Below are 72089 nucleotides of genomic sequence, written 5' to 3'. Positions count from 1 at the left end.
CACCTCTTGACTAAGGCGGTTGCACCTCTCTGCCAGAGCTCGAAGACCGAGCTCAGGCGGTGCCACCTCTCTGTCAGGGAGGTTGCACAGCCCAGTCTTGCTCGAAGACTGAGCTCAGGCGGTGCCACCTCTCTGTCAGGGAGGTTGCACCGCCCAATCTAGCTCGAAGAGTGAGCTCAGGCGGTGCCACCTCCTGGCTGGGGAGGTTGCACCGCCCAGTCTCGCTGGGAGGCTTAGCCCAGGTGGTGCCACCTCCTGGCCTAGGCGGTTGCACCTTCTGGTGCAATCAGGGTCCGAATGGTTAGCTCCATTCGGCCCAATTTCAGTCTTTCAGGGGCCCAATTGCCCCAAGATTAAGCTAATGGGATCACCTCCCATTTTCCAACTTAATCAACATGCTAACTACGATTAGATCTAAGACAATTTCTGCAGCTTTGCTTCGGTGCGTCAATCGCTTCTTCCGGCGAGTTTCCGGCGAACTTCCGTCGATCATCCAATGAACCCTCGGTGATGCTCCTGTGGACTTCCGACAAACTCCTGGACTTTACGATGATCCACTTGGTGAGTTCCGACGAGCTTCGCTTGGCAAGCTTCTGGACTTCTCGGATCTGTTCTCGCAGAACCTCCGACGACCGTCCGAACTTCCGTCGAACTCTCGAACTCCCATCGTGATCATGAACTTGACTCCGGCGCAACTCCTGCTGCTTGTCTAACTTTCATCGTAGTTAATCCTGCACACTTAAAACAAAAACTTCGATCGAGACAATTAATCCTAGGCAATTAACCAAGTTGTCCGGCATGTCATTGGTCCCTCGACGCTTCGTCCGATTCTTCGGCGCATCGTCCTTTCCTGCAGCCTATTGCCCAATCGGCCAGTTGACTCCGCAACTCCGATATCCTTGGCACAATACCCGCTCTTCTTGGCCCGATGCCCGAGTCCACGACCCGAAGCCTTCTATCGATACGTCAACCGATCCACTGGCCCGACGTCCAATCTTCTGACATGTTCCTCCGGCACAACATGATGTTCCTGCTTTAATTGTCTCATCTTAATCGAAGCACCCTGTGTCACTCAAAACACAGATTAAATCATAAACATATATCAAGGAGTTTCATCATCAAAATACGAGATTCAACAAGTGATTGCTTTAAATGTTTTTTAAAATTTTATAAACTAGTTCAAAATAAAAAAGGTTTTATGATTTCCTCTATTCGAAGTGATCATGGTGGTAAATTTCAAAATCATGATTTTAAAATTTTTTATGATTTAAATGGATATAACCATAAAACCCTCAATAAAATGGAGTTATTGAGAGAAAAAAATAGGAGTTTACAAGAAATGACTAAAACTATGCTTAATGAACATAACCTACCCAAATATTTTTGGGCCGAAGCCAGACATGCTATGTTATGAACAAGGTTCTCATAATATCATTACTCTCTAAAACTCTTTATGAATTATGGAATAATAAAAGAACCAACATTTCATATTTTAAAGTTTTTGGTTGTAAATATTTTATTTTAAATAAAAAATATGCCTTAGAAAATTTTGATACAAAATCCGATGAAGGTATATTTCTTAGATATTCCTTTATTTCTAAGGTTTATCATATTTTTAATAAAAGAACTTTAATTATTAAGGAATCTATTCATGTTGTTTTTAATGAGCTTCTTGAATTAAAAAATAATAATTTTGATAATGATTTTGATGCTTTAAATTTGAATGAAAACTCTCCTCCCCAAACAACTTGGATGCATCTTCTTCCAAAGAATCATTACTTAAGGAATGGAAGTATATAGAAGGAGCTAATCGTTGGAGATACATCAAAAGGTGTTCAAACTCGTTCTTTTAAAAAATTTTATACGAATATGATATTTTTATCTTAAATTGAACCGAAATGCATTTACGAGGCTCTAAAAGATGAATCATGAATTTTTGTAATGCATGAGGAATTAAATCAATTTGAGAGAAATAATGTGTGGAAGCTTATTCCTAGACCTAATAACCATCTTATAATTGGCACTAAATAGGTCTTTAGAAATAAGCAAGATGAACTTGGTATCGTGGTTCAAAATAAGGCTAGATTAGTGACCAAAGATTTCAACCAAGAAGAAGGTATCAATTATGAAAAAATATTCACTCTTATGGCAAGATTAGAAGTCAAAAGGATACACTTTGCCTATACTAGTTATGATAATTTTAAGTTATTTCAAATGGATGTTAAAAGCGATTTTCTTAATAACTTTATTTCCGAAGAAGTTTATGTCGAACAACCAACCGGATTTGATAATGCTATTTTTTCGAATCATGTCTTTATGTTATTTAAGGCTCTCTATGAATTAAAACAAGCCCCAAGGGCTTGGTATGAGAGATTTAGTTCTTTTCTAATTAAGAATGATTTCTTGAAAGACAAGGTCGATACCACATTATTTATTAAATATTTTAAAAATAATTCTTTTATCGTTCAAATTTACGTTGATGATATTATTTTTGGTTCTACAAAAGAGTCTTTATGTGAATCTTTTACCAATAGTATGAGTCAAGAATTTGAAATTAGTTTAATAGGTAAATTAATTTTTTTTTTAGGATTACAAATTAAGCAATGACTTTAATGGGTGAATGTAACCTTTGGAGTCAATTTAAGTATACTTTAGATCTATTAAAATGATTTAATATAGATAGTGCTAAAGCTATTAATACATCAATGAACACTTCTACAAAATTAAAAATGGACATTTATAGAGAATGTTTTGATAAAAAACTTATAGGGGTATGATAAATAATTTACTATAACTCGCAAGCAACTAGACCTGATATTATGTTTAATATTGGACTACATGTTAGACTTCAATATAATCTCAAACAATCTCATTTAAAAACTATTAAAAATATTTTTAGATACCTAAAAATAGCTTCGAATATACATGATCTTTCGAGCGAAAATGGCCTTTCACCCTAATAGACATGATTTTTTACCTAAACAAACATAAGTCTTTACTCCACGGGCACTCTCCAACATATAAATAAACATGATCTTTCGTATTCATTTCATGAGAAAAATAAATTTTATTCTAATGATAAAGTATAAAAATATCTAAAGTTCATTGTTCTTCAATTTTGAGCGTTGAAAGATGACTGTCACTGAACTGAGCACCAATGCAAGACAAATTTATCTTAAGCGAAAAGAATCCAACTCTTGCCTTGGCCAAATCCTTTTTAATCTAACCGAAGTTCTTCTTTCATATTAATTTTTTTCTTTAAATCAAATTATTTTGAATAAAAAAAATATAACTTGTTTCAACCGTCTCTTAACTTACCTTAAAATTAGGAAGACCTCATCCAGTAAGTATGCCGAATTATCATAGAAATTAAATTAATGTTGGATTGATGGAGTTGATGAGGAGGATAATGTTGTGCACATATCAATAATTTATTAGCATAAGTTATTTTTTCTCATCATGATCTAACTAAACACATCCATACACTTTTGAGATGAAATTTTGGCGGAAAAGTAAACATAGATGCTTCTTATGCAACATACATCGAAGTCCAACTTCTTTTCCAAGGGAAAGAAAAGGATCCATGTGACATGTAAACCACAAGAATTTGATTCCATAAAAAGCTCTTCTTTATCAGGCACTTCCATTGATTTGGACCTTTGCAGCAGCACAATACAATGCGTTCATGTCTTCTACTACCTCAAAATACTTAGGCCTAATTCATCTAATGTTATAAATCAATATGATTCTCCTTCAATATCCAAAATGAGATTAAACTAGGATATCATATGTAATGAATGACATTAAAATTCAATTTTATTTTATTAAAATAAACGTGAGGTTATATCTAATGATCCACTCAAAAGAAAACACAAGTCTTGATCTAACCTCATAGCAGGAAACGTCTCAGCTTACGTGAGGAAATAAAGTGTTCTCGAGGGTCTCTGAAAGTTTATCTTCTCACCAAAGGTCTTTTCCAAATGAAAGCAATGGGAAAGCAGAAAAAGAAGGGAGAAAAAAACAGTATTCTAACTTGCGTCAAACGTTTTGTGGACTTTCCAGGCCGTGGAAGCTTGGATTGAAGTCATGGCCTCGGACGATTCAGCTGCAGAATGACCCAACATTACTACTCGGAAAAAGACCAGCCAGCCCGGTTAGTCCTGCTTGCTTTTGAAGGCACATACGACTTGTTTCTATCACAGTGCATGTGGTTCCATTTCGAGGAGAAGAAAAAGACTTGGTAATGATAGTGAACGGCAGTGTCCTCCTCCTCGTGTTCAGTGGGTTCTTTACCATCACAACAATGAAGATTCTGATGTTATAGAGTCCACACAAGACTCGTAGATTGTACTTAAATTCACAGGATACGAAGACTGCGTTTTACAATAAGGCTACATCTTTAGATAACATCAAAACTTACTAATTACATCTTTATAATAAGAATGAACACAAGATTTATGGCATCAGGCTAAGATCCTTTAGATAACATCAACCAAACCATTACAAGCTTGTACTAATGTCTTCTTTTTTCTTTTTCTGTTTTATTCATATATATATACATATGTATATATATACATATATATATACATATATATATATATGAAAATATTTTTGCTATTTTAATCACATGATACTATAAAAATCTAATCATGGCTAAGTCTTTTTAAAGAAATTATTGAATTAATTTTGATCAATTAGTACATGTTTCTTCTCCGTATAGAGATTTAACAAAAAGATCAATTGAATATACATCGAAGAACTCCTTTGGAGTAACATCGAACTAAGAAATCATAATTAGAAAATCGTTTAGGATTAACTAGAGAGTTAAATAATATGTGATTAACATGATTAAAAATCATACGTATAGAATTAGATATCGACATGTCGTAGGTGGCAACGCCAGTAAATAACGAAAGAACGCACGAGGCTTTGACCAGAGAGGACCAAAACTTTGACCGACCCGCCGAGTGTTTGACCGGCACGTGACAGAAAGGGAAGACCCCGCGTCGCCTGAATCGCGGCCGCCAGCACGTCCTTTTCCCGTGGGTGCGAAAGCCGGTACGTGTCGCGCGGAAGACTCCCGGCAGCTGTTTTCTCACGTGAAGGTACGGCCTTCGCACGTGACATCCTGTGCCTTGGCGCACACGTCTTCCCCCGCCCCTCCGTGGCTTTCGGTTCATGGGAGTGCGCACGGCGAGCGAGATGGATCGAATCACCCATGAAAACATGTCAATGCCAAACTGGCCAATCGTGACCGTCGATTCAGAGATCACATCATCCTGATACTTTCCAGGGTCGATCGTGTCCCATCCGAGGATCGAAGGAAACGATGAGTCGATTACAGAGGTTTTCTATGAATAAATTCGTGTAAAATTTTAAAAATAGTATATTTTTCATTATTTAATTTCCTCTTAACATCCATATTCCCCCAATATTAAAATACTCCACACATGTCACCACCACTAATAATCCATTCAGAAAACTTCGGTTAGTCTAGTGATTAATATCAGTGTATTATGATTAAAGAAAGAAATAAAATATAAGCTATCTTTGATATTCTTAGTATTAATGAGTTTTTAAAAAGTATTAATGTAAATTAGAATTAACAGATATATATATATACATATGTCACATCTTGGCTAACTTGCATTAATTTTTCCCAATAAAAAGAATCATGAATCTAATCTTAATAAATTTAAAACAAAAGACCACTTTAATGCTAAAAAAACTCTTTCTCACATTGCATTTACTGATCAAGATAATTAACTTGCTGAATAAATTAGCAACCAAATAAAAATTGAAATTAACTAAAGCTAGAATATTTAAACTCAATAATTTTTATACCGACTGAGAGCACTGAATAGTTTCCTTGCCAAAAGAGTTTAGCTCCCTAAACATGAAAGCAGGCCTTTTTAACTTTTAACTAGTTGAGAATGCATCTTTATTTAGAGAAAAAGAAATTGAACTTGAAAATTATTCCACTGTTTTCTAGTCCTTCTGGTTGTCTGATTGTTCAACATATTGCTAATATGAATCAGAAGCATATGAATGGAAAGGTACCATTTTTCCATTGCAAGTTGCAAGAAAGAATAAGCACATATGGTGGCCAACTATGATGAGAGAGTGCGATAGATGGAGACCTCCACTCATGAATGGTCTTCCAGAGGTAAAGCCAACGTTTGCTATTATAATCCACCACCTTGTAGAATATATTATCATAAACAATATAACGTTGCCCCCTTAGATAAGTGACAAAATTGAATCCATTTTTTGGCTTCTTAAACCATGGATAGTTTCGATTATATATGTCCAGTTGTCAATCATAAGCACGCGCAGAATTAAATGATTTTAATGTAGATAATTATCAACTTGGCCCCAGTGATAATAAGTAGTAAGAACATCCATGTTATTACTATTCTATTAAAGAGAAAATAATATATATTTATATATGTTATTACTCTTAAAACTTTTCATAAATGGCTTGTATTTATATTTTGCAGCCTTTACAAGAAAAAATGTTTTTGATTCTAAAACACGACCTCAATAATATTCTTTATGATTCATGAGCTTTAGTTTTCACAAGTATTGTCAGTAAGATCTTAACAGGTAGATTTCAGAATTCAATTATATGTTAATCCAAAGAATGAAAATTACAGCTCTAATGTACTTATAAAGGAGCAAAAAAAGAGATGGAAATTAAAATCAAGAGGGAAAAGTGTGCTCTGTTTCCTCACAACTCCAAATCTGTGCTTTAAAGACTTTTCTTCTTTACAATCCTCCCTTCCTGCTCTTGTTACAACTGTTGCTGCAGCCAAATGTCTTCCACACTCCACAAGCTCTCTCCCCACGTGATCTGGTCCAACTCCGGGAACCCCAGGACGGTGTCACCGCCCGGGCTCGGCAGCGACTCCCACCAGCTTCCGGTGGATTCACCTGTCTGGATCACGTCACCGATGTTATCGTCACCTCCAGTCGTGCTGCCGAAGTAGCCGTCGGAGACCGGAGGCGGAGAGAACTGCACACCGCGCGAATCCGAGGAGGAGGACGAGGACGCCGGCCCGGCCGTGCTCGATTTCTGCGGGCTCCGTTTCACCCGGGCGAGCTCCGGGACCTGGTTTGGCTGCGGAGCGCAGGTCATCGGAAACGTGTCGTCCTCGTGCGGGGTGGACAGCACCTGGTTGCCGGAAGAAGCCCGGATTCTCTCGACGAGGCGAGGCATCCACAGGTAGCGCATGACGTCCTTGAACTGCTTGCTGTTGACGTCGCATTTGAGTTGCTTGGCGTGCTTCTGCACTCGAGTTCTCCAGTAGTTCTTGATCTCGTTGTCGGTCCTCCCGGGCAAGTACTGCGCGATCTTGGACCACCTGCAACAGCACCCACGGGCTAAATCGCGAGAGCACCTCAGGAGAAGAGAAGAAGGTTTTGGGGGGAGATTAGCTACCGGTTTCCCCATCGCGAGTGGAGTTCCAGGATGAGGAGTTGCTCTTCCGGGGTGATGTTGCCTCGCCGGACGTCAGGTCGAAGATAGTTGAGCCACCGGAGTCGACAGCTCTTTCCCGTTCGTCTGAGTCCTGTTTGATGACACGCAATGAAATCGAGAAGACATTAGCACAGTTGAGCTCAAAATACAGCAGTAGAAAGCCGACTCGGAGTGATCGATACCTGCGGAACGAGCCAGAGAATTCCATTGCCCCTCGCCATGAGCGGCAATATAGTTGATCAGAATAAGGTCCTCGTCCACAGTCCAAGGCCCTCTCCTCAGGTCCAGCTCCTCCTCGCTTTGTGGTGTGGATTCATGGAACTCCATTGACTCCTGCAATCTCCTGTAGCTGTCCTCTAAAGGATCCAACCGTAGGGAAAGCGAGATGAGCGATTGTAGCCGGAGGAATCGAGAGTGAGAAAACTTGAGAGGTGGATTGGGATGGATTCGACTCATTTGGTGGCAGGGGTGGGCTTATATAGAGAAAGAGAGAGAGAGAGAGAGAGCGCGGGGAAAGAAACACACGTGATGTGAGTGAGCCGCAATTAGATTAGCTTAATCTCTTTAAAGCCCGAAGTGATGGCTTTTGATACAAATCAAACAGCGTTGTGCACTTTGAACTTTGACCCCTCTCTCTCTCTCTCTCTCTCTCTTCCATGTGGCTTTTGTCTTGTACTCGTTCAGCTCCCGAGAGGGTGATCCGTGAACGTGTGTTAGAACAGTAGATCTGGGTTTGGTCTTACATTGTTACTGTGACAGTTCAGAGATATCAATAGTAAAATATGGATTTGCACACTTTGATATGAAAAAGATGTTGGATTTTAAGATCCCACGATGATAATATACAGTGGTGCCAAAAAGAAGCAAGCAAACTCTGTGTACATCATATTGGGGGCTGACACTGTTGAATGGATTAATGGATGCAGCGGTGCCAAAACGAGTGAGTTGGAAGTTTGACAATATGGTACTACATGTCACAAAGTGGTCAAGCAAGCTACTGAGGTTGGTGGGTGGACTCGGAGACCAGACATTAATGTCAACGTGCAATTGGATGCTTCATTACCAAACGTTGAAATCAACACATGAGTCATCGAGATCATTCGATCGAGAGACCCCTCACCCCCCCCCCCCCCCAAAAAAAAAGAACATGAAAAACAACATCCAATTTGACGAGGATATACTGAGATCATTCATTCATACATTCAATTCTTTTCTTTTTTTTTAATACATCCTAAACTTAGGAAATGCTGAGTTGCGAACATCAAGTTGAAGAATTTATAGAAGAAAAAGAGGGGTGCTCGGAACATATGGATCTGTATCCTAAATGTGATAAGACCTTGAGAGAGGTTAAGAAACCATGATCTTTCGCAGACAATTAACAGTACAGGTTTCATCAAAGCTTGTGAGATAGTGAGGACAAGGGGATGTGTTAATGCACGTACGTTAAGAATATATATCATGATTAGTGTGAGAAGGAATAAGGGGATGAACCAAGTGTGTTTTGGCATTTTTGTAGGGCCATTGTTGTTTTGTCTAATGAAGGTGGAAGGTGATGAGGCTCGTCACACTTGTCTTATCTCTAAGCAGGGTTGGCAGGAAGACATTTCCTTCCACAAACAGGCAGAGGAGGGCGCCTGTGCCTTGGGGTCAAACATACACATAGCCATCACCTAAACCTACAAGGAAATCACACATTCTTCTGCTTCAGTTTACATGGCATCTTATTCTTTGATTTAGTTTAATTAGTAAGTGGGACATATGAGAATGGGGAAGATTGAAAAGAGTGTGATTAACTAAGCAAAATGGTTTGGGGCTGTACTGAACAGCATTTGTTAATGGTTATATCATATTAAATAATGTGAATGAGCTTAAACACCTCCAATTCCTTCCACATCTTCATGATGGACTACTATGGGAGTTTCCAAAACTCAAAATTTATTCTTCCAATAATTATCTTATTTTTTTTAATTACCCATTATATATATATATATATATATATATATATATATATAGTGTTAAAAAGACAATGATTTTATTTTTTTAATAATTATTAATTTAATCTTTATTTATTTATTTTTTATTCAGACACAGAACAACCAAAGATATTGCAAACAAAAATGACCAATAGATGAGATCAAATTTGATCGTGGGCATAATACACTGATTTAATCGAGTAGTATCAAGGACAAGACGAATGCGCTTGAGTTAGATTGAATTCAAAATAGTAAAAATATGAGAAAAAATTCCTCTCATTTAAAATAGAAAGGATATCTATTTTGCTCCTATAACTATATTGGGTTAGGAAAGATTTATCGTATTTGATTTATGAATATTGTATTTAAATATTATGATATCCCCTTAAAGACACTGTTACATTTACTTGGAAAGAATAAACGACACTCTTGTAATCATTTTTTTAATGCCAATACAATAGACACAATATTCCATGGGCAAGTTGATGAACAAAATATCATGATGCTTGGGAGTCCTTATGATTAGGATTAGCATAAACAAAAGCTATTGTAGGCGTGTCTACATGTCCTATTATGAAAGCCAAGTGTTATGTGCGACTAACAAAAGCTAAGATCGATCTCTCTCTCTCTCTCTCTCTCTCTCTCTCACTCTCTCTCTCTCTTTCTCTAGAAACAGCAACTGAAGCATGTGATCCACACAAGGCAATGGGGGACACCATCAAGGAGACAAAGTGTACGTAAAGTATGTGAGTTAATTATTTAGTTATATAGATTAATGGAACAAATGGTATGAAAGGTTTGATGCCAACACTGCGACGCAGAAAAGACAAGTACTTCCTCTTGTGATGTCAAGAAATGGAACAAACAAACAGTACCAACACTAAAATAATGTGATGAAGATAAGCTTGATAATACAACAACTACTACTACTACTAACTATGATGTTTGGTAATAAAATAGAATGAAAGAATCATTACCATTGTGGCCTAAGATGCTTGGAACCAAGAAAAACTATGTATCACCAGTGTTTCCATTCTCTAAGATACATGACATAAAATTCTCTAATTATTCCTGCTAAGAGAATGCGCATCTGATTGGTTGACAGTCTGAATCATGTCAAGAGTAGATGATCATAATGTTTGGCCACATCATCAAAGCAAACATTAGCTTTGCTTTCTACTTTAAGCATACTTTGGCAGCACTAAAAGCTTGAGAAACCAATAGGATGGGACACCTTCCTTGAGTTCTTCCTTACTGGACAAAAGAATGAGCTAAAGAGAACTCAGTGTGACACTGCAAAACCTCCTCCACCGGGATCAATTCCATCACAAGTGTAGCCATTCTAGAAGAGCAACTTGCACCTTTGTTGCACTCTCCAAAGGGAACCAGTGGCCAAAAAGCCAAACAAGGCAACAAAAAGAGAAGAACATAGCATTTACCAATATCAAGCACTATGGAACAAATTATACTTTTACGTTGGTACAAGTGGCATGAAGCATGAGAAGAAGTAAACAACGAGCTTTGTGACGGTGAGTAGGCCGAGAAAAGAGATGCCATTCTTGATTGCTGCTGCAACTATTCGTCTGTTTTTGAGTGTGTGAAGCGTCTTTGACCAAAACATCTTTATCCTTTGTGTGAATGGTAGTTCTTTAGATTTGGTTTTCTTGTGTTTAATCTTTTGACCCCGTCAGATGCATGCATATGGTAATGCACTGATCGATTGGCAATTAGGTCCCACTTCGGACCAAAACTCCCTCATCAATGATGATGAGGATTGTTAGATCCAAACCCAACAATGATGGGGTTCAAGTGACTTGTTTGACTACAACACATTTGGATTCAAAGCCATATATATATATATATATATATATATATATATATATAGAGAGAGAGAGAGAGAGAGAGAGAGAGAGAGAGAGAGAGAGAGAGAGAGAGAGATGAAATTTAACTAAAATAACACATTCATGCGAACTAAATTGCATTGTAGTGATATGGGTATTGTTAGGGTTGGTAAGTTTCATGTCCTGATTAGTTTCTAATTAATTGATGTATTATGATTATGATTAGAAATTCAAATTTGAAAAATATCTTTAGTAAATCAGAATTTATTCTTATAAATATCTTATGTATTTATATGTTTTGATACGTATAAAATATTTGGATGAATCTAAAGAAAAATGATGAGAAAAATACTTGAAAGTTTATATGAGAGGATATAAAAGAGGTTATGTACTTATGTTGTGTTAAACCAATACTAAAGCACTTATAATTGATCTCATATGAATAACTTAATTTTTTTTCTGAGGACATAAGCAAAAAGTGTCAAATTACATTAATCATACATCAACTTTCTGAATTGGTCATTGATTATTGATATATGTGATAGTCTTAAAGTCTTCTCCCCAACAAATATGATATATTAAGGAAGACTCAAACATTATGAAAGATGTAAAAATTTGTGTTATTACATTTCAGAGTGGAAGCATATTTGAAAGCATTATTGGATGAAGTAGCTACATTTGCCTCCTGACTTCATCAAAGTCCCCCACCTATTTGATCTCATGTCCAATAATCATGAGCTCCCCTTAGTTCATAAGAAAGAATTCGCAGTGAAGATATCATTATAACAAAAAATAATTAATTAAAGACCAACAAAAAAATCTTCACTAATAAATATTTTGCAATGAAATAATAATCCATCAGAGGTGTTATCCATAAAAAAAAACTATAATTGGTGACAAATTATATATTGTTGGTCAGCTTGTTCAAATTTCATGATTTGAATTCTCGTCCCATAATAGAAAAATATTTGTGACAGCTTTGTTGATGATGACATGATGCATTTGTGAATTCGAAAGATTCAATGATGATATTTTCATGACAAATTTTTTTAGTGATTTGACGAATGATAATTTTGTTTAAGCATGTCTTCCAAGGTTGGGATTCAAACACCAGTAATGTTGGCAAGCCATGAACGTAGCACATCCTCAACCCTCCAAATTATTGCGATAAACAATTGAAAAGGGGGAAACAAAAGATCGAAGAAGAGACACGTTGTGCTTCATTGTGTTACCTCCTCCTGTCTTTTGCTTAGTAGAACAGAAAAGCTAAACTCTCGATGCCTTTTCGTATGTCTACAGCCCCATTCATATTGCTTTTGCTAAAGGAGAGCACTTGTTTCATCAACCATTAGGAGAGGCTTATGATGAGCTTACTAGTTTAATGATGCAACCCATTCTCCTTCTTCCCAAACGTGAAAGGAAGAGCAGCTATCCTTCTCATACCCCACCAAGCACTCGTTATCCACAAACATTACTCGATCGATTCGTCTTCATCTTTGCCTTATGAGGACCTCAACATCCCATGTGACAGTAAAAGCTGCATGAGAATGACATCCAACTACCTTCTTCTTCTTCTTCACATCTGAATGGAGAAGGCCAACACGTACTCGCCACCGTCATACTGTGTATCTTTTGAATCTCTACACGTATTCGCCTTGAAGACGAGGACTAAGAAGCGCAAACATGAGCTTTAGTGGAGGCCAAAAGGCGAAGATGGCGATGTGTTGTATGGAATTCAAAAAGTTAGCTTATTTAGTAGAAACTTAGGATGGAAACTTGGTGGAATTGAGTTCTCAGGTTGTCAAGAGAACAAGTGTTTCGAATCTTCAAACCCTAGAAATGATCGACTGCTGCAGATTAGGGTCGACACCCCCCTCCCCCCAGTTTCAGAGAATAATATTTGGCATAGGGCACTCGCCGTGATGGATGGCTGTGGCAGATATAAGTGCAAGAATACCTACCATGCATCAACAATTCGCTAATGTCAAGGCCATCCTCGTTAGATCTTCGTATACGAACTAGATGTCAAAGTTGCGATGCTATGAAGAATATAGATGTTTCAGGTTGGTGAGGCACATCGGCTTGTTTTTCGGAGAGAAACATAGAGACATAAAGCAGATGTAGCTTGGTTGGAACCTATGTTGTTGTCAGTCCCATTTGCTTTTTGTGTGTAACATGTGTGGTGAGTTCTGATTGAAGAAGCCTTGAAATCTACAAGTGGTAGGTAGAAAGCTCTCCAAAGGAGAAAGACTGTCCAAGGGTGAAGAGTGTGAGGATGAGAAGTAAAAGAATCTAGATGTGCATCATCGTTGATTGTTGAGTAATTCTTTCCCTCTTTGGGAATAATTCTTTCCCTCTTTGTGTATTAAAATAGGTTCCTTATCAAAATACCAACTTGATATCCAAATGAAAATATAAACCAGCACAACATAAATAATAGAGCAAAAATCAATCACACAGTGAGACCAAATCTTTTTAATGTGGAAAACCCAATGTGAAAAAAACCACGGGACCGTAGTCCACCTCAAACTTCCACTATCAATAATAATGATAACAGGTTTATAGTAGGTCTTATCTAGAATAACTAGAGGATCAGAATAACATCAAGATCATAGATCTTGGCTCAAGAATAGCATATCTTCATCATATAGGATGGATCTCCTCAAAAGAAAATTCTAGGTCTCACAAAGTGGATATCACAGGAAAGTACCTTAGAGAGGGTAAACTGCATATCAACACCGTTAGGATTGTAGAGTTTGCTGCAAGGATTCTTCACATAAAATTTAGGTCGAAACTGACAACGTTTGGCCACCGATCGTCAAGCAAAAAACTCAGAAACCTAATCTTTCTCTCTCTATTTTTCTCTACATGCCGCACTGTCACGAACGGTCGTCGCGCACCCGCAACAACTCCGCTCAACGAACCGTTCGTCGCTCACACCCGCATGTACAGTTGCTTGGCAGCATGTTTTCTCATGGTTTTGGGTCATTTTGCTTGTAAATATGTAAGTTCGAACAAGCTGCAGCGTTGCAAAGCGACCGCTCACCGAACCGAGCAAAACAGCCCCAAAACAGCTCCGTTTTCGCATGCCGTGGGAGGTGAGCGGAGAGCTGCCTCCGCTCACCAAAATGTCAGCCATCTCAGTGTTGGAAAATCATGGGGGCGACATCACATGCGCAGCGGAAGAACAAGAAAATAAAATCCCCGATTCTCAAAAAGATTTTCGTCGTCGTGCGAAGATTGGTGCGCAAAAATCCGCGAAACATGAAACTGCGTATAGAGTAGATTGTGTTACCTAGGGAGATCGTATATCCCTATTTCCTTGCAAATCCTTAGGAGAGGGTAAAGGAGGTCAAACGTCCTCCTCTCTAGCGGTGATCCACACAGTAGGGTTGCGACGACGCTCCTCAAAACTCCAGGCCTGATCTGAGGTGGAGAGGAAGAGGAGAATAGGAAAGGCAAGCAAAGGCTCTAGCCTATGAGGCTCTGAATCCCTCCTATTTATAGAGGTCCCCTGTCAAACCCTAATGGGTCCTCCCCTAGTGGGTATTGGATCTGCATCCAATAAGACAAGGGCTCCGTCGGATATCTCATATCCGAACCTCTACTCATCGCAATCCCTACCATATGTGTGTGACCCTCTAGGCCCAATATCGAGCTGGCCGTGAGTCATACCTGTCAGAACTCCTTCTAACTCAGTGAATTATTATCTCTGTAATAATTCACTTGACTCATCAACTACGGAAGTACTAGGCCACTACGCCGTAGTCCCCAGACGATACAGGGGAATCCAATCCATTGGACCTGTCTGTCCTCAGTTACCGTGTACCTATAATCCCTCATCCATCTAATATCCCAGAGACCGTATATCGAGCATGGTGTTGTCAGACCCATACGGTTTCTACTCGAGTCTCGCTCTAATCGGATTCTCCCGGAGAACTCTTTCTCTCTCAACCCGAATGACCCTGGCCAGGGATTTGTCTGAGCAAGAACACATGGGATATTCCTCTCATGACGCCGAGAGTGGATGATCCTCTATCGACACTCAATAGCCCTCGTAAGGTCGACTACCACTCCCAATGACCAGCTGTACTAGATCTGGGACAGCCAAACCTATAAGTCTGGTATCAAAGAGTGGAGCACTCATACAGGACATCCTTGGTGTCTCAAGTCTAAGGACCAGATACACCACTAGGACTACAGAATCGCTGTCTGACAATAAGGCATCATCAACCATCCAGCATTCCGTAAGCGGATCAATCAGTGAACTCATTCTCCAATGAGCACCTGTACTGTATCCCTAGTGTCCCTACACGAGCAGCTATGAGACCAGCTGCATCCATCATATGGACGGGTATACAGCACACTAGTCTATCCGGTTATCACGATGTCCCTCTCGAGTAACCTATGACCGGGATTATTTAGGATATGTGTTTAAAGGTGAATCGATCTCATTATCGTGATCTCATCACGATCCAATTCCCATTGCACAAATCCAAGGACATCACAATATATGTATGCATTTATGCAATAGTTATAAAGTGATATACACCAAAATATAATAAGCAAAAAGATTCTGTATCAAGTCACACGTGCCATCACTCACGTGATTGGCTTGCTGGGCACCTATGACTAGCAATCTCCCACTTGACCTAAAGCCAATCACCTATGTGTCTGATCCCCATCAGACCCCTGTGACGCTCAAAGACAAAATGAGACAACGGCTTTGTCAGTGGATCTGCAATGTTATCTTCGGATGGAACTTTTTCCACTGCTACATCTCCTCGGGTTACGATCTCTCTGATAAGTTGGAACCTCCTCAGAACACTTCTGATGAGACCCGGGTTCCCTTATTTGAGTAATCGCCCTATAGTTGTCGCAATATAAGGAAGTCGACTTCTCGCTATCCGGAACGACTCCCAAATCTGTGATGAACATCTTCACCCAGACTCCCTCCTTTGCTACATCTAATGCAGCAATGTACTCTGCCTCTGTGGTCGAGTCAGTAGTGGTATCTTGCTTAGAACTCTTCCAGCACACTGCTCCTCCATTCAAGGTGTACATATACCCTGAATTCGACTTGCTATCATCGACATCAGACTGAAAACTTGAGTCAGTGTAGCCTTCAACCTTAAGGCTATTACCTCCATATACTAGTAAAAGATCCTTAGTCCTTCTCAAGTACATAAGGATACACTTTACTGCTTTCTAGTACTCCAAGCCTGGATCCGCTTGATACCTGCTCGTGACACTCAGAGCATGCGCTATATCAGGCCTAATACATAGCATGGCATACATGATAGACCATATTGCTGAGGCATAAGGTATCATATCCATGTTCGCCCTTTCTTAGAATTTTCAATGCCAAACATTTTGACAATGGTTTCTATTTACCTGGACTGGGACAAGCCAAGCATCCTCTTAGATCTATCTCTATAGATTCTAATCCCCAAGATATAGGATGCTTCTCCTAAGTCCTTCATGGAGAACTGTCTAGATAACCAAGCCTTTACCGTGGATAGCATTCCTACGTCATTCCCAATGATCAGGATGTCATCCACATATAACACTAAAAAGGTGATAGCGCTCCCACTTACCTTTCTGTATACACAAGGCTCATCTTCGTTCTTAACAAAGTCATAAGATCTGATTGCCTCATCAAATCTTATGTTCCAACTTTGGGAAGCTTGCTTTAGTCCATAAATGGATTTAAGCAACCTACACACCTTATCTGGGCAGTTCTTGGACATGAATCCCTCAGGTTGCATCATATACACCTTCTCCTCGAGGTTCCCATTGAGGAATGTGGTTTTCACATCCATCTGCCAGATCTCATAATCATAGTGTGCTACAATAGCCAATAGAATTCTGATGGATTTTAGCATTGCTACGGGTGAGAAGGTTTCGTCATAGTCAACATCTTGCCGTTGACGATACCCCTTAGCCACTAGCCTTGCTTTATAGGTCTCTACCTTTCCATCTACTCCAATCTTTTTCTTAAAGATCCACTTGCAACCGATGGGTACAATACCTTCGGGCGCATCAACTAGGTTCCAAACCTTATTGGAGTACATAGAATCCAATCTCAGAATTCATGGCTTCTTGCCACTTCCCGAAGTCTATACTCATAATAGCCTCCTCGTAGGTCTGAGGATCAATATCCTCAACATCCTCTCCTCTAATATGTCCCACATATCTCTCAGGAGGATGAGATACTCTATCAGACCTGCGCAAAGTTGAAAATTGTGTATTAGGTACCTGAACAGACTCGGGCTATAGAGTGGTGCTTGAGCTTGGTTCTCCAACCTCGCTCAACTCTATCATTCTCCCACTGTCTCTGCCAAGAATGTGTTCCTTCTCAAGGAACACTGCTCTCTTAGCTACAAAGACCTTTTGGTCCTCGAGATGATAGAAATAATACCCACAAGTTTCCTTGGGGTATCCCACAAATTTGCATCGCTCTGTCCTTGATTCTAACTTATCGGGGTTGTGTCTTTTAACATGGGCAGGGCAGCCCCAAATCTTAACAACCTTAAGATCAGACTTCTTCCCTTTCCATATCTCATATGGTGTAGACACTACCGACTTAGTTGAAATTCGTACGATTTCTCTTTTCAGAGACACCATTGAGCTGAGGTGTGTAAGGAGGTGTCCATTGGGATAATATCCCATGGTCTTGAGGAAATGAGTAAACTTTGTACTTAAGTACTCAACTCCTCGATCTGATCGAAGAGTTTTGATACTCTTTCCAGTCTCGTTCTCCACCTCATTTTTATACTCTCTGAATTTCTCAAAGGCCTCGGACTTGTACTTCATTAAGTACAAATATCCATACCTTGAGAAATCATCAGTAAATGTAATGAAGTAGGAGTAACCTCCAATGGCATGAGTTGACATGGGTCCACATACATCACTATGTATGAGTTCCAACAACTCAGTGGCTCTCTCTCCAGTTCCACTAAATGGAGAGTTGGTCAATTTTCCACGAATGCAAGGTTCACAAGTTGCATATGACACGTAGTCGAATGGATCTAGATATCCATCATTTAGTAACTTTTGAATCCTTCTTTCATGGATGTGACCTAGCCTACAATGCCACAGGTATGCACTGTTCACCTCATCTTGTTTCCTCTTAGACACATTTACATTCATGATATGTGGAGTAGTGTCTAACATAAATAAACCATTATGCAATGTTCCTTTCGTGATGATCTTATCATCTAATAATATCGAACAACCATTGTTCTCAAAAACAAATTTATATCCACTAACTGTTAAACATGAAATGGAGATAATGTTTTTGATAATAGAAGGAACAAAATAACATGCATCTAATGCAATAAAAGCTCCACTAGGTAGATGTAAGGAGACCTCGCTAACTGCTAATACAGCAACTTTTGCTCCGTTACCCATCTTGAGGTCCATCTCGCCTCTCTCTAGTCTCCTAGGCCTTGCTAGAACCTGCAACGAATTGCATATATGATAAGCACTACCGGTATCCAATACCCATGTGTTATTATAAGAGTTTGACAAATGGAGACTAATCATGAATGTACCTGAAGCTTCATCAAGCTTTTGTTTCGCCCTTTCTGCAAGGTACTCTTTGCAGTTCCTCTTCCAGCACCCATCTTTACCACAGTGGAAGCATTGGCCTTTGTCCTTTACTGGGTCTTTCTTAGCAACCTTTGCTTTACCTGGTCTGCCCTTGCCCTTTCCCTTCTTAAGGGACCTTTCTGCTTTCCTTTTCTTTCTGGTCTCACCAGTGTAGAGAACTGGCTTCTCTTTCTTAATAGTACTCTTTGCCTCCCTCAACATATTGAGGAGCTCTGGGAGAGTCATCTCAAGCTTGTTCATATTAAAATCCATTATGAACTATGAAAAGGAATCTGATAGGGACTGAAGCACAATGTCCACACACAAGTTATCCTCTAGGACCATTCCTAGACCTGTGAGTTTCTCTATCCACTCAACCATCTTTAGGACATGGTTCTGAACCGGTGTCCCATCAGTCATCCTAGCGCGGAAGAGGCTCTTAGATATCTCATATCGTTGAGTCCTTCCCTGTTCCTCAAACAATTTGCGGACATGTAGAAGAATGGATCTGGCATCCATCTTTTGATGTTGTCTCTGTAACTCAGGAGTCATAGAGCCCAACATATAGCACTGAGCAAGAGTGGAGTCATCAATGTACTTCACGTAGCGAGCGATCTCATCCTCGTTTGCCCCTTCTTCGGGCTTAGGCATCATTGAATCAAGGACGTACACGATTTTCTCCGCTGTGAGAACAATTCTCAAGTTACGGAGCCAATCCGTATAATTTGGACCAGTGAGGCGGTTGACATCAAGTATGCCATGTAGGGGATTTAAAAGCGACATTTTCTGAAAATAAAGATGCAGCAGAAATGAATAACATGCAGATTTTGCAAGAAATAAACTATCAAGATATGGACTTCTATCTTAATATGCTCCCACTATTTTACTAACGAGTCACGCGACACCCTCAGCACGTGAAACGGAAGTCTCCGACAGACTTCTAGTGGGGATCAGGATCCAATCAGCGTCTTAGTGTAACCTCGAGGGACTCGACCAATCACACTAAGCCTAAAAGGTAGGCAACTCTTGCCGATCACAACTCCTTGTGATTCTCGTCCTATTCGACCTCCAAATCACCATGGCCTCGAGGGACTCGACCAACCATGATGCTCGGTTAAGTCAACACCTTCGTTACAAGATGAGTCTGATTTGATGATATACCCTCGAGGGACTCGACCAAGTATACCATGCCCTCAGGTCACCGGTATACATCTCTTTGTCGTAAGCAAGATAGCGAATCGCGATATAGGTGAGTCTCGAGGGACTCGACCAACTCAACCTACACTGGGAATCGGTTCCTACTTATAACGATGGAAGGCCACGTGGGTCAATCTAATTGCCTCACGTTTACCGACTTAACATTATCGAGAGATGTTTCTATGATTTGGTCTCCTAATATGACATGTCACACATATACATATTTAATATATATCTACATCGCATGCAAATATATATACATATCTAGTATGTGTATAAGCAATCACACCAGATGATCATGGACCACAACCTAATGTGATTAGGCCCGAGCCAGTAGGCCTAATCACTCACATCAAGATCTATGTGTGCAATGGTGCATCTCCATGCCGTGTGATCATCTATCTCGTCCTCGTCGGTTCCGTCGACATCTTGATGCATCTTCATGCATCGCGATCATCCGTCTCGTGGGTCCCGCTATCGCATCCACGCTCCCGCTGCGCCTCCTCATGTGATTACAACTTAATCATAGGCACGCAGGCCCGACAATAAACGAGAAATATAATAGAGGCTCGCAGACCTCAATAATAATAATCACAAGTACACACATCACACGGTCCATGATCATCCGTCCACACATCATACATAATATGTATAAATAATCATCATCATGTAGGACTACTAGATAATAATAAAAAATAATAATCAAATAAACCTTTTAATTAATTAATATTTTCTGAAATCAGGGACATATAGGGAATTTCTGAATTTATAGGGGTATTTTCGTAATTTGGACAAAAGACAGAAACTAGAATTTCTCAAATTCCGAGGGGCAAAACTGTCTTTTGCCCAGAAAACCCTAATGCCCTTTCCCCCCTTCGCTGGTGCCGCCGCCGCCACCCTGCCGGCGGCGGCCTGTGCGGCGAATGAGGGCACTGCCCTCGCCTGCAGGCGGCACGCCCGCTGGCGGCGCTGCCGCTGCGGGTGGGCGCCCCCTTCGGGCGCCGCTGCCTCCGCAGGCGGTGCTGTCCCGCCGGGCGGCCGCCCCTGTGGGGGGGGGGGTTTCGCCCGCGGGAGCAGCGGCGGCAGGCGCTGCTTCCTTGCGGCGGCTCGTGCCGCTGCCCTGCGGCGCCTCTGCCCGTGGGCTGCCAGCCCCGCCGGCAGCAAGCCTGCTGCAAGCAGGCCGCCGGCCGGCTGCTGCAGACGCAGCCCCTGTGCTGCCCGCCTTCGGCTGCGCTTCACGCACGCAGATCGAGGGCAGCAACTGTTGCTGCCCTTTCTCGCTTTTGCGTCAACGATTTTGACGTCAAAATTCTTCCTAAACACAACACACGCAGTTCAAAATCAATCATTCGCACGAACAACCTGGCTCTGATACCAATGTTGGAAAATCATGGGGGCGACATCACATGCGCAGCGGAAGAACAAGAAAACAAAATCCCCGATTTCCAAAAAGATGTTCGTCGTCGTGCGAAGATTGGTGCGCAAAAATCCGCGAAACATGAAACTGCGTATAGAGTACATTGTGTTACCTAGGGAGATCGTATATCCCTGTTTCCTTGCAGATCCTTAGGAGAGGGTAAATGAGGTCAAACGTCCTCCTCTCTAGTGGTGATCCACACAGCAAGGTTGCGACGACGCTCCTCAAAACTCCAGGCCTGATCTGAGGTGGAGAGGAAGAGGAGAATAGAAAAGGCAAGCAAAGGCTCTAGCCTATGAGGCTCTGAATCCCTCCTATTTATAGAGGTCCCCTGTCAAACCCTAATGGGTCCTCCCATAGTGGGTATTGGATCTGCATCCAATAAGACAAGGGCTCCGTCGGATATCTCATATCCGAACCACTACTCATCGCAATCCCTACCATATGTGTGTGACCCTCTAGGCCCAATATCGAGCTGGCCGTGAGTCATACCTGTTAGAACTCCTTCTAACTTAGTGAATTATTATCTCTGTAATAATTCACTTGACTCATCAACTACGGAAGTACTAGGCCACTACGCCGTAATCCCCAGACGATACAGGGGAATCCAATCCATTGGACCTGTCTGTCCTCAGTTACCGTGTACCTATAATCCCTCATCCATCTAATATCCTAAAGACTGTATATCGAGCATGGTGTTGTCAGACACATACGGTTTCTACTCGAGTCTCGCTCTAATCGGATTCTCCCGGAGAACTCTTTCTCTCTCAACCCGAATGACCCTGGCCAGGGATTTGTCTGAGCAAGAACACATGGGATATTCCTCTCATGACGCCGAGAGTGGATGATCCTCTATTGACACTCAATAGCCCTCGTAAGGTCGACTACCACTCCCAATGACCAGCTGTACTAGATCTGGGACAGTCAAACCTATAAGTCTGGTATCAAAGAGTGAAGCACTCATACAAGACATCCTTGGTGTCTCAAGTCTAAGGACCAGATACACCACTAGGACTACGGAATCGCTGTCTGACAATAAGGCATCATCAACCATCCAGCATTCCATAAGCGGATCAATCAGTGAACTCATTCTCCAATGAGCATCTGTACTGTATCCCTAGTGTCCCTACACGAGCAGCTATGAGATCAGCTGCATCCATCATATGGACGGGTATACAGCACACCAGTCTATCCGGTTATCACGATGTCCCTCTCGAGTAACCTATGACCGGGATTATTTAGGATATGTGTTTAAAGGTGAATCGATCTCATTATCGTGATCTCATCACGATCCGATTCTCATTGCACAAATCCAAGGACATCACAATATATGTATGCATTTATGCAATAGTTATAAAGTGATATACGCCAAAATATAATAAGCAAAAAGATTCTGTATTAAATCACACGTGCCATCACTCACGTGATTGGCTTGCTGGGCACCTATGACTAGCACTCAGACCCCAGGAACCCCCCGGGTGGCACATGGCTGGATGGGGCTTCGGTTATATACCGGGCGTTGAACACTCTTTCGCAAGTTCGCACGTGACCTTTACGGGAACTTGGTTTTGCGCCCGAGACCAGGTGAGCGGCTGTTTGTGGGCTTGCAGCTGTTCGTTCATCCTTGAAAGCCTTGTTTTTCTCCCTCTCCCTCTTTTCTCTTGTGCACACAAGCTGTTCAACGAATTGCTTGTAAAGCTTCCCTTTTCGCGAGACTTCGGGACTTGTCCGTTGCTCGTTCTTTCGAACTAACTTCTTTCTCTTTTACATGTTACAAAGTGGGCTGATCCTTGCGGAGCAAGATCGCAAGGGCGAAGCGCGACTTAGGCAACGCAAGCTAAGTTCGCGTCTTTGCCACAAGGGTGACTCGCGACTTAGGCAACGCAAGCTAAGTTCGCGTCTTTGGCCGCAAGGGTGCCGCACGCCTTAGGCAATTCCAGCTAAGGTCGTGACATTGTGGTATCAAAGCGGGCAAGCTCTTCGATCGAACAGCGAACGCACTTTGCAACTTCGCCATGGCAAAGCATCGTGGCGAATCAAGCAAGACGGGGCAAGCCGGACCCTTGCCCCAAGCAGCCGCAGGTGGGCTGCATGTGCACACTCGCTCTCATGCTGTTGGAGCCGCTCACGAGGATCGCGGCAGCGAACAGGATGAGCGAGAAGTTGGCAACTCTCCGCGAGCGGAGGAAGCGCAATCTGGTGCGCTAACTGGGAAAAAGTCATAAGGAGAGACTCACGACGGCGGAAACCCGCCTGGATGTTCTAGAAGCGAGCATGGAGAAACTCTACCATGGCCAGGAAAGACTTGTTGGGGTAGAGAGCTCGCAAGAGGAAGCGGAGTCCAGGATCGACAAGGTCGAGGCCCTAGTCGACCGACTGTTTGATGACACCAAGGACTCCGTGCAACACTTATAGGATGTTGTGGCGGAACTCACTGCAAAGGTGGTCATGCTCACAAGAACGCTAAATGCGGGAGGAGGCAACACCCGCGTTGCACCGCCACAAAATTTGAGGGCACCTGAGCCTCATGGATATGGAGGGGCCAGAGATGCCAAAGAGCTCGAGAACTTTCTGTTTGACATGGAGCAATACTTCCAAGCTACGAGGCCCGATTCTGAAGATACCAAAGTTTCTATAGCAACAATGTATCTGAACGGAGATGCGAAACTTTGGTGGCGAACTCGTTGGGAGGAGATCCAACAAGGTCTGTGTCAAGTCGACACATGGGAGGACTTGAAGCGGGAGTTGAGAACTCAGTTCCTACCGGAGAACACAGAGTTCGTCGCAAGAAGGAAGTTGAGACAACTCCGCCAAAGTACCACCATCCGAGACTATGTGAAGCAGTTTTCTGCACTAATGCTGGACATACAGGACATGTCCGAGAAGGACAAGTTGTTCAGCTTCCTTGATGGTTTGAAACCATGGGCTCAACAGGAGCTGAATCGAAGGAATGTTACCGATGTAGTCGGGACAATTGCAGCTGCAGAAAGGCTCACCGACTTTGTTTCCTCTGAAGACCCAGCGAGAAGGAAACAATCTTCAAGCAATCGCCCTCCAAAAAATTCTCGAGGGAAGGAGGTCGGGGGCGAATAGAAGAAGAAGAGCTCCCACAAAGGGCCGAACCTGAAAGGCAAGGCCTCAAAACCTGGAGGATGCTTCTTGTGCGGAGGACCGCACATGGTAAGGGAGTGCCCACAAAAACAGGCACTCAATGCTTTAACGGCTTCCATACACCCCCCCCCCCCCCCCCCCCCCCCGATCGGACAAGGGCAAAGCTGTTGCTCTTAGTTCGAGCAGTTCAGAATCCAGCAGCGACGACGAGGAGTCGCAAGGACCCCGAATGGGAGCAATGCGTTTGTTGAACGCTATGCGGGGTCAAGTGGGGGAGAACATGAAGACAAAGGCACAAAAAGCAGGAAGTAGTGATCTGATGTATGTGGACATCAAGCTGAATGGCCAAACGACCCATGCAATGGTGGACACGGGCGCTACCCACAACTTTATAGCCGATCGTGAAGCACAGCGACTTGGGTTGACATTGGAGAAGAGCCCAAGCCGAATGAAAGCGGTGAACTCGGAGGCCAGGCGAATCTCCGGGTTGGCGAAGGGAGTTCCCATCAAAATCGGAACATGGAGTGGGAACACCAACATGATGGTCGTGCCACTGGACGACTTCCAAGTGATTCTTGGAATAGAGTTTATGCACACAGCGAAGTTGGTGCCGATGCCGTTCTTAAATTCCCTATGTATGATGGGAGGCGATGACCCCTGCGTGGTTCCCGTCTCTCGGAGAGGAACCAAGGAGCCCCAACACATTTCGGCATTACAATTGAAGAAAAGGGTGCGAAAGGGTGAACTGACATTCGTGGCTGCTATGAAGCTAGAGCCACTCAACGAAGAGGCCATTCAAGAACCTGCTATGGTGGCGAACGTCCTGAAGGAGTTCAAAGACGTTATGCCACCCGAGTTGCCGAAGACTCTTCCACCACGCAGAGGCATGGATCACAGTATCGAGCTGGAGCCAGGAGTGAAGCCTCCAGCGAGACCACCCTATCGCATGCCCCCGCCAGAGTTGGCAGAACTCAGAAAGCAGTTAGGTGAACTGCTAAGCGGTGGTCTCATCCACAGCTCAAAAGCACCTTTCGGAGCTCCAGTTCTCTTCCAGAAGAAACAAGATGGGAGCCTCCGATTATGCGTCAACTACCGAGCCCTCAACAAAGTAACAGTGAAGAACAAGTATCCCATCCCGCTCATCGCGGACTTGTTCGACCAACTGGGCAAGGCCAAGTATTTCTCAAAACTCGACCTTCGGTCGGGATATTGGCAGGTGCGCATTGCTGAAGGCGACGAAGCAAAGACTACTTGTGTGACCAGATATGGAGCGTTTGAGTTCTTGGTGATGCCTTTCGGCTTAACCAACGCTCCGGCCACATTCTGTACTCTCATGAACCAGCTATTCAAGGAGTATTTGGATAAGTTCGTGGTCGTCTACTTGGACGATATCGTCGTCTACAACCAAACGCTCGAGGAGCACGTCAAGCACCTTCGGACGATTTTCAAGGTTCTCAGGGAGAACACTTTGTTCGTAAAAAGGGAGAAATGCTACTTTGCTCAAACTGAGATCCTATTCTTGGGGCATCGAATCGGTGATGGCTCCATTCGGATGGATAAGTCGAAGGTGCAAGCAGTTGCGGAATGGCAAACTCCAAAGAAGGTGCCAGAGTTGAGATCCTTCCTTGGATTCGTCAACTACTATCGACGCTTCATTGCGGGATATTCGAAGCGGGCAACCCCACTGACGGAGTTGCTGAAGAAGGAGCAGCCTTGGAAGTGGTTTGACAAATGTGAGATAGCATTCCAGGACCTGAAGGCTGCTGTTCTAGAAGAACCAGTGCTCAAATTGCCAAACTATGGAGAGCCCTTTGAAGTCCACACAGATGCTTCGGACTTTGCTATCGGGGGGGTACTCATGCAGGAAGGTCATCCGGTGGCCTACGAGAGCCGCAAACTCAACGAGACCGAGCGGCGGTATCCAGTGCATGAGAAGGAGATGACAGCAGTGATCCACTGTCTACGAGTTTGGCGACACTACCTTCTCGGGTCGCGATTTGTGCTGAGGATAGACAACATCGCCCTGAGCTATTTCCAAACTCAGAAGAAGCTCTCCCCAAAGCAGGCACGGTGGCAGGACTTCCTGGCTGAATTTGATATGGCAATGGAATACAAGCCCGGGAAGGCGAATGTCGTGGCCGATGCGCTGAGTCGGAAAGTGGAATGCGTGAATGCTGCACAACTGGAGGGCAGAGGCCAAGCAAGTCAGTTACACTCCAACTTCCTTTCCCGAATCAGAGATGGACTGTATAGTGATCCCCAGCAGTTATCCTGATGCAGCTCATCAAAGAAGGCAAGGCACGACAATTTTGGGTCCAGGAGGGACTTGTTTACACAAAAGGGAATAGGGTTTATGTTCCCCGAGTGGACAATTTAAGGCGTGAACTCTTAAAAGAGTGTCACGATTCCCTTTGGGCTGGACACCCCGGCATTCACAGAACGTTGGCTCTCGTGGAGAGGGCCTTCTACTGGCCAAAGATGGGGATTGATGTGGAGGAGTATGTTCGAACATGCCTTACTTGCCAACAAGACAAGGTGAAGCAGCGGAAGCCGGTGGGACTTTTGGAGCTGTTGCCCGTACCAGAAAGGTCATGGGAGAGCATTTCCTTAGACTTCATATCAAGCTTGCCACCTGTAGAGGGACTCGAATCGATACTCGTGGTGGTCGATCGGTTTTCAAAGTATGCAACTTTCATTGCTGCTCCCCTACACTGTTCAGCAGAAGAGGCGGCTAGACTGATGATGAAGGATGTAGTGAAGTATTGGGGAGTCCCGCACAATATCATTAGTGATCGAGACACTCGGTTCCTGGGACGATTCTGGACCGAGCTATTCAAATTGTTGGGGTCAAAGTTATACTTCTCTACAAGCCTCCACCCCCAGACGGATGGTCAAACTGAACGAATAAACTCGCTCTTGGAGCAATATCTCCGGCACTACGTGAGTGCCAATCAACGAGATTGGGTGAAGCTGTTGGACATTGCCCAATTCTCCTACAACTTGCAGCGGAGCTCTGCGTCAAACAAGAGCCCCTTCGAAATTATCACAGGACAACAACCGTCGACTCCGCACACCATGGCAATTGGGTATACTGGAAGTAGTCCTTCAGCCTATCATTTCACAAAGGAGTGGCATCGAAATGCAGATATTGCGCGGGCTTACTTGGAGAAGGCGGCAAAGAGGATGAAGAAGTGGGCCGACTTGGGAAGGCGACCGCAAGAGTTCAAAGTTGGCGATTTGGTGTTGGTAAAGCTCTAACCAGCATCACTCCAATTCTTCAGGAACAGAGTTCACAAAGGATTGGTGCGTAAGTATGAAGGGCCCTTCCCAATTATCAGCAGGGTAGACAATGTTTCTTACAAGTTGCAGCTGCCGGCGTGGTTCAAAATTCACAACGTTCTTCACGCCAGCAACCTGAAGGCCTACCATTCGGATCCGCAAGATGCTTCTCGAAGTGTTCCAACTCGGCTACCTCCCATCACAACCTCCTACGAGAAGCGAGTGGAAACCATCCTGGCGGATCGCAAGATAAAGCTACCCAACGGAGCGGAGCAGACAGAGTACTTGGTGAAGTGGCGAAAGCTTCCCCGAACTGAAGCCAGTTGGGAGCCTGAAGACGCCTTGCGACATGAAGAAGAAGTCATCAACAACTACCAACAAGCGTCGACGAGGGCGTCGACAGTTTAAGTGGGGGAGAATGTCACGAACGGTCGTCGCGCACCCGCAACAACTCCGCTCAACGAACCGTTTGTCGCTCACACCCGCATGTACAGCTGCTTGGCAGCATGTTTTCTCATGGTTTTGGGTCATTTTGCTTGTAAATATGTAAGTTCGAACAAGCTGCAGCGTTGCAAAGCGATCGCTCACCGAACCGAGCAAAACAACCCCAAAACAGCCCAAAACAGCTCTGTTTTCGCGTGCCGCGGGAGGTGAGCGGAGAGCTGCCTCCGCTCACCAAAATGTCAGCCATCTCAGACCCCAGGAACCCCCTGGGTGGCACATGGCTGGATGGGGCTTCGGTTATATACCGGGCGTTGAACACTCTTTCGCAAGTTCGCACGTGACCTTTACGGGAACTTGGTTTTGTGCCCGGGACCAGGTGAGCGGTTGTTTGTGGGCTTGCAGCTGTTCGTTCATCCTTGAAAGCCTTGTTTTTCTCCCTCTCCCTCTTTTCTCTTGTGCACACAGGGTGTTCGACGAATTGCTTGTAAAGCTTCCCTTTTCGCGAGACTTCGGGACTTGTCCGTTGCTCGTTCTTTCGAACTAACTTCTTTCTCTTTTACAGGTTACAAAGTGGGCTGATCCTTGCGGAGCAAGATCGCAAGGGCGAAGCGCGACTTAGGCAACGCAAGCTAAGTTCGCGTCTTTGCCACAAGGGTGACTCGCGACTTAGGCAACGCAAGCTAAGTTCGCGTCTTTGGCCGCAAAGGTGCCGCACGCCTTAGGCAATTCCAGCTAAGGTCGTGACAGCACGCTGCACGCTGCAATCTGATCTCTTATCCTCACCTTCTCTCTCCTCTTTTTAATTTCTTTTATTTACTGATTTGGGCTCAATAGGCCCAATTGTCCAAGCCCATATATGGGCTGGACCCAACAATTCTCCCCCTCCAGCTCATATGGTGGGCTATACTAAGCCCGCTCTTCGCCTACATGCTTCAAGCTTCTCCTTAGGCAAAGACTTTGTCAACATATCTGAACCATTATCATTGGTATGCACCTTTTCCAACTGTAATTCTTTCAACTCAAGCACATCACGAATCCAGTGATATCTCACATCAATATGCTTGGATCTAGAATAGTATGTTGAATTCTTGGAGAGGTGAATGGCACTCTGACTGTCACAGTAAACAGTATATCCTTCCTGTTTCACGCCCAATTCCTGTAGAAACGTTTTCATCTATAAAGCTTCCTTGCAGGCTTCAGTAATTGCTATATATTCTGCTTTTGTGGTTGACAGAGCAACACACTTCTGTAACTTAGACTGCCAAGAGACTGCTCCTCCTGCAAATGTCATCAAGAATCCTGAAGTGGACTTCCTGGAATCAGTATCACCTGCCATGTCTGCATCTGTGTAGCCTTCTAACACAGGTTCATCACTGCCAAAACATAAACACAACCTGGAAATACCTCTTAAATATCTTAATATCCATTTCACTGCTGCCCAATGTTCTTTTCCAAGATTAGAGAGAAATCAGCTGACAACTCCAACTGCATGAGCTATATCTGGCCTAGTACAAACCATAGCATACATCAAACTGCCTACTGCAGATGAGTAAGGCACTCTTGACATTTCTTCTTTTTCGTTCTCACTTATAGGGCATTGTTTCGAACTAAGCTTAATATGACCTGCAAGTGGGGAACAAACTGTTTTGGCTTTACTCATGTTGAATCTTTTAAGAACCTTTTCAATGTAAGTCTCCTGAGATAGCTAAATCTTTCTTTTCTTCCTATCACGAAGAATTTTCATGCCAAGTATTTGTTTCACTGATCCTAAGTCTTTCATGGCAAAAGACTTACTTAGCTCTCTTTTAAGCTTTTCAATTTTTCCAACATCATGGCCAACAATCAGCATATCATCAACATATAGCAGTAAAATAATAAAATCATCATCTGAAATTTTTTTCATAAACACACAATGATCAGATGTGGTTCTATCATACCCTTGGCACATCATAAATGAATCAAACTTCTTATACCATTGTCTAGATGCCTGTTTGAGTCCATATAAGCTTTTCTTAAGCTTACATACCAGAATTTCTTTTCCCTTGACTTTGAAACCTTCTGGTTGCTCCATGTAAATTTCTTCTTCTAAGTCACCATGAAGACATGCTGTTTTTACATCAAGTTGCTCAACTTCTAAATTCAAGTGGGCAGCCAAACCAAGAACAACTCGGATAGAGGACATTTTTACAACCGGAGAAAATATTTCTTCAAAGTCAATACCTTTCTTCTGACTGAATCCTTTCACAACTAGTCGTGCCTTGTATCTCTGTTGTGAGCTATTGCTTTCAGTCTTCAATTTGTAAACCCACTTATTCTCGAGAGCTTTTGATAAGACCCTAAAGTCTTATCGTGGAAGAAATGGGAGAAAATGGAATGATAATGATCACTTCGAGGGGATCGACCTCCTTGATCGCTTCGAGGGGATCGGCCCTCCTTGATCACTTCGAGGGGATCGACCCTCCTTGACCACTTCGAGGGGATCGGCCTCCTAGGGTTTGTCCAAAGACAGAATAGTATTTTTCATTGATTACTGAAAAGAAGCAGTTACATCCCTATTTATAGAGTTCCACACAGAGTTCATCAGGACTTGAACTCTAATAATAAATAAATATTAAATAAACCTCTACTTGACTCTAACTGAACCAAACCGACTCAATAAACAACTGGACTAAACAGACTCAATAAACATTATTCAAAAGCTCAAAAAAAGGGTTCTAACAGTTCCTCCCTCTTTAAATCAACCCTGTCCTCAAGGCTGAGCAGCATCAATCTCGGGGAGCTTCTCTTTCAACACTTTAGCCATAGACTATCTGCAACGCATCACAACCCGTTGATCAAGTAAATATGGTCTCCACTTTTTGAGAGTGTAAGCAACAGGTCGATCTTTCAATGTAGTAATCGTTGCATGAAACTTCTGGCCCTGTATAATCAATTTTATCTTTGAACCTTTGCTATCACAAGTGAAAATCTGTCCATCAATGATCTTTACTTCGAATCTGTCATAGTCTTCAATACGGTGGGCCAATCGGTCAACAGTCTCACTGTCCATAGAATTGTTAGTGCTACCAATATCACTCAAAACTATAACAGGCTGATGTTCCAGAGTTTCGCCAACTTCCATAGTTTGCGGGTTAGAGTAGTCGGCTAATGGATGCATTGTATATATAGTAGGTCCAACATCATTATTAGAATTTATACCTTCATGATCAGAGTCCATATTCTTAGCTTTCGGTTCTTCTCCAATTGGTTCAATCATCAAAAGTTGCCCTTGTTTACATCGGTGCTCCATACTCCATTTTCCATCATAATACAAACCCCTTGCTGATCTTTCCTTGCTAATTTTTTTCTCATGTAGATTTGCAAATGAGATCACAGCTATCATAGTACGGGGTTGACGAGCCTTAACTTCACAACGGATCTCTGGAATAAGCCCTTCAATAAATGTATCCAGAAGTTGTCGATTCGACCAATCTCTAGCTTGATTTGATAATGTTTGAAACCTACTCTGATATTCTAACACTGTAGAAGTTTGATGAATTTTGGCGAGCTGGCAATCAACATTCTCATATTCGGATGGGCCAAAGCGAACAAGAAGCCCTCTTTTGAACTGCTCCCATGAAGGAACTCCGTGGAAAGTTTCATACCAATCGTACCACTGGAGTGCATCTCCCTCGAGCTGGATTGAGGCCACTTCTATCTTGGATTCTTCTGGGGTTCTGTGAAAATGGAAAAAATTTTCTGCCTTAGAGATCCAATTGGTCGGATCTCCATCTTTCCATCTCGGAAATTCCATCTTCATGTGTGAGTAATTTGTGTCACAATCTTGGGGCCCTTTTCCTGTATTTTCAGATCTTTGCAACGTAGAACTTGAGTCCCCATTTTGTTGAAATTTGTTGAGGCTCTCTAGTAGGCTCTTTTTGAAATCATTTAGTGTTTCTTGCAGTCGGTTCTCAATTCTGATTTCCAATGCTTCCATTTGTGCTTTCACCGAGTTATCAGTGGTCATTGCGTAAGACTGCAAATCTGTAATCTCAACTCCTGTTTTTGGTGTCGGTCAAGGGCATCAATACTGTCGATGCGTAGTTGCCGAGGAGGTGGACGCCAAGGGCAGTGCTGCGATCGCTGCGTTGAAGGAAGAGGAGCTGCCCTGTTTCTATCGCTACGTGAGGTGAGAGTGCCGAGGTTGGAAGACGATTGCGTTGATGTGGTTGCGGTTGTTGCAACCCAAGGGGCGATCGCCGAGCAACAGGGTTGAGGCAAGACAGCGTACTTGCTGCGGTTGCTGCGTTCACTGTTGGAGGGCGGCTGCTGCAGAACGAGGGGTTGGTCGTGGCCGGGAGCGACGACGGTGGTTACAATCGGCGACTGCGACAGTAGAGGGTGCCACTAATTTTGTTGCTGCGTACTCTGTTTTTGTCGCACCTCCGAAGGAGTTGGCCGGAAGGATCACGAGCAGTAGAGGAGAAGGCTGTGGTGACCGGCAGCAGCGGTGGTTGCTGGCCGGAGCGCAGCGTTGGCGGTGGAGAAGGAGGCAGCGAGGGTCGCTGCCGGGATCGACGGGGGCTGCAGCAAAAGAGGAAGCTCTGTTTCTGCAACTGTTGCAACGAGGGCTGCGGCAACCGGAAGCTGCGGCTGCGACCCAAGGGGGGGGCACGGCGAGGGTTGCGGCTGGGAGGCGGGCGGCGGTGATACAGCGATCGAGAAGCAGCGGCGGCGGTGGAGAAAAAGGCAGCGAGCGTCGTCGCTGGCCGGGAAGTTGCGATGCTGGAGATGGGAAACAGGGTGCTCTGTTTCTATCGCACCACAGCCGGAGCCGCTGGCGATGCTGGCAACGGCAGTGCGGCGGTGATCGTGCGGCCGAGAAGCAGCGCCAGCGGTGGAGAAGGAGGAGTCGGCGGCTGTAGAGGCGACCGACGCCTGCGGCAGCAGAGGGACCGGCGGCTGCTCTGTTTCTATCGCACCACAGAAACAGCGACACCGACAGATCGCACGGCCGAAGCTGCAACCAAGGGAAGCCAGCGATGGCGGTGCGGCTAGGGCAGCGTCGCCGACGGTATAAGCGGCGATGGGTGGTCCGCTGGCTGGGAATCGGCGGCCGCGGCCGTTCTCGCTCGAGCGAGATGCGGGCAGCGAGGAGGCGAGGTGAGAAGGTTGCTGGCCGGGGCACAGCGACAGCGGTGGGCGCTGACCGGGGAGCAGCGGCGGCGGTGGTCGCCGACCAGGAAGCAGCGCCGGCGGTGGAGGAGAAGGGAAGCAGGGGTGGTCGGCGCCGGGAAGCCCTCTTGGTTGAGAGGAACAGCGTGCGTGGCTGCTGACTTCGCACTCACAATTTTTTTTTTTTAATGACGAACTACAGCGAGAACGATACCAAATGATAAGACCCTAAAGTCTTATCGTAAGCTCTGATACCAAATGATAAGACCCTAAAGTCTTATCGTGGAAGAAATGGGAGAAAATGGAATGATAATGATCACTTCGAGGGGATCGACCTCCTTGATCGCTTCGAGGGGATCGGCCCTCCTTGATCACTTCGAGGGGATCGGCCCTCATTGATTACTGAAAAGAAGCAGTTACATCCCTATTTATAGAGTTCCACACAGAGTTCATCAGGACTTGAACTCTAATAATAAATAAATATTAAATAAACCTCTACTTGACTCTAACTGAACCAAACCGACTCAATAAACAACTGGACTAAACAGACTCAATAAACATTATTCAAAAGCTCAAAAAAAGGGTTCTAACAGCTTTCTTCTCTTTAGGCAACTTTACCAAGTCATAGGTGTGGTTCTCAAGTAGGGATCTCATCTCTTCTTGCATGGCTTTAACCCACTCATTCTTATTCTCATATAGAATAGCTTCTTGGTAAGTTTCTGGCTCTCCCCGTTAGTAAGCATAACATACTCATGTGGAGGATATCTGGTAGAGGGTTGTCGCTCTCTAGTGGATCTTCTCAATGGAATCTCAACTAGTGGTGGAGGTGCCTGTTCAGTTGGTTCAGCATCATCAACTGTAGGAGTATCATCACTGGTATTCTCACCACAATCTTCTTGTTCATCTCCCCCATGATCATCATGAACTATAGGTGAAGGAACTGGACCCAAACTCAAAGGAATATAAACAGAGGTTTTTGGCTTCTCAACATTATCACCATCATCAAACAATTGGTCTTCAAGAAACACAACATCTCTGCTTCTAATAATCTTCTTGTTCACTAGATCCCATAATCTGTACCCAAACTCTTCATTACCATATCCCAAGAAGATACATGCTTTTGCTTTACTATCAAGCTTGGACCTTTTATCTTTGGGAATATGAAGAAATGCTTTACACCCAAAGACTCTCAAATGATTATAAGATATATCTTTTCCTCTCCATACTCTCTCTAGAACATTACCTTCTAGAGGAATTGATAGAAAAAGATTTATGAGGTCAACTGTAGTTCTCATAGCCTCCCCCCAAAATGACTTTGGTAACTTGACGTGAGAAAGCATACACCTAATCCTTTCTTCAATGGTTCTGTTCATCCTTTCTGCCACACCGTTCTGTTGAGGAGTTTTAGGAACTGTTTTCTCAAGCATGATACCATGAAACCTGCAATAATTATCAAAATGATCCCTGTACTCGCCACCATTATTTGATCGAATACACTTTAGTTTTCTGCTAGTTTCTCTTTCAACACTGACATGAAACTCCTTTAAAGCATCGAGTACCTGATCTTTAGATTTCAAAGAAAAAGCCCACATTTTTCTAGAATGGTCATCAATAAAAGTAACAAAATAAAGAGCACCTCCAAGAGTTCTAGTTTGCATAGTACAAACATCAGTATGAACTAAATCAATAACATCTGATCTTCTAGATGATGGATATGTCTGAAATGCAACTCTATGTGTTTTTCCAGCTAAGCAATGATCACAAGATTTAAGAGATGTACCTTGCAACTCTGGTAAGAACTACTTTCTAGCAAGAGTTTGAAGTCCCTTCTCGCTGATATGACCAAGCCTCTTATGCCAAAGATCTATACTTTCACCTTTTTGAATTGCATTAATCTCTCCTTTATGTAGCTTAGCTTCCATGACATAAAAATAGTTAATCTTCTTTCCTTTTGCCACAATTAGAGAACCTTTAGTGAGTTTTCATTTGCTTTCACCAAAATAATGTGCAAAACCCTCATCATCAAGTCTACCTGTAGATATCAAGTTAAGACGAATATCTGAAACATGCCTTACATCTTTGAGTATCAATTTGCTCCCAATACTGGTCTCCAAGCAAATATCTTCAATACCCACAATCTTAGATGTACCACCGTTTCCCATTCTGACATTACCAAAATCACCAGCAATGTAAGATCTAAAGAAATCACCATGAGAAGTAACATGAAATGAAGCACCAGAGTCAATTACCCAATTACTGTCCTGAGCTACAAGACTAACACAACTGTCATCACAAACAATAGTGATATTACCTTCAGCAGCAACTGTATTGGTCTCTTTCTTATTTTTCTTCATTTCATTCTGTTCTCGCTTCCAAAACCTACACTCTTTCTTCATGTGACCTGTCCTATTATAGTGAAAACATTTGATATCTCTTCTAGACTTAGATCTTCCTCTATATCCATGTGGATTTCTGCTATGACTTCTTCTACGTCATTCTTGTTTTTCAGTAACAAATGCCCCAGAAGAAGATTCACCCTATTCTTTCCTTCTGACATCTTCATTTAGCAAACTGTCTTTAACCATATCTATGGTTAGAGTCACATCTGGCGTGGAGTTACAAATAGTCACCACATACGTTTCCCAACTTTCTGGTAAAGAGCTAAGAAGTAATAATCCATGCATCTCATCATCTATATTCATTTTCATAGCAACCAACTTGTTTGCAAGACTCTGAAATAGGCTTATGTGCTCAACAATGTTACCACCATCTTTATACTTCAAATTTACAAGCCTTCTGAGGAGAGAAATTCTATTTCCCACTATCTTTTTCGCAAAGAGATTTTCTAACCTTTGCCAAACAACATCAGCTCTGATTTCATCTAAAATATGCTCATGCAAGTTTATATCCATCCATCTTCTAATATAGGCAATGGCTTTTCTATGTTGAACTTCTCATTTTTTATCGTCTATAGTAGAAGGTTTATCTTTAACCTTGATAGGCTTATACAAATCTTTGTAATATAGCAAATCTTCCATCAGACGCCTCCAAGTTGAATAATTTGATGAGTTCAATTTAATCATACCATCTGACTGCTCCATTTCAATCACACAAGAAAACTAGCACCAAATAACCTGTTGCTTTGATACCACTTGTTGGGAAGAAACCTGTTAAAGCGGAATAATTCTTTCCCTCTTTGTGTATTAAAATAGGTTCCTCATCAAAATACCAACTTGATATCCAAATGAAAATATCAACTAGCACAACATAAACAATAGAGCAAAAATCAATCACATAGTGAAACCAAATCTTTTTAACGTGGAAAACCCAATGTGGAAAAAATCATGAGACTATAGTCCACCTCAAACTTCCACTATCAATAATAATGATAACAGGTTTACAGTAGGTCTTCTCTAGAATAACTAGAGGACCAGAATAACATCAAGATCATAGATCTTGGCTCAAGAATAGCATATCTTCGTCACATATGATGGATCTCCTCAAAAGAGAATTCTAGGTCTCACAAAGTGGATATCACAGGAAAATACCTTAGAGATGGTAAACTGCATATCAACACCGTTAGGATTGTAGAGTTTGCTACAAGGATTCTCCACATAAAATTTGGGCCGAAACTCACAACGTTTGGCCACCGATCGTCAAGCAGAAAACTCAGAAACCTAATCTTTCTCTCTCTATTTTTCTCTGCACGCCGCACGCTGCAACGCTAATAATGCCAGTTCTTGTACTAATCCTTGTGTGGCCATTCAAAATGCTCAAGTTGGTCTCTTAATGCTATTGGAGATGATTGGATACATTAAGGCTCCTTTTAGATTGCTGCTCACCTTGCATTTCAACACTACAAATATTAAACAATAACAAAAAAAAAATACAGAAATGTAAATGATCAAATCTCTGTGAATTCAAAATTAAATGGCCATCTAAAAAGGAACACTATGTTTGTCGAATATACAGTATATTTAAATTTAGACATGTTTTATAAAAAGAAAAAAGAAAACATCTTCGAGAAAGGATCTTAAATATTTTATATAGTTATGATTTCTATTTATATCAAAATCTTCTCACTAGCAATATATTATCAAAACATTTTATATAGTGACCATTTTTTATTCAAAATGACTCTATATTGAATTAAGTATTTTACTTAGAAAATAACCTTTTTTTTTTTATGTACCAACCGATAATCATTTTTAAAAATCTAAAAGTGTAAGTTGATGACCACCATCAATTATTAATAAAAAAAGAGACGAAGAAAAAGAAAGAAAAGACACAACCAAGAAGGTAATCAAGAACAGATAATAAAGTACGGCCATCACCAGCTACAGCTACAGGACTCCACCACTCGATTACCAGAGACACACCACGTCTTTTTGGATCAGGACCAACCTAAAGTTGGATAATACATTCAAAGTCCAGTATATCATGACAGTTCATGTAGATGCTCAAGAACTTCTTACTGTGAGCATGTGACCGGAAGTGCCTTGGTAATGTTGTTATGTGTATGACAGCATCACAGCAAAACATGATTGGTTAGAAATGTCAGCAAGATTTATCCCCATTCCAGAAATAGAAGTGGTGGGTAACCACCTTCTGGAGGAGGTCGCAATGATGGAGGCAAGTTGCCCCATGAAATTCCTCCCTGATTAATGATATTTCCTGTAAGCAACAAAAAAGATGATACGTCAGATGATTGCCTGTCTGATTAACATGTTATATACATGATGATACAAGAAGCGAGAAGAACAAGTATTAGTGGTTGTACTCATAATTATTTTAACCATTTTAAGGTATCAGACAATCTAGAAACTTGAGAACCGATGGAAAAGACATGAGCAACAAAGTGGAAGGCAGAAACTCAAGAAGAAAGCTAATATATTAACATCATGTACATTATGATTCAAGGAATAAATCAAGACTCCTTGTGCTTCCTATTTAATCGAGTACATTGAACATCATGCATCAGAACAATGTTCTTTTCCAACCAAGAAGAATCCAGTATAGCAGCACTAGTAGCATGAGAAGTGGACAACTATTAAAACCAAGTGAACTCCAAATATGTGACACTTATCTCTAAGTGAAAAATATGTAGAGCTGTAACCTAAAAATAAATAGTGAAGCATTTTAGTCGGAGCTGTACTCATAATTATTTTAACTATTTGAAGGTATCAGACAATCTAGATACTTGAGAACTGATGGAAAAGACATAAGCAACAAAGCAGAAGGCAGAAACTCAAGGAAAAAGCTAATTAAGTAATATCAAGTACATTGTGATTCAAGGAATAAATCAAGACTCCTTTGTCTCCTATTTAATCGAGTACATTGAACGTCATGCATCAGAACAATGTTCTTTTCCAACCAAGAAGAATCCAGTGTAGCAGCACTAGTAGCATGAGAAGTGGTCAACTATTAAAACCTAGTGGGACTCCAGAAATGCGACACTCATCTCTAAATGAAAATTATGTAGAGCTGTAACATAAAAATAAATAGTGAAGCATTTTAATCATAATTTCCAGAATGGTTACTCAACGTAACATCGATGGGTGTGAAGCTATACCCATATAACTTATATATGGATGTAAAGCTAAGTAAACTTACCTGACATGCTGTCTCCTGGTAGATTGCTAGCCAAGCTATTTTGGATTTGTATCGCCTCCATGTACTTCATCCCTGCATATTAGAAGCCAGCAATTTCAGGAGGGTTGAGCACAGATGCTTTCCCAAGTTCTCTCTACCGTATGCTAAGTGCAGACATTTTTTCCAAACAAAACTATTTAGTTATTGATGAAGCTCGCAATTTGCTCAACAACAGAATCCACCAAACTTGAGATATTACAATTTATATAGATCATGATGCAGACACATAATGGACCTGGAGACATCAGGCTTTCTGATTGTTCATCTGTGCACCATACAAACCTAATAACAAGTACTATTTCTTTACAGCAAAGCAACGACGAAACTAGATGATTGTAGCAAGAAACTAAAATAAAAAAACCAAAATTTGTCTACACTTGATGCAACAAGCAGCCTCAAAACAGTTTCCAGATGTTCTGAATGTAAACAACTGATTGTCATGGCTTGCTTCAACAACCATCCACAACATATGGAGGATCAAACGTCATGACTTTGACTTGGCAATGATAAGGAGATACTCTGGGAGAGAGGTATTATTTCAGAAATTTTTGCAATTTGTAGAGTTCTCTTGCCTTATATTTCCTTGAGGTTTAAGGAATAGCTTGACCAACAAGAAGGATATGGTCACTTGTGCCCCCAGCCTTTCCTGCCAATGGTAGATCCAAAGAGAGATTAAGAGCAGAGAATTCTCCATACCAACCTTAGTTCCCTTGCATCAATCATCCTCAACCTCGATTCAAGGTTAGTCATTCTTTCTTTCTCCTTGCCCGCATAATGTCTCTCTTCCTTTAATAATTTCAGCTATATCTGAGAATTAAATAACACTGTGAAGAGTAGGACAATGTAAATAATGATTGATGATTTTCATATGGAACTAGGAGGGCCTAATAGTTTGCAGGAAGTTCTTCATTCCTTCTAATTTGGTCAATGTATTGGACTCTGTCTGTCATGACCAAAAAATTACATAAGGACTTCAATAAACATATTTCATCCCAAGTCATTGCATCCTTCATCCTCCTAAGTCCTCTGAATGGAATTGTTTCATGATAATAGCCCAGAACTCATTCACTTGCAAAAGGAATGCTAGGTGGATCATGTTCCAAATGTTTGGATTTCTTCAGTAAATAGTTTCACAAACACATTAGGTGGAAGAAAAAGTGAGTGAAGAACTAGGCTCAACAAAGAGGAGGGTTTGGGGACGGGATTATCAGTCAATTTTAAAAAGGCTCTTTTACAGCTAATGTGAATGAAGAAACTAAAATATAGTCATAGAAACAATTGATAAATAAAAGAAATTATATCTCACTTCACCTTATGAGAACCTAGACACTGGCGTACCACATTTTATCTCGATCAAACTCCAAACTCCATGCATATTCAAGTAATTAGATGGGACATACATCCTTTATGCATCTTATCTAAAAAAAATAAAAATTAGACTCTCTCAAGAAGCCATTACTTCAGGTGGTGATGAACTGGAGTCAAACCAATATAGCGATGATAGGAGGAATAGTCATTTGGCAGAAAATATTTGAACCAATATGATAGGTTTCTACCGAATTAAAAGTTGGTATTTCTTGTTCTACATCAAATCTCTTTATAAAAATTAGCAAGTTTGCATAAGTACATACACCCATAACCCTCTAAGCTTCCATCATTATGGCATCACATCCATAAAAGAATAAGGAAAAAAGAAAAGAAATTGGTTCTGCTTCCTAGATTTGTATCAGCAACTCACCAGTCACAGCAGGTGTAGGGTTTAGCACATCCTGCTTTGGATGAAAATACTTGCATGTATCCCCATACTTGCAAACCCCCTACCAAAAAAGTAAGATTAGGGATTGGCGGATCATATCACGAAAACCAACAAACAGAATCTCGAATTCCGCAGTTCCCCTACCAATTGGTACTCCAAATCCATCATACTCTCTCAATATCAATCTAAGATGGGGAAGCATTTTACCGTGCGCACAAAATGATGGCAGACGCCTTTGGCCAGGCTTCCATAAGGTTGGAAAAGAGGTGCTCCATGCGGTTCTGCGTGGCGTGGAGAGGAAGAGATCTTAAGATGTTCGATGGAATGCTTCAAAGAGGGAAAAAGGAAATATCGGCAGACAAATGTGCCAGAATATACGAGTAGAGAGAGAGAGAAGATACCTTTGAAAGAGTCGTACCATAGGGCGCGGGCGCGGTGGTGGTGGAGACCCTGCAAGTGGCGCTTGCGGGCGGCCGGGGTGTCCTGGAACTGCTTGTCGCAGTAGTCGCAGTAGTACTTCCCCAGAGGCATTTGTTGATACCGTAGCTATTACTGCCCTTTTCCTTCCGGATTCGCTCTCACTCGCTCTCTCTCTCTCTCTTTCTCTCTAAGCGACATTATTAGATGTTTTTACATATCTACCCTTTTTCAAATCTCCGAAATTACTTAATATTTTTGGACGATTTTTCGAAAAGAAAATATCATCTGACAAGACCCAACACGGTGTTGCTATCCTGATACTCTATGGATCGGCCTAATTTCTATTTATACGAGTTATACTATCAATTGCATTATTTTTTCACAGACTTATAATATTTTTGATATCTTCATCAAAATACTATAAATATATTAAAAATAATGTAACTAAGATAAATTAACTCAAAACCTAATGAAACCAACTTTTATATATATATATATATATATATATATATATATATATATATATAAAATTAATCTTCTATCATTGATATAGAAACAAAAACAACCAAATAAAAATATTTTTATGTCAGTTTAGTGTTTTTAATAGGTTTACAGTATGTTTGACATCTTTATCAAAATATTATAAATTTATTTAAAAATACTATAACCAAGACAAACTAACTCCAAATCTCAATAGAAGCTAATTTATATAAAAAATTAAATAATTAAACTTTACAAAAACACTATAACTGAGGCAAATATATTCAAAATTTAATAAAAACTAACTTATATAATTAAATAAAAAAATTTAAATAATTATATTTATTGGTTTCAAAACAAGAGCATAACTTTCATGTTAAACATAGTGTTTTTGAATAGGTTTAAAGAACTAAGGCAAATGAATTCAGAAACTCAATTGAAACTAGCTTATATAAAAAATAGTGTTTAAGAGAGAGAGAGAGAGAGAGAGAGAGAGAGAGAGAGAGAGAGAGGCTTCCATATCAGTTATAGTATTTTTAAATAGGCTTATAGTATTTTGAAAAACATTGAAAAAATATAAGGAATCAAATCGGTTCCTTTCGACTAGTCCAAAATTGGTGGGCTACTTCAATCTATAAAGCAGCCCATGAAAAAGGAAAAATTATTATTGTGTCATTATGTGTATTTCGGAGATTATAAAAATATGAGAGCACCCTTTGGAAAATATATAATAATAAAGGGATGCTAGCTTAAAAGCTAAAGCTATGGACTCCGCTCTCATCATCAATCTTAATGATCAAAACTAGATACGATCTTTTCTTTAAGACATTAATAGTCATATATATAAAGAGCGTTGTAATCATGTTTAATTTTTACGATAGGGGTTCTTTCCACTTTTCTACCTCTTCAATGTGGTCTGGATTGCTATGAAAACAAAAAGTAGAGTTCGATTATGTTGAGAAAGACTTAACCGAAGAATTCATTCAATAGCAAACCTTACTTACCCAAAGGAAGAAGAAAGACACATCTTTTTCACATAATCCTGATTCAACTTCTTTCTTTGATAAGAATTGATCCGACGTTTGTCGTAGCTATAAGAGGAAGATGACAGCTGCCCCTAAGGTTGAACATCATATCTCTTTCTAATGATCAACTAGTGGTTCCTGAAATTTTGATTTTTTTTGTTATTTTATTTTCTAAGAAAAGGTGTGTGTGAGAGGCAGTGACTTAGTTTAGAGTCTAATTGAGTTTATTTTGGGGTATAATCATATCAACTTAATTAGAAGTCCATTGGACCTATTAGAGGACTAAGTTAGTGACTTGGGGTTGGGCTGGGCGGTGGTACTGCTAGGCCCAAGTGATGGTATCACCTAAAAGCTAGAAAACACGAATTGTACTTTTTCAAAAATCTCGATTATGCGGTAGTATCACCTAGGCAAGCGATGGTACCATTAGAACTTAGGTTCCGAGGCTTTATCAAGCGATAGAATCACCTAAGCAGGCGGTGATACCATTAGAGCCTAGGTTCCCAAGCTTTGTATGGTGGTAGTACCGTCCGACACAAGCGATAGTATCGCTAGTACCCTAAAAACCTAGAGATTTAAATTTTTTATTTCATTTTAAAGTTATTTGGGGTATATAAATACCTCACTCATGCTTGCTTGATGAAAGTACGAAGAACTTATAATTTGAAATATGTAAATTCTATTGAAAGATATTGAGTCTCATCCACGTTGAGTTAAGAGGTCAAATTGAGTCGATGTAAGGTTTTCTTTAAAAAAAAAAAGGTATGAAGATTCTCTTGTAAGCTTATGAAAAGGAGAAAGAGTTATAATAAGGTTAGTTGATCTTCGCCCATTGAAAAGAAGATCGATAATGAAAGCCGATGATCTCGAGGGAAGAGGAATCAGAAGTAAATATAGGTCGAGACGATCGAATCACTATAAATCTAGTTTGCATTTCTCTTTATACTTTTTCTTGCTATTACTAACTAATTTAGTTACTCACTACCCTTACTCACATTCTAAGTTAAATGCATTTTCGTTAAGTATTTTTTGATCGAAAATTTTTAAATCAAAATTTTATTCTAAAAGCACTAATTCACCTCTCCCTCTTAATGCCTTTATGATCCTAATAATTGATCTCAGATTCTGCCAGTTGGTTTAACACCTAAGAGAGATTAAATAATTTTTTTCTAATAATCAAGAGGGTCACCCTATCACTCATCCTCCTATGTTTAGTAGGACAAAGTATACTTATTAGAAGACACGAATGCATATTTTCTTGATTTGTATAGATTTTAATTTATGGAATGTTGATGAATGTGATTTTCAAAAATCTTCTAAATAGATAAATGAATGAAATGATCTAAAAAAAATATATTTTCTTTAAATGCTAAAGCTATAAATACTTTATTTTATGCTTTAGACAAAAATAAGTTTAATTATATTTTTACATATAAAACTACACAAGATATTTAGCACATACTTAAAGTTACTCATCAAAGCACAAATAGAATAAAATAATATAAGATTAATATTTTGGTACATAGTTATGGATTATTTAAAATGAAGTCAAGTGAAATCATTGGTGACATATATACTCATTTTACAGATATTCTCAATGCTTTAAAAGCTCTTAGTAAATATTATACTAATTTTAAATTAGTTAATAAAATTTTAAGATCTCTTCCAAAAAAAGTTGGGATCGAAAGATAACTATAATTCAAGAAGCAAAGGACTTGAACAACTTTTCTCTTAAAGAACTCGTAGGATCATTAATGACATATGAAATGACTTGCAAGAAACATAATGAACATCAGGAAAACCTTACAAAGAACAAGAAGGATATTGCACTTAAAACTAAAGAAGACCACTCGAGCGAAAGCTCAATAATGATATATCACTCTTTATAAGAAAATTTAAAAAGTTTATGAAAAAAATAAGACTAATTCTACAAAATGAGAATCTAAAAATAAAAATAAATTTTAAAAGGATATAATAATTTATTATGAATACAAAAAGCTAAGGTATTTTAAAAATGAGTGTCCATAATTGAAAAAGAAGCTGCTAAAGACGAAGAAAATATTCAACGCAACATGAGATGAATCAAGTGTATCAGAAGACGAAGAGCAAACTAATAAAGACGAAGTGACGAAGTACACATTGATGGCTTTCAACAACGAGATATATGACTCACCTGAAATCTTCTTATCTTGTGATAAATTACTTGATGTATTTCATGATTTATATGATAAACTTAAAATAATTAGTAAGAAATATAAATTACTAAAAAAGATCATGTATCTCTCTCTAATAAATTTGGTAAATTGAAAAATAAGTATGACAATTGCATGTTAACATATTGCACTAATTATGAAGAGGTAGACTCATTAAAAAAGAAAAATATATTATTACAATAAATATTAAATAAATTTAAAATTTAAAATAAATCATTAAACATGATTCTTGCTAATAAAGGTTATGTATATAGAAAGAAAGGAATCAACTTTGTGAGTAACAACACTCAACTAAAGCTAACTACATTTGTAAAAGGACATATATTATATATTTTTCTAAAGTTAAATATAATTTTTTTTGGAAGATGTGATCATTATGCTTATACATATTTACTTAAAAAGTATAGCTCTTATAAATTAGTTTGGATTCCTAAAAGAACTATAAATGATTTAATGCCAAAAGTTAAGAAAGATATATCTAAAAACCTAAAGTTAAATGGGTACCTAAAGTAAACCCCCTCTTTCTTGTAGGTATGTCTTCAATCGAAAGCTAGAGCAAAAAATAATATCTTGATAGTGGATGCTCAAAGTATATGACCAGAGATCCAACACATTTCTCAAAGTTCATATTTGGAGACAATAATAAAGGAAAAATTATACGTAAAGAAAATATAGTCAATAAATCAAATCTTTTGATTGAAGATGTCCTGTTAGTAGATGGCTTAAAATATAACTTACTAATGCTTGCATTATAGAGATATTATATAAAAATAAATATTTGATTACCTTAAGAAGCGATAATGTGTATACTATTGATCTTGATGATTTTCATGATAAAAATTATTTTTTGATTTTTAACGATGATGCATGGCTTTAGCCTAGGAGATTAGGTATAAAATTGATCTCACAAATTACATTGTAAGAGGAATACCAAGAATTAAATTTGTCAAAGACAAAGTTTGTGATATATGCCAACTAGATAAACAAATAAATAGTAGCTTTAAACCTAAAAATCAAGTGAGTACCTCTAGACCATTATAATTAATTCATCTGGATTTATTTGCACTAATTGATATCATAAGTCTATGAGCTAGTAAATATGCTTTTATGATTGTTAATGATTATAGTAGATATAATTGGACATGCTTCTTGATACATAAAAGTGATTATTTTAAATGTTTTACAAAGTTTTACAAATTAGCTCAAAATAAAAAAGGTTTTATGATTTCTTCTATTCATAGTGATCATGGTGGTGAATTTAAATATCATGATTTTCATAAATTTTATGATTCAAATGGGTATGACCATAATTTCTCTATTCTAAAAAAATCCATAACAAAATGGAGTTGTTAAGAGAAAAAAAATGAGTTTACAAGAGATGGCAAGAATAATGCTTAATGAATAAAGTCTACCCAAATATTTTTGTACCGAAGTCATTAATATGACATATTATATCATAAACACAGTTCCCATAAGACCACTAGTATCAAAAGCTACATATGAATCGTGAAACAATAAAAGATCCAACATTTCATATTTTAAGGTTAAATTTAGATTGTAAATATTTTATTTTAAATAAAAATGATGCCTTAGAAAAATTTGATGCAAAATCGAATGAAGGCATTTTTCATGGATATTCCTCTGTTTCTAAAGATTATCGAGTTTTCAATAAAAGAACTTTAGTTATTGAGGAATCTATTTATATTTCTTTTAATGAGTCTCCTAAATTTAAGAAAAATAATTTTGATGATAATTTTAAATTTGATATATTAAATTTGAATAAGAATACTCATCTTTAAAATAACTTAGATATATTTACTTTCAAAAAATCCTTACCCAAGGAATGTAAGTATATAGATGCACATCCTAAGGAGCTAATCATTAGGTGTTCAAACTCATTCTTCATTTAAAAATTTTTATATAAATACTATTTTTTTTGTCTCAAATTGAATCCTATAAGGTTTGTATGCTTGTTCCTAGACCTAATAATCATCTTATGATTGGCACTAAATGGGTCTTTAAGAATAAGTAAGATGAACAAGGTATCGTGGTTCAAAACAATGCTAGATTAGTGGTCAAAAGTTTTAACCAAGAAGAATATATAGACTATGAAGAAACCTTCACTCTTGTGACAAGACTTGAAACCATAAGGATACTCCTTGCCTACCTATGTTTTAAAAATTTTAAGTTATTTCAAATGGATGTCAAAAGTGATTTTCTTAATGGTTTTATTTTCGAAGAAGTTTATGTTGAGCAACCACTAGGATTTGAAAATGTTCTTTTTCTAAACAATATTTATAAGTTATCTATGGCTCTCTATGGGTTAAAGCAAGTCCCTAAAGCTCGGTATGAGAGACTTAGTTTTTTTTTATTTAAAATAATTTTTCAAAATGTAAGATCGATACCATATTATTTATTAAATATTTTAAAAATATTTTTTTATTATTTAAATTTATATTGATGATATTATTTTTGGTTATATAAATGAATCTTTATGTGAATCATTTGCTGAAAGTATGAACCAAGAATTTGAAATGAGTTTAATGCGTGAATTGACATTTTTCTTATGATTGCAAATTAAGCAATTAAATGATGAAAATTTTCTTAATCAAACTAAGTATACTTTAAATATGTTGAATATCAAATTTTGATGATGAAATCAATTGATGAATTAATGATCTAATTCATGCGTTGATATAAGTGATGCAGGACTAACTACGATTATGGAAAAGACAAAACGATTAAAGAAGAATCGAAGTTGGGCCGGAGTCAATGATCAGGCATTAAGCCGGATGAATCGAGTGATACACCGAAGGATCGAATGAAGGAGTGAAAGCTCACCGGAAATTCACCGGGAGTTTGTCGGAAGATCGCCAAGAGTTCACCGAGAGTTCGGTTGAACAATTGACGTACTAGACAATTTATATTCCTTGTATCATAAATTGGGCTGATTGGATGGCTCATTCAGCCACTTAGAGCCACGTTAGGCGATGGCACTGCTTAGGTTGGACGGTGGTACCGCTTAAGGCTTAGCCTCCCAGGTGATTTGGGTAGTGGTACCGCCCAACCGTCGATAGTTAATATTGCTAGGTGATGATACTACTAGAGTATGATCTTCGAGGCTCTATTAGACGATGGTACCACCTAGACTAGGCAATGGTACCACCTAGTATCGATCTATAGATAGTGATATCGCCCAATACCAACGATGGTACCGCTAGTACCTCAAAAACTCAAGATGAAACACTTTTTGACTTCATTTTTTAAGCCATTGAAACTTATAAATATCTCACTTTTTCTTGCATAAAAAAATATAAAAAGTGTGAATAAAAGTCTATAGATTTGTTAAATAAACTTAAATGAATTTTGATAACAAAAAACAAAAAACCATCGAATGAAAGTCTCCAAAGAATTAATTTTTTTCATTGTGAATTCTAAGTCAGGCCCCATTATCTTAGTGGATGAATCAATAGATGAACTTGCACCTTCGACCAAAATTTGACTTGTAGTGGTTGACTTTCTGAAGCAAACAGCCATTTTGATTGCAACAACATCTCACTGTTTGGTCAACTTGGAACAAATTGAAATCAAACCAGAGAGTTTTGATTGTTAAACAACCATTTACATGACTTTCAACAGGTATGACACATCAGATCCAAGCAAAGCATTTTGGTCCATACTTCAAGAACTAAATAATAGCAACATCTATGCAAATAATATAATGTTACAATCGGTCAGAAAAAGAAAGGGGTTAGTAGAGAAACATTCAAGTTCTTGGGAGAGTGGCAGACCATTTCATACTCTGCAAACATGGGAAATTACCATCACACACAGAAACAGCTCAAAAGGCTTGGATCAAATGCTCCACCAACTCAACAATTTTGCTGGAAGTACATAATCTGCTAGGTGAGACTCGTGTGGCATTCCTCAGATAATCATCCTATCAACCAACTTATAATCCTAGGAAGGCACATTGCTTTCTAGCATGCTCAGGTATCAACTTCGTTAATGTCTCCATTGGCACTCCCTTCAACTCTGATTAACATATGAAAGCAAAATGAATGTCTGCTGATTCTAACAGATGATTAGCAAAAAAATCATTTTTTGCATGATCATCACTGTTACTAATAAAGACTCACCATGAGGCTTGAAATTAAAAAGAGGGGGCATAAAGCGGCCATTTGGTAAGCGAGTACTCGGATCTCGAAGCTCATCAAAGAATGGATGAATCAATGCTTCTAACTGCATTCAAGAAAGACTTCATAAGATGGAACATTCCACAGTCATTTACAGAAAGGAATTGTGGACACTCACAGCAGTACACCGCAGGTTTGGGGAGTACTGCAAAAGCCTAGATACAAGGTCAACAGCTTCTGGAGGCATTCGCTTATGAAAGATCTGATGGAAGTAGATGTAATGATTAAGGTTCATCATAAGAAAAAATAAAAATATAAAAAGCAACAGTGAAGGTATACTACGTAAAATTAAGAAATGGAAAATTGAATGCAAATATAGTTATGTTACCTTGTGCCAAGGGTGGGCTTTAATCTGTGGGAAATTGAACTCCGTATAATTTGGGTTCATGCATTTGATTTCTTCTCTTGTAGGGGTACCCAAAACCTGCAACAGCAAAGTTACATAAGAGGACAAATGAGAGGATAAGCAGTTGATATAAAATCAGACTAACAAAACCATAACATACCTTAATTATTTCAACCAGCTGGTCAACTCCACTTTCACCAGGGAAGAGAGGCTGGTTTGGATAACAGATCAATTTAATTAAGCGATAATGGTAAAAATAATATCCAATCCAGAATGGTAAGCTACTATAACACATTCATAATCTTAGCTACCTGTCCTAGCAGGAGTTCAGCAAGAACACAACCAGCGGACCAAATGTCAATTGCTGTAGTATACTCAGTTGCCCCGAAAATAAGCTCAGGAGCTCTATAGTATCTAGAACAGATGTAAGATATATTTGGTTCTCCTTTCACCTACAAGACAAGCAAAGATTTCAGCATTACAGCCACTAAAAAAATATTAAAATTGTCAACTATAACTCCAGGGATGAAAAGTTACCAAGACTTTTGCACTCCCAAAATCACATAGTTTCAGCTGATGTGTATGTGGGTTAACCTGTAACAGAATGAGATGCTGTGATTAAAAAAGACTTGTTTGCAAATAAATGATACCCACATACAACAGAAATTAAGTACTTATTACCACTGCTGTAAAGATAACAAACAAAAATGAAACTTCACCAATATCCATTATTAAATTGTTAATACAAGCAGAAAGACACATTTTGTTATTTGATGTTAATCAAGTACTGACTCATAGAAAATAAGTTAAAAGAAATGGATCAGTCTATACCAGAACATTTTGGGGCTTAATGTCCCTGTGGCACACCCCAATGTTGCCATGAATATACGCCAATGCTCTACATATCTGTTAAAAAAAGAATAGGAAATTGTTTCAACAAATTTTGAAGTACTTACAAAACAAGTGGGGGACTAGCAACATTTTTGAGATAATCAGTTTCTCGACCATAATTGACTTTCGATCTAGATTACTGGCCATTTTGACAATATTATCTTGCCAACGATCAGGATACTGGCATTAATCTTCCTGGCTACAACTGAATAATTGGGATATTGACCAAAATGCCATAACATTGCATAACAATTTTACAACATAATCTAATCTATTAAATCATGAAAGCTATTCGATAAAATGTTAAACCATTGTGAGCTCAAACTAACCTGATACATGTATAGCTTCACATATATTAGCGGCATTCGTTGGTTCATCTTGTTGTAGTGTTTGATGACACGATGAACTGTCTCTGGTACATATTCAAGTACCAAATTGAGATATAGCTCATCTTTCTGAGTTGTTGAAAAGAAGCAATGCTTCAGGCAGACAACATTTGGATGGTCAAGAAGGCGCATGGTTTGTAGCTCACGGTTCTTGTACCTCCTATCTTGAAGAACCTTTTTTATCGCTACAGTTTCACCCGTCTCTAGACACTTGGCCTATTAAAAGGAGAAAACAAGAAACACAAAGAAATATATTAAAATCATAAATCTTTAAAAAGTTAAATCCAAGGACAAATAAGAAAGATACAATATATTAAAATGATCTCACAAATCTGAAAAAAATTTCCAGCACATTAGCATAACAAGGATCATATCATTAAAGCATTCTCATAAAGCAACTGCAATGTAACAAATAGCTGTACAAAACTTCTACCGGCAATTGCAATCAGAGTTTACAAGTTTCTAGAACAAAGCATAATGAAATCTTTGGTCGACCAATAGAATCATCACACTGACCTGGAAAACAGTTCCAAATGATCCATGTCCTACGACACGCTCAGCCATGTAGCTTATAGTCTGCAGGTAAAATCAACAGTCGAGTAGCTGCAGTTCATTTTCAGTTGACAGAAAAACAAAAAAGAAGGTGATTTTTTTTTTTTTTTTGTGCACAAAAGGAGTACTCAGGCCTGCATCTGTAGGCTGCTCCTTCATACCTCCATGAAAATGATATACATTTGTATCAGAACAAAATATCTCTTGTCTTCAAGATTTCTTTTATATTCACTTAATATTTTTACCTGCTTTGGCTGGCCATTTCTCCCATTGATAGTCGTAACAATTATATGACCTGTTTCTGTCCCATTCCCATCAATCACTGTGGCTTCCACTTCCTGCAATAGTCATCAAAAGAGTTATAGTAAATCACATGTATTGTCGCATTTGTCAAATAGATAACTCTTCTTTTGCATAGCAATGTCACAGAGAATATACACCACTTCTCAGAAGCATATAAGGAGCTGATCAACTACCTTATCATCCCGTATTCTCATATCACTCATTTCACCTGGCAATCTATCCACATCAACATTAGTGCCACTCGGATTTTTGGACCCTGAAGAAGGCACCATGCTCATTGAGGCCATCTGCTCACAATAGAAACTATAGGACCCCAATTTCAAAGTGACCTCAGCACCTTTTTCAGATCGAAGCTAGCATTTACCTGTTGCCAAACATACAACAGATGTCAGTAGGCATAATAGAAATGCAAAAGCTATCTTGATTATCTCATTTGACAGATATGACCAATAGCATAATATCTAAGAAGTATTTGGGTCCACATGTTAAAGCTTACAGAAAAATGAAAAATCAAAGTTCTTCTGATAGAAACTTTAACAAAATTACATTCTACAAGGAACACGACTAGGAAAAAATAAAACCACTGAAAGAAATAACTAACTTCATGCAATCATTTACACAGCAAATTAAATGCACAGTTATCTCAAATTTAGCCCTCAATTCCTCCGGTGGCCTACAATTTCATATCGCACTGCCAGCTGAGGAAGGAACAAAATCAAAGAGTAGTCACCAATTAACATAGCTACAGTAAATGGCTAAGAATCTTATCCAAAAGTTACGAGCAGTTGCTTAGCCAAGTGAATCATGAGCAATCAACATTTTGAATAGCTACATTAAATAACCAAGAAGTTATTTTAGAATACAAGCAGCAGCTTATTAACTAACTACGTGAATCAATGTATTCCAAGCTAGCAAGCAACATAACTTCAACTTACCAAAAGATGAAAGCCATAAAATACGTACACCTAATTACACACCTTAATTGTTTCTCTTCAAAACCAAACCAAACCAGTCGGCCAGAAATATTTGGCAGCTGATCTAAAATATTTCATAACTGTCGAGATAAATCTAAGATATATCTTGACGAAAAGAAAATGCTCAGATTCATCTGAGCTTTTACCTCAAGCACATCATTCGCTACAGGTTCTCAATTGCATAAACCGATGTACAGTAGATCTATGCAAAAAGAACTATATACTAGCGGGTGTCTCATTGGAAACCAACTTTATCTTCCAGGTTTAGCACAGTTCCCTATTTAACTAAACGGAAGAACAAGCCACGCAATGCTAGGTAAAATTCTCGAGCATAAAAGGGACGCCAGCTTTCACCGAGCTTACTGCTCTAAATTTAGATCTCTCAAGAAATGTGGCCAAGGAGAATCTATAATAGTCCACAGGTACCACCAGGTTTTCAAGTAGACTTAATTCTTTTCTCATCCAAGAAATTAGCTTGAATAGAGGAACTTGATAAAGGACCGGGATGATCACTTAGATTTAGAAAGGAATAATGGAGAAGTAATTCGAAAAGGGTTGCATTTAGGAAGCCAAAAGGTCCCGTATTGCGGCTAGAACGCCGCCGAATACTCGAAAAGTTTCCTTCTGAACCAATTTCCTCTTTCCGAGATCTGACAAGACCCCAAGCAAAATCCCTATCCTAACAGCGAGGATAAAGATAAAATCTCGGAAATTTGCGCCAAATCCAGGAATGGAGAAAGAAAACTCCGATAACCTATCTAAAGAAGTCCAGAAACTCCACAGATTTGGTCAAAAACACACAAAAATGGGACTACATGCCACAACAAATCCATAAATGAGCAAGAATTAAACCGAAGAACCAAAATGCTCACAAGATCCAACTCCGGCTCCCAACACCTCTTCTTTTCCGATCGACAGCAATCAACAACATCAAACAACGGATCCTAGGAGAAAAAGCACGGGAAAGATCGACCCCTCCTCGCCTCGTCCTCCTCCTTCTTCCCCGGCCGCGATTCGAGAGAGGGATCAGGAATGGAGGAGTTCCATCTCCACCCTCCTCGCCTCAGGTGGTATATAAATTTCTCCACTTTCTTTTCGAAGGCAGTCAAAGGCAAAGCCTCTTCCAAGTTCTCAGACGTACGCTCTCTTTGACCGGTCAAACTAAATTCCAACCCACCCCCCGCCCTCCGCATAAATTATTATTAGTCTTACATTTTCTTGGTAATTTTCTGACCTTTCTTTTCTCTATTTTTGACCAATTAATACTGCTAAGTTTTAGGTTTTAGTTAATAAACAGCGAATATTCCCATCGGATCCCCTCAAAATCCAGCTTAATTATCCTTCCGTTGACGCAAATACCCTTGTTATTTTCGAAAATGACCACCTCGACCTGACTAGTAAAATACCTAAAATACCCATTTCGGTTCCTTCCCTCCCGCCTATAAAATCGACGGTCCTGCCCCACGTGACATGAGATCAGACGAACTTAAACGCTACCCTAAGATCACGACCCTGGATCAGGCGAAGGATCGGACGGCCGGAGGGACGCTTCAAGAAAGCAGGAAGGGGGTTTCTCGTAAATGCACCAGAGCACAAGGCGAAATGATTGGTTGCGACCGCAGGACGATGGAGCAGGCTGTCGCTGCCCTCCGCCTGGGCCCCACGTGTCCGAAAGCTGCTACATTGGCTATTTAATTATGGCGGACGCACACCGACCGCCACCTTTTTATCCCTCGTATATACGGGGGAACCAAGAGTTCCCTTACCGTCCCGGTCCGCTTACCGTCGGAGTTGAATCGGTCAACCCGCGGTTGGCGTGAAGTTTGACCGGGCAAGTGGACCGCTTGATGGTGCCTATTTTTGAGATTCGTGTTGGAATCATCAGGTGAAAGTCCGATGTAGCCTCAAACGGGACGGCAAAACGGTCGATCGCAGCCAGCTCGACCGGAACCGGTCGAAGGCAGTGATGCTCGTCATTGCGCGTGCAATTGCTCTGTGTTTTATTTGGTCAAATCCTTCGATACTTTGTCGCAGAAAACAAAAACCTTAGCGCTGGGAAACATATTTTTTTTGCCTTCGTATGGGGATCACCGGTCGAGCAATACGTTGAAGGCGTGCTTGGTTTTGAGTCCTTGTGGAGGTGGAGGTGGAGGTGATGGTGTTCAAATTGTGGACTCGTCAGATTCAATTCTCTGCACCGTTCTACCAAGAAAATAAAATAAAATAAAATAAACGTGGTGGAACAATGGTTATATTTTATTAGTGATGGGAAAAAAATAAGCACCACCGATCAAGCTCATGATAAAACGACACGTCAAATATAAAAAGTCCAGTTGGTAAACCTTATAAATTTCAATCAATTTAATCCATCATAAAATCATTCTTGTATAAGAATAAACTATAATTAAAAAATTTTAATATCATAATTGAAATCAAAAGTATGATAGATAAATAAGAAATTATCCTTATCTTTTAAAGCCATAATCAAATTGAGTACCTTGAACGTTGAAATACCATAGTGTCGATCTACAACACCTCTTTTCTCTTCTTATTTATGATATTTGATCCATAGAAGATTTTATCATTATATATATACAAGAACAAGAACAGAGGTCCTCTTACAAAGAAGATAATTAGGAAAGTTTTATCTCCTAAAATTTTCTAAATAAGTTAATTTTTTATTACTCAATAATCTTAATTAGAATCTAATTATATATTTAATATATCTTATCCTAAATTAATTAAGCTACAAAATCTTACATTATCTCATTTTACTCATTAATCAATTAAAATATAAAATAATTAATTAAAATTAAAATTTATTTTAAAAATTATTTTACTTTAATTATAAAATCAAATATTTTAAAATATATTTTACACATATATATAAATTTTAAAAAATATATTAATAAATTTAATAAATATAATATTAAATTAAGTTTTACTATCAATACGAGCCATAACGACCATGTGTCATGCTTCTTTTAGTGTATTATAATACCATTAATTTTTTATAATATAATTCATAATACCCCTTGTAATTTTATCTTATCAAGATAATATATACATACATAAATATAAACAAGATTAAACATTTTAATGGGATGGGACTAGGGCGATGAGTGTTTCTCGATCGGGGTCCTCGTCTCATCCCTCGTTCCCTATTTAGATGAGGCAAGGGTACATAATTAGGTATGAGAAATTAATTAGTTTTTCATATTCTCCTAATTAATTCATTCCATTTTAGAAAAAATAAAACTATTATCAAAACTAATTAGTAATACTAAATTTTATAAATAATAATAGTATTTATAAAGTTTACACATCATAATAATATTGGTTAGCGATTAATGTCATAATGTCAAAGTTATAAAAATTGATATCATTTCTTAAATATATATATTTTTTATATTATATTATATATATATATATATATATATATATATATATATATATATATATTTGTATATAAACTAGGTGGGGAGTGGTTTATCCGACTTCATCTTATAATCATATGAGTAATAGAAAATACCCCTCATCCTCACCCCATTAGGGGTGAGTGCCCATGGGTACCTATACCTATAGACACGAACATAATTTACACAACTAATTAAAATAGCAAAAGAAAATAATTTTAATTATGTAAGAAAAAATATCAATTATAATAGATACTTTAACATACATCATCATATTTTTTTTATGGGTTGGGTTGAATCTCGGATTTTGATGATGAAATTAATTGGCAAAGTGTTTTATCTAATCTATATGTTGAGATTAATATGCAGGATTAACTACGATAGCAGTAAAGCATAAAAGCAGATATTGGGCTGGAGTCAAAGATCGGACGATACGTTGAAGATTTGGATGATGTGCTGGAAGCTCATCGAGAGTTCGTCGGGAGCTCACCGAGAGTTTGTTGAGAGTTCACTAAGAGTTCGTCGGGAGTTTGCTGGAAGTTTGCCGAGAAGTTCGCCAAAAAATCGCTGAAAGAATAATTGACATACCAAACAAAGATTGCTTGTTTAAATGTCTTAATTATCGTAGTTACACCTTAAGTTGAGTTAAGATCGGAGGTAATCTCACTAACTCAATTAGGTTCCAATTGGGCCCTTAATAGAGCTGAACTAGGCCGGTTGAACAGCCCATTTAGCACCTGAAGTCATGGCCGACGATGGCATCGCTTGGTGACTTAGTCTCCTAGGTGATCTAGGCGATGGTTCCACCGGCAGTTAATGCTGCCAAGCGATGGTACTACCCCTGTCAAGCGGTGGTACCGCCAAAGCTTGGTCTCCGAACTCTATCAGGTAGTGGTACCGCCCAGTGTCAATCTGCAGACAATAGTACCACCCAATAATGGCGGTGGTACTGCTAGTACCTCGAAATCCAGTGATGTGATACTTTCTGGCTCTAATTATAAAGTCATTGGGGCCTATAAATACCCCACCCTTTTCTACGTGAAAGGACACGAAAGTGTGAACAATATCTTGAAATCTTGGGGTGTTAAAAGTATTATAAAAGTGCAAAAGAGTCCTCCTCCTCCCTTTCTAGTGTTGTGATCATTCAAGAGATGTGTGAGGTTTGTAAGGGTTATCTCCTAAACTTGTGAAAATGAGAAAGCATTGTAAAGAGGTGGTTGGTCTTCACCTATTGAAGGAAGACCATTAGTAGACGCCGATGACCTTGACGGAGGAGGAATCGAAAGTGGATGTAGGTCATAAAGACCGAACCACTATAAATTCTGGTTTGCATTTCTATTATTGTCATTTACTTACTTTGCAATTACTTCACTTCCTCCTTACTTGGCTTTCACTACCCTTACGAACAAACACACTTTCAAGCTATCTTCCGAGATTAATTTTTGTTTAACATACAAAGATTTTTAAACCGACGCTTTTATCCGTTACGCTAATTCATCCCCCCTCTTAGTGTCAACTCAATCCTAATAGGTTGCTCATAAATCATATCATAAAAACATATTTTTTTAGATACCATAGGCTGTAAGGGCTCCTCAATAAATGGATCAATAATTTATATAGTAGAATTCAATTTCTCAATTAACATTAGTTGTTTCAAAACTCTTTCTCCAACCATAAAGTACTTTATCTCGATATGTTTAGAACCTGTAAAGTACTTGTCATTCTAAGAGAAAACTATTACAATATTATCACAAAATATTTTTATTGATTTATAATTAAGTCAATTACACCAAGTCCTAAAATGTAATATTATAGCTACAAAACTTGATTAGTGACTTGAAAGTATATAATGAAATTAACTTTTATTTTTTATAATGTAATAATAAATTTCTCTATACTTTTCTTATAAATTATCCCTTCAACTAATATAAATATAAATTTTAAAGTAGACTTTCTATCGTCAAGATAATTTCAAAATTAGTATTTAAAAATTCTATCATTTGAAGCTAATATGACCTTTTATAAGCATATAGTTCTTTGTCCCTTACAAAGATCTTATTACTTTTTTTTAGTCTTTTAATATTTTATTTTTGAGTAACTTTAATATATATATTATGACTATAAAATGATATATAATATGAAATAAGTTTACATATATATAGTAGACTTTCAATAGTGCATACAAATGAAATATTGTTTATTTAGTTATTTTTCAAATCAATTTTAGGACATTAGCTTTAACTAAATTTTTTATCTTTGGTTATAGGTGTCACATTTGCTGAATAAAGTTACACACTCAATATTCCTAAGACTCGATCAATATATTATTTTTAAGATAATCTTAAATAATCATTAAGATTTATCCTTAAATATTTATCTCAATAAAATAATTTACCTCATATATATCAACCATTTTAAACATTTTGGTAAGAAACTCCTTGATTTTTAAATATCATTCACAAATAAGACCAATATAATAAACTTGCTCTCATTGATTTTTAAATATATTTTTAAATTTTAAAAAATAATAATATTATGAAACTATATATAATTACTTAGAAGTTTATTTAAGGTCATAAATAGATTTTCTATGTTTGTAAGCCAAATATTCCTTTCTCCTTTTCTATGAATCCATCTAGATCATAATATGCTACAATATTATAAATATTCTTAATAAATATTTTTATAAATTACAAAAAAAATTATATTATAGTCAATGCCTTCTTTTTTATAAAAATCTTTACTCACAAATCTAATTTTATTATTTGATATCACCCTTTGAGTCACATTTAGTCTCAATGACTAATTTACAATTGACTCTTTTATAATTTTTGAATAATTTAATGAGTTCTCAAACATTATTATAGTCCATTGATTTAAACTCTCCTTTTATTATATCATAACATTTTTCAAAATCATTATTTTTCATAACTTATGAAAATAATAAGAGACTATTTTGATTATTATATTATAATCTAATTCTTATAAATATATCATATAATTTATCATAATAACAGGTCTTCTTTTCCTTTGAGATATTCATAAAATTATTTATTATAGTTGATCTTAAAGTTCATCAATAATGATATCCTTATTATATAAGAATCTATCATGTTATTTTATTATTTACCTTCTATAAATCATTTAATAATTTAAGGAATAACATATTCTCAAATAAAAAGTGGTAATATAAACCTACGTCGTCTCAATATCAATATTAAATTTTTTATAATTTTTTACTCTTACTAATTTTATCATTTTTTAAGGAATCTATTATTACCAAATTTAACTATCCTCGTAATGTGATTAGATAATAAAATTTATACCTTACTTTTCTAAGAATCTAATAAAAATATCAAGATTATATCCACAATTCATCACCTTTATCGGATCAGATAATTTTAATTTTTTTATCTAATTATCTCTCAATTTTATTGATGAACACCTAAAGGATGTTAACAATTTAAGATCTTTCATATATTAGATATAAATATTTATATCTCTACATGTCATATATAAAAGAGATAAAAACCTTTCTCTACAAAATAGGGGACATTGAGTGGGTAACAAATATAAGTATATATAATCTGAAGAAACTCATTAATAAAACTACTATTTATTCTAACATTTAATTGTAAAGTCATTAATATCTTTATAAACTCAAAAATTAAATTAATTGTCTATAAAAAGATATAAAATTTTAAAATTAATTTTTATTAAACCATAAATATACAAAATTTGTTACCAACAAAAAAGATAATATCGTACTAATTCTAAATAAATCAACAAAATATATAGAATTATAGAAATATAACATGTATCCTCAGGAATTATATGATAATTCATCTATAGTTGTAGGAAATAAATACTTGCTACTATTCTTTTCACTATGAAATAATTTTTTATAATGATGAATCTTTTATATTTATTTAGATTTCATATTAAAATGAGTCACTGTAAAAGTAACATAAAATGAAACACCAAAGTAAATTTATCAAGTATTAGAATAGACTTTTGTTCGAATTGAAATGTACAAATGTAAAGTTTACACCTTTCATTTCGAATCAAATTTTATAATCGATCAACCTTCCTTATCATAGAAATAACACTTTATTATTAATGCTTTCATTTTATAAATTTGTATAGCATTTACAAACTCAAATGACTTATTTGGTGGATTATACTTCACCTATATTTTCTTATTATACACTTTCTAAGTAGTAGCCAAAATATTATAAAATTTTTACTTAAATTTTAATTTTTTAAAATACATATACTAGTCAGCTCATTTAAGTTTTACTTGTCATTATTCGTATTGTAGTAAAATTTAAATAGGTCAAATAAAGATGAAAGAGAATTAAAAATGAATTATATGAGAAAAAACTCATATATTCATGTTTAAAGTTTTTAGCTTTACAGTTTTCTCAATTATATTAAAAATATGATCTTAAATTCCTCGAATGTCATCCATCATATTAAGTTATAGTAAGCTTTTCCATTAATATATCAATCAATGACTTATCAATAAATTTAAAATAATTTTTAATGGATGATGCAAATGCATAATCTAATTTTATATTACTACTAATTAACTATATTTTAGAGTCTTATATATATATATATATATATATATATATATATATATATATATATATATATATATATATATATATATATATATATATATATATAATTCTATAGTCACTTTATTGCACTCATTAAGAGTCTTCTAGTAAGTAAGTAGTGTGTTGACTGCTTTGGGATTTTTTTTTTTGATGTGTTTATCATTATTATAGAAGCTAAAGGGTCTTCTTGGAGAAATATATACTTTCCATAGAATGAAAAAGAATATAATTTTTTAGTTTTGCTTCTCTAAAAGAATCTAAGGATAATTCTTAGCAGGTTTTGCTTAGATTGAATATTCTTATGAAGCTATTGGTTTGGTTGTGTTGAGTGACATCCGCGATTAACAACATCGAGTGGCATTCGTCTCGATCGAAATATTTAGATCTGAGTCAAATTTGGTCAAGTGACATCCCAAGACACATCCTTCTCAGTCGAAATCTTTAGATCTTAGCCAAATTTGCAAGTGTTGACCGACATCAAATTGGTATTAGAGCAGAATACGCTTTCTTATTTTGAACTATGTTCTTTACTAAATTTTTAGATTAAACTCCTCTTATTGACAAGGAGTCCAGAGACATGCCATATATCATTAGAAAGATATGTTTGTCTACTATCTAACAAAAAAAAAAAAAAATTGATGCATGATTTTGAGTTCTATATTGAAAATCATTATCAAATTACTAGGCATCTATCAAATTATTATGATTTTATTTTGGATTCTCAATCCTTCATCAATGGCCCGTTGATGAAGGAGGAATAGTGACAAAATTAATTTAAATGCAGAAATGGTTGAGTTATATTGATTTTATGAAACTTAGAAGCAGATTATGACTGATCTCCTCCAAAGAATTTTAGCTTCTCCTACTCAAAGCCAATAGAGCAATTCAATAGGTGCAAGGAGTGAGCATAGCAATGATGCAATTGATTCTTCTAGTTCTACAACAAATTCTATGGCTCCTATTAATGATCATTGAGCCATGAATAAATTAATGAGAGCTCTTGAAGGAACAGATTGGAGTATTCAAGTTAATGTAGAAGAATTTGTAGGCTCACTTAATCCCGAGAAGTATTGTGAGTCGATTGCCTCTTTGAAAGGCACTCTTTGAGTGAAAAAATCTTAATGAGATTCAAAAAGTATAGTTTGTGGTAATAAAATTGAAAGGGAATGCTCTTATTAGGTGGTAAGAATATCAACGAGAATGTGAGCGAAGAGGTATTCCATGGGTTAACACATGGGCTGAAATAAAACTAAAGTTAGATGAGAAGTTTCTCCCTTTGGATTATCCTTAAACTCTTTATCAATAATTTCACCAACTACACCAGAAGCATGATTAATATGTTGTTGATTGCATTGAGTAATTCTATAAGCTAATGAGCCGAATTAGCTTGAATAAAAATGATGATCAACTTGTGGCCATATAACTAAGTGGGCTGAAGTTCAATTTGTATGGTGAACTTTTGATGAGACTTATCAAATCGCACTTAAGGCTAAAGAGAAAAGTAAATGGGAACCATTTAAGAAGATAAAAAAACTCTAGAACTATAGGGAAGAATCTGATTTCTAAGCTTATGGTGGATAAACTAAAGCTTACATCTATACATCGTCGAACATCATATAAGGTTTCATGGTTCAAGAAAGGTGGAGAGATCTTGATCTCTCAAAAATATAAGATCAAATTCTCTATTGGGAGGTATGAAGATGAAATTTATTTTATTATACTTCATATGGATGTATGCCATTTACTTCTTGATAGGATATGACAATTTGATCGAAATACTCACTATAATAAGGGAAAGAACACTTGTTCTCTAATCAAAGATGATATAAAGTTTCTTTTGTAGCCATCAAAGGAAGCTCCTACCACTGTACAATATGATAATTTAGTTAGTTTGGTAACTAATAAAGAGTTTGAGGAGTCCTACGAGAAAGGAAATAGAAATATTGCTAATGCATTAGTGGCCAATGGAGATTATCAAGAAAGAGTCAACGAGATTATGAAGGACCAATTTCAAGGGTTGGCTCTTGATGACCTTTCAATTGATTTATCCCCTCTTCATAATATCCAACATCAGATTGACTTCATTTTACGTGTTATATTTTCTAACATTCCTCATTATCATTGTCACTAAAAGAACATATTGAATTATAAAAACAAGTAGAGAGTTTGCTATCTAAATGTCTGATTAAAAATTCACTTAGCCCTATTATGCTCACTCTTTTAATACCTAAAAAGGATATTTTATAGAGAATATGTATTGATAGTGTAGGGAAATCTAGGGATGACATCACATGCAAAAGAATAAAAAAAATAAATATCCTAAATTTCCCAAAAGGTATTCATCATCGTGTAAAGATTGGTGCGCAAAACCTACGGCATAAAAAATCAAGTGTGAGATAGTTGGGTTACCTAGGGAGATCGTATATCCTTGAATCTCTATAGATTTGTTGGAGAGGATGAAGGAGATCAAACGTCATCCTCTCTAGCGGATCTATACAGTAGGGCTGTGATGATGCTCCTCAAATCTCCATGCCTACTATCTGAGGAAGAGAATGGGAGAGGAGAATAGAAGGTGACCACCAAGAAGCCCCAACGTGTGGGCCATTAGTTCCCTCCTATTTATAGGGTCTCCCAATTAACCCTAATAGATCCTACCCTATTGGGTATTGGATCTTTATCCAATTACCCAAGCCTCTTAGATTAGTGGATCTCTACCCAATAATCTCTTATTAGCTCTTATTGGATCTCATGGATGAGATCCAATAATTAATGGGCTTATTGGATATCTAATAAGATAGGGGCTCCAACGGTTATCTTATATCTAAACCTCTACTCGTCGCAACACCTACCATATGTGTGTGACCCTCTAGGCCCAATATCGAGCTGGCCGTGAGTTATACCTATTAGAAGTCCTTTTGGCTCAGTGAATTATTATCTTCATAATAATTCACTTGACTCATTGACTTCGGACGTACTATGTCACTGCACCACAGTCCCTAGATAATACAGGGGAATTCAATCCTTTGGACCTATCTATCCTTAGTTACCATGTACCTATAGTCCCTCATGTTAGTCATAGGTGCCCAACAAGCCAATCACATGAGTGATGGCACGTGTGACTTGATAAAGAATCTTTTTTGCTTATTATATTTTGCATATATCACTTTCTAACTATTGCATATATATATATATATATATATATATATATATATATATATATATATATATATATATATATATATATATATATATATATTGTGAGGTCCTTGGATTTGTGCAATGAGAATCAGATCGTGATGAGATCACGATAATGAGATCGATTCACCGTTAAATATAGATCTTAAATAATCCCGATCACAGGTTACTCGAGAGGGACATTGTGATAACCGGACAGACTGGTGTGCTGTATACCCATCCATATAATGGATGCAACTAGTCTCATAGCTGCTCATATAGGGACACTAGGGATATAGTACAAGTTCTTATTGGAGAATGAGTTCACTGATTGATCCGCTTACGGAATGCTGGATGGTTGATGATGCCTTATTGTCAGACAACGATTCCGTAGTCCTAGTGGTGTATCTGGTCCTTAGACTTGAGACACCAAGGATGTCCTGTATGAGTGCTCCACTCTTTGATACCAGACTTATAGGTTTGGCTGTCCCAAATCTAGTACAGTTGGTCATTGGGAGTGGTAGTCGACTTTACGAGGGCTATTGAGTGTCGATAGAGGATCATCCACTCTCGACGTTATGAGAGGAATATCCCATGTATTCTTGCTTAGACAAATCCCTGGTCAGGGTCATTCGGGTTGAGAGAGAAAGAGTTCTCCGAGAGAATCCGATTAGAGCGAGACTCGACTAGAAAATGTATGGGTCTGACAACACCATGCTCAATATACGGTCTCTAGGATATTAGATGGATGAAGGACTATAGGTACACGGTAATTGAGGACAGATAGGTCCAATGGATTGGATTCCCCTGTATCGTCTGGGGACTACGGCGTAGTGGCCTAGTACGTCTGTAGTCGATGAGTCGAGTGAATTATTACAGAGATAATAATTTATTGAGTTAGAAGGAGTTCTGACAGGTATGACTCACGGCCAACTCGATATTGGGTCTAGAGGGTCACACATATATGATAGACATTGCGATGAGTAGAGGTTCGAATATAAGATATCCGACGGAGCCCTTGTTTTATTGGATATCCAATAAGCCCTTGAATTATTGGATCCCATAGACGAGATCCAATAAGAGCCCATGAGAGATTATTGGATAGAGATCCCTAATCTAAAAGGATTGGGTTATTGGATGTAGATCCAATACCCACTAGCGGAGGATCCATTAGGGTTTGACAGGGGACCTCTATAAATAGGAGGGATTCAGAGCCTCATAGGCTAGAGCCTTTGCTTGCCTCTCGTATTCTCCTTCCCCTCTCCACCTCAGAGCAGGCCTAGAGTTTTGAGGAGCGTCGTCGCATTCCTACTGTGTGGATCACCGCTAGAGAGGAGGACGTTGACCTCCTTCACCCTCTCCTAAAGATCTACAAGGAAACAGGGATATACGATCTCCCTAGGTAACACAATCTACTCTATATGCAGTTTTTCAGTTTCGCGGATTTTGCGCACCAATCTTAGCACGACGACGAACATCTCTTTGGGAATCGGAGATTTTATTTTCTTGTTCTTCCGCTACGCATGTGATGTCGCCCCTAAGATTTCCCAACACCTCAACTATCTAATATTCCAGAGACTATATACCGGGTATGGTGCTATCAGGCCCATACGGTTTCTCCTCGAGCCTCGCTCTAATTGGATTCTCCTAGAGAACTTTTTCTCTCTCAATCTGAATGACCTTGCCTAAGGATTTATCTGAGCAAGAGTACACAAGATATTTCTCTCATGATACCAAGAGCAGATGATCCTCTATCGATACTCAATAGCCCTCGTAAGGTTGGTTGTCACTTTCAATAACCGATTGTACTAGATTTGGAACTTCCAAACCTATAAGTCTGGTATCAAAGAGTGGAGTACTCATAGAGGACATCCTTGGTGTCTCAAGTTTAATGACCATATACACTATTGGGACTACAAAATCATTATTTGATAATAAGACATTATTAACCATCTAGTATTACGTGAGCGGATCAATCAGTGGACTCATTCTCCAATGAGTACCTACACTATATCCTTAGTGTCCCGCAACTATGAGATCAGCTGCTTCCATCATGGACGGGTATACAACATACCAGTCTATCCGGTTATTTCAATGTCGCTCTTGAGTAACCTATGACCGAGATTATTTAGGATATGCGTTTGACATACTTGTGTGTTAAAGTATTTTTTAAAATTAACCTTCATATTGGCCATCACTAGATTCATATTGGTTATCACTAAACAGAGTTGTATAAATGACTTGTCATGCCATTTGGACTTTCCAACACCTCTAGTACTTTTACTAGGTTGATGACTCAATTCTTGAAGAAGTTCATGGGAAAGTACATTGTTGCTTATTTTGATGACATCTTAGTATATAGCCAAGATAAATTATATCATCTAGAGCACTTAGAAAATGTATTCAAGGTGCTCTACGAAAAATAGTTGTACATTAATCTAAAAATATTATTTTATGACTAATAAAGATATATTTTTAGGTTTTGTGGTCAGTGCAAGTGACTTACTAATGGATGAGAAAAAGGGTGAAGGCTATTCTTGATTAGCCTATATGTAGGAATTTCATATGTATTCAAAGGTTTCATGACTTGACGTCATTTTATCGGTGGTAGATGTCTTGAATAATAAAGAGTTTATTTGGACTAACAAAGTTAAAGAAAGTTTTAAATTATTGATGAAAAGACTCGTAGAAGGACCAATATTAGCCTTACCCGACTTCCCCGAGACTTTTCAAGTGGAGTGTGATGTTTTTGGTGTTAGTATATGAGCTATTCTAATTAAAAAAGGTAAAGCAATTGCTTATTTCAATAAGACACTAGGTGATACTAGGTCAAAATATTTAACATATGATAAAGAGTGCGATAGTTCAAGCCTTGCGACATTGGGAAGGTTATTTTATCAGAGTGAAGTTTGTTCTTTTTTTATACCATAAATCTTTAAGGTTCCTCAAGGTATAAAAGAAGCTTAATCTTTGGATGGGTTGCTTACTTGAAAATTTTTGGCTTTGTATAATGGTGGGTGAGAGAACCCCAAATAGAATTCTATGTATATTGATCTTTGAGGGGGATCAATCCTTGGAATGCTATAGGGGTTCCACCCTCCTAGAAGTCGACCATATGGCTACAATTGTAGATAGATCTTGTTCTCAAAGAGATGGAGGCTACATGCTTATATAGGGCTCTAAACCCTAGCCCTAGGGGGTGCTTCCTAAGTGAGTTACCCCTTTTGCCCTCAACCCTAGCCAATCGGCTTAGTAAAAAGGGGGGGGGGGGTGTGGTTGGGGGGGTGGGCGGCAGCTAAGAAGCCCAAAGGCCTAAATATAAACCTTAGCCACTCTTCTTTATAAGATAGAGGTGGCTATGTGGGGTTTATTACAATTTCACAGGGTTTCTATTAGCTGCTTCTTGGTTGAGTAGGACCCAACCCTACTAGGGTCATATTAAGTCTGACCTCTCCAAATCAGCATTGTCCTCAAGGCTGAGATTCCATGAACTCAAGGAACCGGGTCTTCAGCTCCTCATATGATTCCAATGTGGCATCTTCGAGTGGTAAATTATTCCAATGCATTAGTACTTCAGTAGAGGGACGTCGGCGACGCATCACGATTCTGCGATCAAGGATGGCTTGTGGTTGGGCTTGAATATCTCTATCATCAGTGGTGTTAGGCAGTTAGATCTGGGGTGACTCGTGTTCTTCCAACTTGGGCTTCAGGCATAACACGTGGAAGACAAGATGAATTTTAGCATCCTCAGGCAATTTAAGTATGTATGCTATGGCTCCAATACACTCTGTGATCTGATAGAGCCCATAAAAATGTGGGGATAGCTTCATGGAGGCTCGGTGTTAATGGAGAGTTGTTTATATGGCTACAAGCAAAGATAAACCCAATCTTCTACTGAAAATTCTCTTTCGCTTCGTCGTGTGTCGGCTTGCTGCTTCATTCCGGCTTGAGCAGTAAAGAGATTATCCTTTAGCAATTGTAAGAGTTTGTCCCTGTCAATTAAATCTTGGTCGACTTGATCTATCTTGGCCGAGCTAATTATATACTTTGGAATCACAGGGGTCGGTCGACCATACAGTGCTTCATATGGGGCACATTTTGTAGATGAATGATGTGTAGTATTATATCACCATTCGGCATAGAGAAGCCATTTCGCCCACTCCTTTGGCCGGTCACTAGCGAAACACCGAAGGTACATCTCTAAACACCTATTCACCACCTCTATTTGGTCATCAATTTGTGGATGATATGCTGTGCTCATCTTGAGTTTGGTGCCTTGTAATTGAAATAACTCAGTCCAAAATTTATTGGTGAAGATCCTATCACGATCATTTATAATGGACCTTGGCATCCCATACAGTTTAACAATATTTTCTATGAAAATCTGAGCAATACTAGCAGCAGTGTAGGGATTTTGCACAACACAAAAATGAGCATATTTTGTAAGTTGATCAACTACCACAAGGACTGTGCTTTTACCTTTGGAAGGTGGCAGCCCTTCGATGAAGTCCATGGAGATGTTAGTCCACACCGAGTCTGGTATGGGTAGTGGTTATAGCTTTCCTGGACTCGCCACTATTTCACACTTTTGTTGTTGACATACATCACATTGTGCCATATATTCAGAAATAATTTTTTTCATCCCTCTCTAATAAAAATTTTGCTTCACTCTTTTGTAGGTCCTCTGAAATCCGAAGTGCCCTACTGAAGGTGTGGAGTATATTTCGTACAGGATGATTTTGATGCAAGGGGAGTCGGGTATAAGCACAAAGTGACCTTTGTAGCGTAGATCCCTCGAATCCCAAGTATAGTGGGCTATTGCACTTGGATCCTCCCCCAATTTTTTTTTATAATATTGCTAATCTCTGGATCCTTCTTCCATTCCTCCCTAATGTCCTCGAGGAAGTCGGTGGTAGGAATGGAGATGGGTAAATTTTAGCTTGCTCAAGTAGCCGTGAGAGTGCATCTACAACAATGTTTTCTTTCCCTTTTTTAGAAATAATTTTATAATAAAATCCTAGAAGTTTGGTTATCCATTTTTGTTGCTCAGGGGATGATATCTTCTGCTCCAAAAGTACTTGAGGCTTTTATGGTCAATTTTAATTTGAAATCACCAACCGATCAGGTAGGGTCTCCACCTCATTATTGCGTGCCCAACGATGAGCATCTCCTTATCATATATTGACATATTTTGATGGGAGGGAGACAATGCCTTACTGGTGTATGCGAGCAATCGACCATCTTGTATGAGAACAACTCCAATTCTGATTCTAGATACGTCGGCTTCAATAATGAAAGGTCAACTAAAATCTGGTAGCGCTAGCACCGACGTCATCGTCATGATTGCCTTAAGTTTATCGAAGGCAGCAGAGGCTTTGTTCGACCATTGGAAGACATCTTTTTTCAGTAGAGAAGTGAGGGATGCACTGATCTTCCCATAGTCCTTCACAAATTTTCGATAGTAGTCCGTTAGTCCAAGGAACCCGCATAGTAATTTCATGTTTGTAGGTTTCAGCCAACTCTGCATTGCTTCAATTTTTGTTGGGTCTACCGCCACTCCTTCTGATATTATGTGCCCAAGGTACTCTAACTTTTGCTGGAGAAAGCTACACTTTAGCTGTTGGGAAATCTAGAGGTGACATCACATGCGTAGCATAAGAACATAAAACAAAAAGATCCCAAATTTGCTAATACATGTTCATCGTCATGTGTAGATTGGTGTGCAAAATCCACGAAACTTAAAACTGTGTAAATGAAAGATTGTGTTACCTAGGGAGATCATAGGAGTGGATGAAGGAGGTCAAGCGTCCTCCTCCCGAGAGGTGATATACATAACAGGGCTACAATGACACTCATCAAATCTCCAGACCTACTATTGGAGGAAGAGAAGTGGAGAGGAAAATAGGAGGTGGCTACTAAGAAGCCCTAACCTATGGGCCTTTAGTTCCCTCCTATTTATAGAGGCCCCTAGTTAACCCTAATAGATCCTGTCATATTAGGTACTAGATCTCCATCCAATTACCCAAGCCTCTTAGATTAGTGGGTCTCTACCTAATAATATTTTATTATCTCTTATTTGATCTCATTTATAGGATCTAATAATTCAACGGCTTATTGTATATCAAATAAGATAGGAGCTCCAACGGATATCTTATATCCGAACCTCTACTCATCGCAACACCTACCATATGTGTGTGACCCTCTAGGCCCAATATCGAGCTAGCCATGAGTCATACCTATCAAAACTCCTTCTAGCTCAGTGAATTATTATCTCCATAAAAATTCACTCGACTCATCGACTGTAGACGTACTAGCCACTATGTCGTAGTCCCCAGATGATACAGGGGAATCCAATCCTTTGGACCTATCTATCCTCAGTTACCATGTACCTATAGTCCCTCATACATCTAATATCCCAGAGACCATATACCGAGCATGGTGTTGTCAGGCCCATATGATTTCTCCTCGAGTCTCGCTCTAATTGGATTCTCCCAGAGAACTCTTTCTCTCTCAATCCGAATGACCTTGGCGAAGGATTTGTTTGAGCAAAAACACACAGGATATTCCTCTCATGATACCGAGAGCGGATGATCCTCTATCGACACTCAATAGCCCTCGTAAGATTGGCTGCCACTCCTAAGGCTGTACTAGATTTGGAACTTCCAAACCTATAAATCCAGTATCAAAGAATAGAGTACTCATATAAGACATCTTTGGTGTCTCAAGTCTAAGGATCAGATATACTACTGGGACTACGGAATCGTTGTCTAACAATAAGACATCATTAACCATCCAGTATTCCATGAGCAGATCAATCAGTGAACTCATTGTCTAACGAGCACCTGCACTGTATGCTTAGTGTCCCCACATGAGCAGCTATGAGACCAACTACCTTCATCATATGGACGGGTATACAACACACCAGTCTATCCAGTTATCTCAATATCCCTTTTAAGTAACCTATAACCTGGATTATTTAGGGTCTGTGTTTAAATATGAATCAGTCTCATTATCGTGATCTCATCACGATCTGATTCCCATTGTATAGATCCATGGACATCACTATATATATATATATATATATATATATATATATATATATATATATATATATATATATATATATATATATATATATATATATATATATATATAATATAAAGTGATAAAATGTCAAAATATAATAAACTAAAAGAATGAGTGTCCTATCACACGTACCATCGCTCACGTGATTGGCTTGTAGGACATCTATGACTGACAATCTCCCACTTGACCTAAACCCAATCACTTATGTGTCTGATCCCATCAAACCCTTGTGATGTTCAAAGAGAATCTGAGTTAACGACTTTGTTAGTGGATCTGTGATGTTATCTTCCGATGGAACTCTTTCCACTGTTACATCTCCTCGGGCCATAATTTCTCTAATAAGCTGGAACATCCTCAGAACAATTGATGAGACCTGAGATCCTTTGCTTGAGTAATCATTCCGTTATTGTCGCAATATAATGGAATCAGCTCCTCGTTGCCCGGCATGACTCCTAGATCTGTGATGAACTTCTTCATCCAGACTCCCTCTTTTGCTGCCTCTACTATAGCAATATACTCTGCCTCTATAGTCGATTCAGCAGTAATATCTTGCTTGGAACTCTCCCAGCTTACTGCTCCTCCATTCAGGGTGAACATATACCCTAAATTAGACTTGCTATCATTGACATCAGACTTGAAACTTGAGTCTATGTAGCCTTCAACCCTGAGGCTACTACCTCCAAATACTAGTAAAACATCCTTAGTCATTCTCAAGTACTTAAGGATACACTTTACTACTTTCTAGTGCTCCAAGCCTAGATCTGCGTGATACCTACTCGTAATACTTAGAGCATGCGCTATATCAAGCCTGATACATAGCATGATATACATGATAGGCCCTATCATTGAGGCATAGGGTATCCTATCCATGTTCGTCCTTTTTTCAAGAGTCTTTGAGGACATGCTCCTAGAAAGCGATATCCCATGTCTCATCGGTATGAGACCTCTTTTGAAATTTTTCATGTCAAACATTTTGATAATAATGTCTATGTACCTAAACTGAGATAAGCCAAGCATCCTCTTAGATCTATCTCTATAGATCTGAATCCCCAAGATATATGATGCTTTCCCTAAGTCCTTCATGGAGAAGTGTTTAGATAACCAA

The 72089-nt window shown here is 38.7% G+C and overlaps 3 protein-coding genes across 3 annotated transcripts; all 3 read right to left on the bottom strand.

Annotated features, from left to right (window-relative positions):
- Positions 1 to 6725: 6725 nt before the first annotated feature.
- Positions 6726 to 7951, bottom strand: LOC135612199 (transcription factor JAMYB-like). The gene is made up of 3 exons (XM_065108151.1): positions 7663 to 7951; positions 7442 to 7571; positions 6726 to 7364 (listed from the first exon to the last, which is right to left on the bottom strand). The coding sequence occupies exons 1-3, from the start codon at positions 7934 to 7936 to the stop codon at positions 6794 to 6796; spliced, it is 975 nt and encodes a 324-aa protein (XP_064964223.1). The 5' UTR covers positions 7937 to 7951; the 3' UTR covers positions 6726 to 6793.
- A 29833-nt stretch (positions 7952 to 37784) lies between these two features.
- Positions 37785 to 41497, bottom strand: LOC103973489 (zinc finger CCCH domain-containing protein 3). Its single transcript, XM_009388065.3, has 5 exons — positions 41299 to 41497; positions 41105 to 41178; positions 40880 to 40958; positions 39103 to 39174; positions 37785 to 38163 (listed from the first exon to the last, which is right to left on the bottom strand). The coding sequence occupies exons 1-5, from the start codon at positions 41426 to 41428 to the stop codon at positions 38057 to 38059; spliced, it is 462 nt and encodes a 153-aa protein (XP_009386340.1). The 5' UTR covers positions 41429 to 41497; the 3' UTR covers positions 37785 to 38056.
- A 7119-nt stretch (positions 41498 to 48616) lies between these two features.
- LOC135595247 (shaggy-related protein kinase alpha-like) lies at positions 48617 to 53808 on the bottom strand. Its single transcript, XM_065085917.1, has 13 exons — positions 53556 to 53808; positions 51883 to 52073; positions 51652 to 51744; positions 51371 to 51430; positions 50798 to 51070; positions 50409 to 50483; positions 50115 to 50171; positions 49889 to 50029; positions 49738 to 49788; positions 49560 to 49655; positions 49350 to 49433; positions 49175 to 49277; positions 48617 to 49070 (listed from the first exon to the last, which is right to left on the bottom strand). Exons 2-13 carry the CDS (start codon positions 51994 to 51996, stop codon positions 48988 to 48990), a joined length of 1230 nt encoding a protein of 409 aa, XP_064941989.1. The 5' UTR covers positions 51997 to 52073; positions 53556 to 53808; the 3' UTR covers positions 48617 to 48987.
- Between the last annotated feature and the right edge of the window lie 18281 nt (positions 53809 to 72089).

This window comes from Musa acuminata, chromosome BXJ1-2, assembly GCF_036884655.1.
Source record: "Musa acuminata AAA Group cultivar baxijiao chromosome BXJ1-2, Cavendish_Baxijiao_AAA, whole genome shotgun sequence".
Lineage (NCBI taxonomy): Eukaryota > Viridiplantae > Streptophyta > Magnoliopsida > Zingiberales > Musaceae > Musa > Musa acuminata.
Note: the sequence above shows the minus strand (reverse complement) of the source record. Positions and strands in the feature narration are given on the sequence as shown.

What these genes read in the sequence shown, in the direction of transcription:
- LOC135612199 (XM_065108151.1), bottom strand. Translation starts at nt 7,936, where the DNA reads ATGAGTCGAATCCATCCCAATCCACCTCTCAAGTTTTCTCACTCTCGA. An exon ending in TTCTCTGGCTCGTTCCGCAG is followed by an intron (nt 7,572 to 7,662) that starts GTATCGATCACT and finishes GTCATCAAACAG; the next exon opens with GACTCAGACGAACGGGAAAG. An exon ending in CACTCGCGATGGGGAAACCG is followed by an intron (nt 7,365 to 7,441) that starts GTAGCTAATCTC and finishes GTGCTGTTGCAG; the next exon opens with GTGGTCCAAGATCGCGCAGT.
- LOC103973489 (XM_009388065.3), bottom strand. Translation starts at nt 41,428, where the DNA reads ATGCCTCTGGGGAAGTACTACTGCGACTACTGCGACAAGCAGTTCCAG. An exon ending in GCCATCATTTTGTGCGCACG is followed by an intron (nt 40,959 to 41,104) that starts GTAAAATGCTTC and finishes CTTTTTTGGTAG; the next exon opens with GGGGTTTGCAAGTATGGGGA. An exon ending in CCCTACACCTGCTGTGACTG is followed by an intron (nt 39,175 to 40,879) that starts GTGAGTTGCTGA and finishes TCTAATATGCAG; the next exon opens with GGATGAAGTACATGGAGGCG.
- LOC135595247 (XM_065085917.1), bottom strand. Translation starts at nt 51,996, where the DNA reads ATGGCCTCAATGAGCATGGTGCCTTCTTCAGGGTCCAAAAATCCGAGT. An exon ending in GAAATGGCCAGCCAAAGCAG is followed by an intron (nt 51,431 to 51,651) that starts GTAAAAATATTA and finishes TTTTACCTGCAG; the next exon opens with ACTATAAGCTACATGGCTGA. An exon ending in AAGCCCACCCTTGGCACAAG is followed by an intron (nt 49,434 to 49,559) that starts GTAACATAACTA and finishes TACTTCCATCAG; the next exon opens with ATCTTTCATAAGCGAATGCC.